At 38.3% G+C, this 72,089-nt stretch overlaps 2 protein-coding genes and 1 long non-coding RNA gene across 3 annotated transcripts; 1 reads left to right on the forward strand and 2 right to left on the reverse strand.

Moving 5' to 3' along the window:
- Positions 1–2,474: 2,474 nt before the first annotated feature.
- LOC138896298 (uncharacterized) lies at positions 2,475–4,874 on the reverse strand. The gene is made up of 3 exons (XM_070181096.1): positions 4,767–4,874; positions 3,958–4,015; positions 2,475–3,661 (listed from the first exon to the last, which is right to left on the reverse strand). The coding sequence occupies exons 1-3, from the start codon at positions 4,872–4,874 to the stop codon at positions 2,475–2,477; spliced, it is 1,353 nt and encodes a 450-aa protein (XP_070037197.1).
- A 15,804-nt stretch (positions 4,875–20,678) lies between these two features.
- LOC138896299 (uncharacterized) lies at positions 20,679–21,176 on the reverse strand. The gene has a single exon (XM_070181097.1). The coding sequence runs from the start codon at positions 21,174–21,176 to the stop codon at positions 20,679–20,681; it is 498 nt and encodes a 165-aa protein (XP_070037198.1).
- Positions 21,177–23,877: 2,701 nt separating this feature from the next.
- On the forward strand, positions 23,878–26,764 carry LOC104094081 (uncharacterized). Its single transcript, XR_011409233.1, has 4 exons — positions 23,878–23,988; positions 24,330–24,612; positions 24,699–24,773; positions 26,254–26,764. It is a non-coding gene; the product is annotated as an uncharacterized lncRNA (long non-coding RNA).
- Positions 26,765–72,089: the final 45,325 nt, after the last annotated feature.

Consider the following 72,089-nt stretch of genomic DNA (forward strand, 5'->3'; position numbering starts at 1 on the left):
CTAAGAAGAATCAATGAATTCAACCAACAAGATAATGCAAAAACATCACAAGTTACGCCTCTTTCGATTACATAAACATGTGAATATATGAGCAACAATTTAAATACCCAAAACGATTTAATACATAAAAACTAGAGTTAATATCCACAAACAATTCTCAAAACACCAAATCCATCAATCCCTAAAGAAGAATTACTCCATAGATATGGAGAAATTCATCACAAATAAGTTTAAATTAAAGGAAAACATAAACGATCCAAACTCTTGTCTTGAGTGAGGATTGAATGATGAAATCCTTGTGATATTGCTTTTCCCCCCTTCTCCTTAGCCTCCTTATGTCTTAGATGTGTCAAAAGTTCCAAAAATACCATTTTTCAATGTATATATACCAAGTAGGGTCGGGCCCAAACGAACACACCTTCTCATTCACTAAATAGGACTCCTCCCAATAGGACGTGCGCGGACGCGCACCTGGAGATGTGCTCGCGCATTAGGCCGCACACTTTGGATGGTACACTACCTCAAATGTGCACCCAGTGTGCGCTCATGCACCTGGGTGACGCCCGACTCGATTCTTTTTTCTCTCTTTGAATGCACTAGTGCCCGTTGATCCCAAACTTGATCCGAACTTAATCCGTGGGCTTTTACTCATACTTCAAAACTCCAGAATAGCTTAAATTCATTCCATAACATCTACATAGATCGGGGAACACTCCTACAAAGCATAAAACATATAATTAGTGCAAAACACTAGCTATTAAGGTTCAAAGTCAAATAAAGTGCAATAAATTAGAGTGCGATAAGCGACTAAAATACGTAATTATATCCTACGATCAACACCCCACACTTAAACCATTGCTCATCCTCGAGCAATCAAACTACACTTTATATAGACACGACCTTATTACACAACTCTCATAACTCATCATACCAAGAATATTTAAAATAGCCTAAGAAAAATAGTGTCACATCCTCGCCTCCAGATTTGACTCAAAAGCACCACACATTATTTATAACTCACTCACTTACTCTGACACAGAGTTCAACGACATTATCTTTTCTTCACGAATCATGTGCCCTCACAACAAAAGAGAGTAGGTCCACATACAATCAAATTTAAAAACAATTAGGAACTTCAAATTGAAAGAATTCGCTCACTCTTAGAAACAACATTCATATGCCACAAAAGATGAACCATAGGCTTGCCCGTAGTATACTACTCTACCAATTCAAACTCACCCAGTCAAGGATCAAGTAGGACTTAATTTGGTTGTAATGTAGGCTGTGGGACGGTAGGATACATTTAGATATCAGAGTGACTATACCTCCCTAAGCACTTTAATACATACATTTCATTTTTTCAAAACCTCACACTTGTGTCAAACCAATACTCCACATTTACATCAATTTACATTAATTCCAACTTCTTTAAGCATAAATACATCAAGAGTTACCACTTATCAATGAATAATTTTCACAACAATACACTATGTATATATTGTTTTTCTTTTTCAATTTAAGTGGCTCTTACGTTTTTTTCAAAACAGTGCACATTTCTCCTTATTTCATAAGCTCCACGCAAAAACCAACCCAATCACCCCACACTTCAACTTTTACAAAGTTCATATAAATTCAAGTGCTCACGAGAGGTAAATGGTTCAAATAGATGGCCAATTCAAACAAAAGGGTAAGACGTGTAATGTGGTTACAAAAGAAAGAGGATTACAAGCTCAATGGGGTTAACTACGATACATAACAATTAAGTGGATAAAATATATAACTGGCTCAACAAAGAAATGCCTATATCACTTCCAAGACTGAATAAAACTACTATTTTGCTTTGCAAACACATGTGGCAAGTTCTAGACATTAAATGCAATGCACAGAATAACACAAAAACCTCACACACACATGGCACACAACTCACTCAAGATTAGATTATCAAGACATTCTAATCAAAACAGTTAAGCAAAGTTAAGATTATACAATTTAAGGTACTTATACAAGAGTCAAAAACTGAGCATACGCGTTACAACTAAAGCACTCACTCTTCTCAAGGCATGATAGTGTCACGAGATATTGCTTCCAATTAAAATTATTGCATAAGGTTTTCTACTCCTAACAAAAATAAAACTAACTACACCTGATTCAAACAAAAGCCCTGGAAAAGAACCGCGGCACAAAGAAAAACCAAGGAAAAATTAATACTCTAACTAAAAAAAAATCTTTTAGTCTTTTTCTTTCGACTTTATCGCTCAAGAAACCTGTCGAATGATGTCCATTCGTCGGGAAAAGTCAAAAATTTTAAAAAGTTTTTGGTTTTCCAAATTTTTTCTATCAAACTACTATAACTAAGCATAAAGAAATACATATACATACAACATACAAATATCCCCCACCCTCACTTTAAGTTATTGCATATCCCCATGATACACAATTAAAAGGCATAAGGTAGAGGAAACTTTCTTGAATCTCTAGTCGGGGTTTGAGTCAAAGTCGGGCTTCATTCTTCGTGCCCAAACTAGTGCACACATCCACGCGGACAACTTCTTCTCATCCTTCTTGGGGTTCAACCCACACTTATATTTCTCAATCACTAAGTTCTTCTCTTTCGAGATTCTCACTCTCCACTCTACACTTCCAGCTGGATTCTCTTTTATCACCCACATCTCTACATTCATCTCGAAGGTCACCGTCTCCTCACTCACTCTAAGCATGAGCTTTCTATCATGTATGTCTAATATTGCTCTGCTCATCACTAAGAATGGTCTTCCTAAGATAAGAGGGACCTCTTTATTCTCCTCCATCTTCACCACAATGCAATCTACAAGAAATACAAACTTATCTACACGAACTAAAACAACTTCCACTATCCCCTCGGGTATTATAGCTGTTTGGTCTGTCAGCTGCAAAGATATTGGCGCAGACCTTATCTCCCCACACTCATTCTCCAGCTTCCTGTAAATAGACAAAGGCATTAGATTAATTGAGGCACCCGAATCATATAACGATTTATCAAAATTAAGAGTGCCTAACGAGCAAGGTATAGTAAAACTCCATGGATCACCACACTTTTGTGGGAGTTTGTTTTGCAAGATTGTGCTGCAATGCTCTGTGAGCTTGACCATTGAGGTATCTTCTATCTTCCTCTTCTTTGTAAGGATATCCTTCAAGAATTTGGCAGAAGTTGGCATTTGTGAGAACACTTCTGTGAATGGAAAGTTTACATTAACCTGCCTCAGCATATCTAGAAATCCTTCAAACTGCTTGTCCAACTTTTCTCTATACAGCTTTTGGGAAAAAGGTAGAGCAGGCATGTGCTCGCTCTCATTTCGATCTTCCTTTCTCGAAGTTTCCTCTTTCTTATTTTTCTCAACTCCTTTCTTTCCTTTCTTCTTCATATCACCTTCATTTTTCAACTTCTCCTCACTTTCTTTTTCAAGTACCACCTCTTTTTGTACTGAAGTGGGATCTTTCAGCACTTGCCTGCTTCTCAAGGTCACAACATTCACTGTTTCTTTGGGATTTCTCTCGGTATTAGCTGGCAGAGTACCTGGGATTCTCTTAGATAATATTGTTGCAATTTGCCCCACTTGCTTCTCCAAGTTCTGCAAACCAGTGCCAAGTTCTCTGATAGCTGAACCATGAGCATCTAATTTCTCTTATGTATTGAAAATGAAGGACTTCATTAGATCTTCTAGCCCAGGCTGAGTGGAATGTTGAGGCTGGAACTGCGGCCTCGGCTGATTCACAAAACTAGGAGCTCCTTGAAATCTGGGATTGTTTTGTTGCCATGCATTTGCTGTACCCCCAGGTGAACTCCATGAAAAACTGGGGTGCTTCTGACCCATTGCATTGAAATTATAATTCCCAACATCATTATTTTCCTCGATTGAGGTTGACACTCATGAGTAGGGTTCCCTCTTCCACATATATCACACGCTACATGAGGCTCACTGTGTATTGAAGTTAAGGTCAGCTTCATTATTTCCTTGGACATGGCACCAAGTTGTACCTGCATAGATGTGTTAGCGTCAACTTAGTGAACACTAGTTGATCTTCTTCTTTCAGCTATTTCAAAGGGCCACTGATTTGCATCCTCAGATAACTCACATAGAATTATGACTATCTCCTCTGTAGTCTTTTTCATCAACGGACCTCCAGATGCATTGATCAATGTTCTGCGAGCGGTAGGTGTCAATCCATCCCAAAAGTCCTAGAGTTGCATCCAGAGTTTAATTCTGCTATGTTGACACTTTCGCACTATCTCCTTAAACCTCTCCCAAGCTTCAAACACAGTTTCAGTCTCATTCTGGCAGAAGTTATGGATTTCTCTTATAAACTTTTCCATCTTAGCTGATGAGAAATATTTGTCACGAAATTTTCTGGCATCTCATCCCATGTTCTAATCGATCCATTAGGCAAGCTTCGAAGCTAGTGCTTTTCATCGTCTTTGATAGTGAATGGGAATGTCCTTAAATAAATTGCATCTTGTGATACACCATTGTATTGAAAGGTGTTCATAATCTCTTCGAAGTCCATAAGATGATTGTTTGGATCTTCGTTCATCTTTCCTCTGAAGACACAACTGTTTCGAAGAGTTTGAAGCAACCCCTGCTTCAACTCAAAATTGTTAGCTGCAACTGGAAGACCGGTCTAGCATAATCGCCAAGGGGTCTCCCAGCACCGGGAGCTATATTTCCGAATTGGTGTGCACCTAAAGGTAGATTCTAAGCAATTCTCCGAGCCCTCTCCTCTTCATATACAAGTTGTGCATTTCGAAGAGTTGTCTCCTCAGTATCTCGTGCAATGTTTTCTCTTTGCTGGGCTGCCTCTCTTGGAGCCACATCAACATTATCCTCATATCCCGCCATAACTTCCTTGGTTGAGGATTGCCCAACCTTCACAGTATTCTCAGGGATATTTATTTCCTTCCTCAGCTATCGGATTCGTTTCTTAATTTCTGGTTCGTATGGTAGCACTTCCTTCCCAGAAGATCGGTCATGCACCAATCTAACCTGTAGTCTGCGCATAGTCAAGGAACACCAAACGTAAAAAGAGAAAAATAAAAATAAAAATAAAAAAATCCTGAATTAGCACTACAAACTATTTCAAACACTATTAATTGCCAATCTCCGACAACGACGCCAAAATTGACCAGCGCAAAACACATAATTAAATATGCTCGCTAGTCGAATATAGTATAATAAAATATCGTATCCACAGGGATTGAAGTTAAATAGTATTTTTGTAGTTTATAGCTTGATTATTATCCAAGCTGATCAGCAATTGAGATTTGTGTGATTAAAACTAAAATTTAACTAAGAGTTTAAACTATTGACTAATGACAATCGCAATAATGAGTAAGGAAGATATCAATGGGAGAAAAATAGGGGTTGATTGGATAGGTGCAAGATACTTGTCTGTGATTTAACTCTAGCTAATGCACTCCTAAGGTTCAAGTGAGTCTCTTGAATTCACTCAATTATTAGTTTAAACATTTAGTAGAAACTCCTCTGTCGATTAAGTCTCAACCTCACAATATAAACTAAGTTAAGCTCACAAGAATTCGTAGTGGATTGGTTTGTAAGAGAACCTCTTTCGATTATTCTCCTAACTAGGTCTAAAAAATAATTCAACTAACCTCTTTCAATTACTAAGAAGAATCAATGAATTCAACCAACAAGATAATGCAAAAACATCACAAGTTATACCTCTTTCGATTACATAAACATGTGAATATATGTTCAATAATTAAAATACCCAAAATGATTCAATACATAAAAACTAGAGTTAATATCCACAAACGATTTTCAAAACACCAAATCAATCAATCCCTAAAGATGAATTACTCCATAGATATGGAGAAATTAATCACAAATAAGTTTAAATTGAAGGAAAACATAAACGATCCAAACTCTTGTCTTGAGTGAGGATAGAATGATTAAATACTTGTAGTCTTGGTTCTCCCCCTTCTCATTAGCCTCCTTAGGTCTTAGATGTGTCAAAAGTTACAAAAATACCATTTTTCCATGTATATACACCAAGTAGGGTCGATCCCAAACGAACACACATTCTCCTTCACGAAATAGGACTCTTCCCGGATAGGACATGCATGGCCGCGCACCTGGAGATGTGCTCACGCATTAGGACGCGCACTTTGGATGGTACACTGCTTCAAATGCATGCGCAGTGCGCGCTCGCGCACCTGGGTGAATCCCAACTCGAATCTTTTTTCTCTCTTTGAATGCACTAGTGCCCGTTGATCCTCGAACTCGATTCCAACTTAATCCTTGGGCTTTTACTCAGACTTCAAAGCTCCAGAATAACATGAATTCATTCCATAACATATTCATAGGTCGGGATCACTCCTACAAAGCATAAAACATATAATTAGTGGAAAATGCTAGCGATTAAGGCTCTAACTCAAATAAACTACAGTAAATTAGAGTGAGATAAGCGAATGAAAAACGTAATTATAGCCTACCATTAGGGCTTGGTATGACCAGAAGCTTTCCACAAAGTGCTTATTTAGAAGTTTTAGATTATAATTTTTTCAAGGGTAGCCTTTGAACCGGTTTGGAAATTTTAAAGGCCTTATGTTTTGGTTACGGGTTTCAGATATCTCCGCACCGTTTCTAGGATGACCGTAGCCTTTAAAGTTCAGGTATTGCCCAATAGGCTTATTACCCCACGCTTCGATACCCGAGCCGTCCGAGCTTGCCCAAGACGATAGTCCCAAAGTAGGGGTGACCGTAGCCTTTAAAGTTCGGGCACTGCCTAATAGGTTTTGTGCCCTCGGGCTTCGACAGCCTGAACCGTCTGAGTTTACCCTGAACGACAGTCCCCGAACGGGGTTGATCTCTTGGATCCGGGCAGAGGTGGCCCTTGGGCTCGATATCCTTAGGGAACAAAATGTAGTTTTTAGGACACAAAATATGTATCTGCAAGGTAGAAACTTTCTTTCATTTTTGTGCGTAACATACAAGATTTCAAATATGCACAAGCTTCGTGTTATGGCTTAAGTGATCTATGTGGCATGGATCATTTGACTGTTTGGACCTTATAATAAATCCTATCCATCGAGCCCAGTCTCTTCGAGCATCAAGTTTTCTTCCTTGCTAAAATCATTATCTGAGGGTGATGGTCCCCAGTATTCGAGGCTGGTCGTAGAGAAGGCTCGGATACTGTTGATATGACCCTCGATTCCGATTCATAGCCGGTCTTCAATTCTATGTTAGCTCGATCCAGTGTTGCCTCGTTAAAAACCTTGCCAGAAAACACATTCGGGATAAAACTAGTTCAAGGGAAAAAGAGTGCAACGCGTGCTTTAGGCCTAAAGGTTGCATCATTCCTTGGCCATTACCTGCAAGAGTTAGTCCAATTCGCATATATATAAAGAAAAGAAATGAATGGGGCCGTACCTTAGCAGTAGTATCATTTTAAGTGGGTTACGTTCCAGTTGTTTGGTTGTCGCTCACCGTTCACTGCTTCGAGTTTGTATGATCCTTTGCCGGTTATCTCGATAATTTGATATGGACCTTCATAATTCGGTCCCAGCTTCCCTTTGTTTGGGTTCCGGGTGTTCAATGTCGCCTTTGTTAACACCAAGTCCCCTACATTGAAGTGTCAAAGATTGGCTCTTCGAATGTAATACCTTTCGCTCCGTTGTTTTTGGGTTGCCAACCGGACGAGGACGGCCTCGCGCCTCTCGTTCAACAGTTCCAAGCTTGTACTCATGGCCTCGTCGTTTGACTTTTTGGTTGCATATCGGAACCTGAGACTCGATTCTAGTACTTCGACCGGTATTAGCACTTCGGCACCGTAGACCAATGAGATTTGGGTAGCCCCGGTACTAGATTTTGAAGTCGTATGAAATACCCATAGGACTTCGGGCAAAATTTCCATCCATTTTCCTTTGGCATCGGTCAACCTCTTCTTAAATTTTTGGAGTATTGTTTTATTCGTAGACTCTGCCTTCCCGTTCCTACTAGGGTGATAGGGTGTTGATATGATTCTTTTGTTTTATGGTCCTCGAAACATTTGCTCATCTTACTGTCGATGAACTACTTCCCATTGTCGCACACGATCTCGGTCGGTATTCTGAACCGGCATATTATGTGGTCCCAAATGAAATCAATAACTTCTTTCTCCCTGAATTTCTCAAATGCCTAGGCTTCCATCCACTTAGAAAAATAGTCAGTCATAAATATTATAAATTGAGCCTTACCGGGTGCCTATGGCAGGAGACCGACGATGTCCATTCCCTATTTCATGAATGGCCAGGGTGACAAGACCGAATGTAGCAGCTCCCCGGGATAAAGAATCATTGGTGCGTGCCTCTGACATCCGTGGCATTTTCGTACGAACTCCTTCACATCTTTTTCCATGTCGATCTAGTAGACTCTGATTACCTTACGAACCAACGATTCAGCACCCAAATGGTTCCCGTAGGTGCCTTCATGAGCATCCCTCAAAGAATATTCGATATTTCCTGGTCTTAGACATACGGCGAGTGGGCCATCAAACGTTATTCTAAATAGGGTATTGTTTTCGGATAGGCTGAAATTGGCTGCCTTTGTGCGTAGAGCTCTCAATTATTTAGGTTCCGAGGGCAGCTTCTTGGTCTTCAGGTAGTCTATATACATGTTTCTACAATCTCATATTAAGCTTGTCAAGTTTATCTCGGCGTGGCCTTCTTCCACTTCCGATTTCATGAATTGTACGACCGTTTCTAAGTTGAATTCGTTGTCATTTACTGATGATCCCAAGTTAGCAAGAGCATCAGCTTCGCTGTTTTTAATCCCGAGGTACATGTTGCAAAGTACGCTCTTTGAACCGATATAGCATCACCTGTAGTTTATCTAGGTACCTTCGCATTCGTTCCTCTTTGACTTCAAACGTCCCATTCACTTGGTTCACCACAAGGAGGGAATCACACTTAGCTTCGATCACCTCAGCTCTCAGGATTTTAGTCAGTATGAGACCTGCAATCATGGCCTCATACTCGGCCTCGTTGTTAGTCAATTTTACAGTTCTAATAGATTGCCTAACTACATTACCCATCAGTGGATTCAACACGATGCCAAGTATGGATCCCTTTTCATTCGAGGCACCGTCCGTAAAGAGGGTCTATATTCCCGAGGAAGTCCCTAAGTTTAGAACCAATTCCCGTTGTATTTGATGGTGGTTCGGGGTCGGTATTCGATATCGTGCCCGTTGATTTCCATGATCTATTTGGCCAATCGTCCCGAGAGCTCGGGTTTATGCATTATGTTTCTCAACGAGTAAGTAGTTAAAACACACATGGGATGGGATTGAAAATACGGTTTTAGATTCCTAAAGGTGCTTAGCAAAGTGATCGCCAACTTTTCTAGGTGAGGATACCTAGTTTCGGCCTCGCCTAGAGTTCTGCTAACATAATAGATAGGAAATTGCATACCTTCCTCTTCCCGGACTAGGACTCCACTTACCGATATCTCGGATACCGCTAAGTACAGGTACATGTGTTCATCTGCCTTCGGAGTATGAAGCAAATGTGGGCTCGGGAGGTACCGCTTGAGTTCTTCCAAGGCTTGTTGGCACTCCTGGGGTACATGAGAAGTTATTCTTCTTCTTCTTCAATAGTGAGAAGAACCGAGGGCTCTTGTCGGAGGACCTCGAGATGAATAGACCCAAGGAGGTTATGCACCCGGTTAACCTTTGAACGACCTTGACATTGTCCACCACGGTGATGTCCTCGATGGCCTTGATCTTATCTTGATTAATCTCGATTCCCTGGTTAGACTTCATGAATCTGAGTAATTTCCCGGACCAACTCCGAATGCGTATTTCTTCGGGTTTAGCTTCATATTGTATTTTTTCAATATGTTGAAGGTTTCTTGCAAATGTTTCAAATGGTCCTCTGCTCACAGGGGCTTAACTAACATATCGTCAATGTAAACCTCATTTTCCAATTTGCTCCTCAAACATCTGATTTATTAGGCATTGGTAAGTGGCACTAGTGTATTTTAGTCTGAACGACATTACATTATAACAGTTGGTGCCGTATTTAGTGATGAATGATGTTTTATCCTGGTCACCCAAGTCCATCCGAATTTGGTTGTACCCGAAATAGGCATCGAGAAAGCTGAGGATCTCGTGGCCGGCCGGCGCATCGATCATTCGATCGATGTTGGGCAAAGGAAAATAGTCCTTGGGGCATGCATTGTTCAAGTCTTTATAGTCCACACACACTCTTAATTTTCCCCTTCTTAGGGACTACTACTATATTTGCTAACCAATCCGGGTATTTAAATTTCTGAATAGATCCTATTTTAAGGAGTTCAAACACTTCGTCTTTGATGAATGCGTGCTTGACTTTGGACTGAGGCATCCTTTTCTATTTGACCGGGTGGAACTTCGGATCCAGCCTCAGCTTGTGTATAGTTATTTCCGACGGGATCCCTGTCATGTCAAGATGGGACCAAGCGAAACAATCTATGTTAGCTATAAGGAATTTAGTGAGTTTTCCTGAGCTCGGGACTTATCCCCATACCCAGGTATACCTTACGATCGGGTAGGTGTTCGATCAATATGACTTGCTCTAGTTCCTCGACCGTCGATTTGGTGGCATCCGAATAGTCGGGGGCTATGAAATACCTAGGAACGCCGTAGTCGTCATCCTCGCCTGTCCCCTGCTTTTCCAGTGCGGTCGGGACCGGCATCGATGATTACTATTTGGTTTCTTCCTTGGTGATCGAATTTGGATTCTTTGGTGTCGAGAGTGAAGATATCAGGACCACATCATCAACCGCGAACATCTCTTTTGTGGCCGGTTGTTCTCCGTAAATAGTTTTAACCCATCCTGGTGTTGGGAGTTTCAACATCTGGTGTAGTGTCGAGGGCACTGCCCTCATATTATGAATACACGACCTCCAGAACAGAGCATTGTATCTCATATCTCCTTCAATCACATAGAACTTTGTTTGTTGAATGGTTCTGGCGGTGTTCACCGATAGAATTATTTCCCCTTTAGTGGTCACACATGCCATGTTGAATCCGTTTAGAACTCGGACTGCAAGCACAATTTGTTCTTGTAGACCCAGCTGCTCTACGGCCCTTGATCTGATGATATTGGCCGAGCTACCTGGATCAATGAACACACGCTTAACTCGAGATTTATTTATGAGTACAGATATTACTAGTCCATCATAGTGTGTTTACACGACGCCTTCAGCGTCCTCATCGTTGAAGGATACGGTTCCCTCTTGCACGTAATCCCGAGTCCATTTTTCCCTTGTGATGGACACTTTGGTGCACTTTAACATCGGTCCCTAGGGGATGTCGACTCCACCGATGAACATGTTAATGACGTGGTGAGGTTCCTCCTGCTCGATCTGCCTTTTGGAGTCCTTATTCCTGAAATGATTTTTGGCTCGATCGCTCAGAAACTCTTGGAGGTGTCCGTTGTTGAATAACCGGGATATTTCTTCTCTTAGTTGTCAGTAGTCTTCAGTTCTATGACTAAGGGTGGCATATGGGCCGGGGCCGGTCCTAAGTGGGCTTCGCGGGCCTGGTCCTTAGTGGGCCGGTCCTAGGCAAGCCGGTCCTAAGCAGTCCCGGGCTTCTTGTTGGAACCGGATCGGGACCGGGACCACGAACTATCGGTCCCGGGTTAAGTGGGCCAGTCCCGGGCCCAAGCGGGCCTAAGTGGGCTTAATGGATACTTTCTATTTTTTAATTTTTTTTATAGAAGTTAGAGAAAAAAAATAGTAATAAAAATATCTAAGGCAATTCCTTATAAATTATATTATAGAATTGTCACCTAAATATTTTTATTTAAATTTAAAGACAAAAATATTGTAAAGAGATATTCAAAGCAATGTGTTATAATATATATATATATATATATATATATATATATATATATATATATATATATATAAGTAATAATTATAGTATATAACAGAGCAATCTTTAGCTTTAAATTCGTCTGAACAGACTATTCGTTTGTTAGACAAACATGAATGTAGATATTTATAAAAATCAGTATAATTATCTGCATATTGGTATGGTTCAAATTGCTTTTAAGCCATTAACCCTTAAAGGGTTACCAGAGACGTTTTTGGCTGCTCTCATAGATGCCAGAAATCTGAATTTTAGACAGTCTCTGATGGGTTCTATTGAATCTACTGTGGCCTACGGTCCAGTATATTTTAATACTCAACCCAATCTGCAATTATCTCTATCTGATGTTAATATACTTAATGCTTTGACATTAAATGTGAAAACGCATGGTTATAATTATGCACCTGGTTCTGAACTTATATGTTTATCGTATAGAATTTATTTTAAATTGCTATCTACGTTAAACCCTACATGTAAATTATATGATACATCTGATCAGACTATTTTAGTGGAAACGAATTTTGCAAAGTCTAAGGTCATCACGAGGAGACCTATTAAGTGGGAAGAAATTAATTTTCCAACTACATGGACTTTGGATTCGGTTATATCCCCCAGTCAGATAACTGATGTTGTCAGTAATACTGAGTATTCTCATATTACTCAAAATCCGGATGGTAGGATTTGCATTCAGTTTGATGATAATAGTTCCACTTATAATAGGCAGTCATTTTCTAATAATAGACTTTTGCCTACTATTAGTTCTAATTATAATAGACATTCTTTTACCAATCATAGACTGTTGCCCGATATTCAACACATTTCTCCTGTTGAACCAGTCTATGGACCAGCTAGAAATCGTGCTGCATCTTTGCACACAATTTCTACTAAAGTGGGAGAAAAGCCAGTTGAAAGGGTTAAGATTAACCCCCAGACAAATATTGTTTAGGATAGTGATAATATTTCTGATATGGATATTCCTTCTGCGTCCGAGATGGATTTCAACCCCAATGATGTTTAATGATCCCAATCCAAATTGATTATAGTCCAGGGTCACAAGCTAGAAATTATATTCAAAAAGAATTTTTCAGTGATAAATGGAACCAGTTTAAAACTTGATTTTTTGATACTTATAGTAAAAATGATTTGAATAATATTTCTCAAGAGTTTTATGAAACTTGTGCTTTACATAATCAAATTATGTATTTTGTTCCTAGGTTTATAACCACCTATTTACCGCTTTTTATAAAAATTTTGGAAAGATCTTTTAAAGACGGGAGTAGCAATATTACTAAAGCCATCTACCCTCCTCAAGCACCTTTTATTTTACCAAATAATACAGGTATTACTTTTACTGCATTTTAAAAATTTATTGATGAAGATGTTGCTGCAGTCAGCATCGCAGAAATTAATAAATTAATTTCTCAATTTAATTATTTGAGTTTATATGTTAAAGTTTTGGGTGAACAAATCAGTTCTCTTGATAAAAAACTTGACGATTTAACAGTTTTGATAAAGGATATGAGTACTAGTAAGATTTCAACTGATATTGCCTCTACGTCAGGAAGCAAATCAGAACCTCAAACTGTTCTTACTCATATTCAAAGACCTCCTGAGATTCAGGATTTTAAATTTAAATCTTTAAATGATTTAGAAAAACTTCTTGATAAAAAGTTATCCGGTTTGAATATCAAACCAATTGATTTATCAAAAGATTTTGCTGATAAATTAGATAATACTTTTGATTACAAAAATGAAGTTTGGTCAGAGTTTAATAAACTCAGAGGTTATCCCAAAAAGAATAGTAGGCACGCTGATAAGCCTAGAATGCAAACCTATTATTACGATCGTCCTACTCCTCAAGATGTTTTAATAGAGGAACGTGATTGGAATCAGACTAATACATCTTATAGTGGTTCCGAAATCTACGAATGGAATCTTGATGGTTTGACTGATAGACAACTGACTATTCTTGTGCATAGAATGCTTATGTATGCAACTATCTATAAAAGTGTGAATAATACAGATAGAACTATTTGTAAAATGATTGTTGCAGGTTTTACTGGCCAACTTCGTGGCTGGTGGGACAATTATTTGACTTCTAATGAAAAGTTGATGGTTATTGATGCTATAGACACCGACGAGGGAGTTGATAACCTAGGCATGGCTCTTGTTAAGAACATAGAAGATGCTGTTTATACTCTGGTTCTTACAATTTTAGAACACTTCAATGGTAGATTTACCAATCAGCATGAGACAATCCGTACCCTACTTAATGGCCTTAGATGTAAGACCTTAGGGGAATTCAGATGGTATAAAGATACTTTTATGAGCAAGGTTATGGAATTACCCGAAAATAAGTTCGACCATTGGAAAGCTAAGTCTATAGATGGCTTTCCCTCCTTATTTGCTTAAAGAGTTAGAAAGACTCTAAGAGGAAGCTATGGTGAAATTCCGTACAAAGACTATAACTATGGTAAGTTGATAGGAATTTGCACACAGGAAGGGTTAAACCTGTGCAATGAGTTAAAATTGTCCAGACAGCTTAAGATGGATAAGCTTAAGGAAAGAAACCAATTAGGAGACTTTTGCACCCAGTTCGGTTTACCCGAGACTTCTACTCATAAAAAGAAGAAACATAAGTATCATAGATACCCTAACCAAGATAGTCCTTATAGGAGAAAGAGATCTAGATATAGATCCAAAGAAGAACGAAAAGCCAAGAAAGCCCATCGCAAGTCTACTAGATTTACCAAAAATAGGTCTAAGCGAGAACTTGCTGATATTAAGTGTGGAAAGTGTGGAAAGTTTGGCCATATAGCTCCAAACTGTAAGCTTCAAAAGCTGAAAACCTTAGAACTAGACAATGAGTTACGTGATAAGATTTATGGTTTGTTATACACTTCTGGATCAGAATCTGATTATTATTATTCTGAGTCAGAATCTGAAGCTGAAGTAGATTTACTTGATTTATCTGATAGTGATAAAATGTTGATAATACTTGTACAACTTACAGAGGTAATACATGTACCTATGATGATGATGAATTTTATAAATTGCAATCTCAGTTCCAAGATTTGAACATGATAACTATTACATCTGATAATGTGATAGAACTTTTAAAAGAAGTTACCGATGAAAAACTTCGTGAAAAGATTATAAATTTGGCTGCAAGTACTAGTTCAAGTTCTTCAAAAACTTTTGAAAAATCAAAAAAGGAATTTGAATATACTACTCCGTATTCTTTATTAGAGGTTAATAACCGTCTTTTAAACAAAAGTACTACTCCAGCAAGAGATTCTTCTTTCGATGATTTAAAAATTGAAGTTGAAAACTTGAAACGAGAGATCAAATCTCTTAAACAAAATCAAATGATTTGTGATCATATGATTACTCAGATTGAGAAAATCAATTCTCCAGCTGAGAAATCTAATGATAAAAACAAAGGTATTTCTGAAATTGATATTTCTACTGAAAAACCTATTAGGATTAATTCTCAACTTGATATATTTTTGGGAATGATGCAAATTGTTACTGCTCATAGATGGTATATTAAATGTACTATTCTTATTGATAATAGTTTTTCTATTACAAATATTGCTATGATTGATAGTGGAGCTGATGTTAGCTGCATTCAAGAAGGTCTAGTACCTACTAAATATTTTCAAAAAACTACTCACATGGTTAAATTTGCATCAGGACATGCTTTAGATTGCCTAATACTGGTATTTGTCAGAATAAAGTCTGCATTCCTCACTTCTTTTTCTTAGTGAAAAACCAGTTATACCCTCTAATTATACTTGGAACACCGTTCATTAACGCCATTTATCCATTTACTAGCATAGACTCGAAAGGTTTTACTGCTACTTCTAAGGATAAAGAAATAAGTTATACTTTTGTTACAGATCCCGTAACTAGAGATATAAATGCTTTAATTGATATGAAGCAGAAACATATCGATTCGTTACAATTAGAATTGTTTAGTATGAATATATTTGTTACTTTAAATTCTACTAAAGTACAGGAAAAGATCAAATTGATCTCCGAGAATATTGCTATTAATATTTGTGCCGAGCATCCCAGTGCTTTTTGGAATAGAAAAAAACATATTGTTACTCTGCCATATGAAGATAATTTCTCTAAGGATGATATTCCTACTAAATCTCGACCCTGTCAGATGAACACTGAATTGGTAGAATTCTGCAAGAAAGAGATTGATTATTTGCTACAAATGGGTTTGATAAAACCCTCAAAATCTCCCTGGTCTTGCACAGCTTTTTTATGTTAATAATGCTGCTGAAAAGGAACGTGGAGTTCCTAAATTGATTATTAATTATAAACCTTTGAATAAGTTTTTAAAGTGGATTAGATATCCAATTCCCAACAAAAAGGATTTGTTGTCAAGATTATATGACGCTAATATATTTTCAAAATTTGATTTAAAATCTGGATGTTGGCAGATTCAAATATTTAAAGAGCATACTTATAGAACTGCTTTTAATGTTCCATTTGGGCAATATGAATGGAATGTTATGCCTTTTGGTTTGAAAAATACCCCTTCTGAGTTTCAAAAAATTATGAATGACATATTTAATCCATATCTGAATTTTATCATTGTTTATATTGATGACATTTTGGTATTTTCCAAAACATTTGAAATGCATATTAAGCATTTAGATATTTTCAAAATAATTGTTATACAAAATAGTTTGGTTATTTCAAAATAAAAAATGAGTTTATTCCAAACTAATATTCGATTTTTAGGACATTATATTTGTAAAGGAAAGATTACTCTGATTCAAAGATCTATTGACTTTGCTTCAAAATTTCCCGATGTTATTACTGATAGAACTCAGTTACAAATATTTTTGGAAAGTTTGAATTATATATCACCTTTTTATAAAGATTTGTCTCGTGATTTAGCCCCCTTATATGATAGGCTAAAAAAGGATTATAAAAGTCCTTGGACTGATAGTCATACTATTTTGGTTAAGAATATTAAAAAGCGTGTTAAATCTTTACCTTGTTTGACCCTTGCTAATCCCGCATGGCAAAAGATTATAGAGACAGATGCGTCTAATATTGGTTATGGAGGGATTTTGAAACAGATAAATCCCAGTAATAAGCATGAATATTTGATTAGACTTTACTCTGGAAAATGGTCTGAAGCCCAGAGAAAATACGCTACTGTTGCTCATGAAATATTAACCATAGTTAAATGCGTTTTAAAATTCCAAGATGATTTATACAATCAGAAGTTTTTGATAAAAACTGATGCACAATCTGTTAAATATATGTATAACAAAGATTTTAAACATGATGCCTCAAAAATGATATTTGCTAGATGGCAGACTCAATTAGCCACTTTTGATATTGAAATTCAATACAAAAAGAGAATTGATAATTCTCTGCCAGATTTCTTATCCCGTGAATACTTGCAGGATGGAACCCCCATGGGGGCGAGGTAGAGGTAGAGGATGGGGAAGATCAACCCCACAATCCAAAGGAAGGACATCCCCTTCAGGATCGTCATACAGATCCACATCAAACTCCCCAGTTATACAAATGGGAAGAAAACGTTTGTCCAATGAGAAGATATCTCTTAGAGGCGAGTCCTCGATAGTAGGACCATCTATTCACCTGGAAGATATTCCAGAAGAAAGCCCGTTATACGCACACTTGCAGGCATATTTGACTGCTCAAAAGCAAAGTGATACTTTTGCTTCTGTTACAAAAGAGGACAATGATGATATCAAGTCCTATGAAAAAGTGACTAAAAAAGAAATGATATTTCTTTTAGAAAATTCTGATATTCAGAGGAAAGAGGAACCATGGAAGATATTACAAATGTATTTGATAAATGGATTGTATTATCCGGGCGAGTCATACAAAACCCGTTCTTATTATGAAACTATACTCACTAGTACTGGCAGTGCAGAATTTCAGCACTTTTCTGGTTATAGTACAGACGAGAACGTTTATAACTTCTCAAAAATCATAATCAAACAGATTATATCTGTTGAAGATTGAGGAATATCCACGATGAAAGAAATGCAGATAAGCCTTAACAAGTCCCGCATGAATTTTACTTATTGGGATTATATCCAGGCCTTTGATAAAGTCCTTTACTACAATAATGATAGACACAAGCATACTTGGTTCGTTAAAGTATGTGCAAAGATATTTGCAGAGCCCATTCCAAATTGGTTCTTAAATTGGTGGTCATACCACGGTCCAGCTATAAAGATTTTACCAGATCCATTTCTCATGTTATACAAATAATGGACAAAAATTTCTCCGGTTATAAATGAACTTTATCACGCAGATCATATCTGTTACTTAGAGAAGATTGACCAGATATATTTCTTTCTGGAATTCTTTATTCCTTAGATACATAAATGGACTCCAGAAGTTGGATTCACCGAGGAACAAGTTCCGTGTTTATACAGGACCTTTTATAACAATTTTTGGGATAAATTAATGAAGAAAGATCCCAAAATAAAGACGTTATACGGTCAAGAACTCTCGGATTCCATCAAGACAAAAATCCAAGAATATTTCAGCACCTCTCAAAAGGAGAAGGTTGATGATAGTTCAGTCAGGCATATTGCCAGAAAAATCTCCTTTCAAGAAGGGGATAAAGAAGAAATGATCAACGATTACTTAGAAGAAGTTAAAAGAAATTTACTTCGCTCAATCAATCAGTATGAGAAATCAGACACTTCGATGCAAAGTGAAACCAGAAACGATGATATCGCTGATGACTCCCAACTAATAGAATCAGAAAAGATATTATCTGATGAAGCCCTACAGGATGCGAAAGAATTACTCTGCAAAATGAAAGAAGTGGAAAAGAGACCAGCACAGTAAAGCTGTCGGACCCCACTGCACAATGAAGCTGCCGGATCCAGCAGCTGGACCCCACTCAACAGTAGATAAACTGTTCACCAACAGTAGAAACACTGTTCATCAACAGTAGAAACACTGTACAGGGACCCATGTGGGACCCTATTTTACTGTTCATAGATTCTTTTTATTTTCTATTTATATGTTCTTTCATTCATTCATTCGAGACAGAAGAAGGAACCCCCCTTTCTCTCTCTCTAGAATTCTCTCTCTCTCTCTTCAAGTGTAATTAGAGTTGAAGTTTGTAACGGAAGAACAAAGTAAATAAAGTTTTCAGTTCTTGATCTTCAGGCCTTGCATCCCGGCCAAAAAGTACTGGTTTTCTTCCTTAAAGTGTTTTCTTCCTTAAAGTGTTTTCTTCTAGTCTCTCCTCTCTGGCCGTGACGATGTCCGGCTAAGAGACATCATATCTATGTTGAATATCTAACTTCTCTCCTATATAAACCATGAAAGCGACGACATTTATTAAAATATAAATGAGTTTTATATATAGTATTTTGACTTGGTTTCAAGATGGTTGGTACAGTCTAATATAGCACTACTCTTATTGGCTTTGCCTTAGTAGCTTCGTCTAGCCAGCCGTGAACCTTAGCCCGATGAATGAGTTGAAAAGGGCGTCTTCTTTCACGGTTAGAACTGCTAGACACATGGGCTCAATAAGAGTATGTATTATATTATGACAGGCCCCTTGCTTGAGTAAAAAGGTTTAACCTTCCATACAATCACTAAACTATATAAAAAATTCAAGTATATTTCAATTCTTATATCCTTACTGATTGTGTGGATTACCGCCAGTCTTTAAAGATAAGGATACTGAATTAGCTAGATTAAGAATTCTCAAATGTGTTAAAATTATGATCTTTAACTGGTGGAAACCTCGATGGACATATAATAGTCAGCAGAGGTGTGAAATAATTCCAGTTCCCAGTCAAACGGCGATCTCTGTTTTAGCTTAGTTGAGAAGGCCGTGCGGATTACGAGTACCCTTTTTTTTTACTTTTGCTGCAATAGAGGAGATTTCCATTGGACTACTATATATATATATATATATATATGATGTATATATAGTATATTATATATATATAAGCTATATTCGATATATATACATATCTTAAAATGTATATATAGTATATTATAGTATATATATAGGTTATATTCGATATATATATATAGTATAGTATATTATATATATATATATATATATATATATATATATATATATATATATATGTAAGTGTATAGTATAATATAGTATATATATAAGCTATATTCGATATATATACATATCTTAAGATGTATATATAGTAAATATATAAGCTATATTCGATAGCCAACGACTATTTTGGCAGTAAAACGGTCATATTTTAAATGTCATAACGGCTATAATGTGGCAGATTATTATTATTATTATTATTTAAATTAGTCGTTGGGCCCGGATAAGCCCGTTTAGGACCGCTTGAACCAGCCCACTTCCCAGCCGGTCCCGGTCTCGTGGACCTCGCCTATGGGACCGGCCCACCTCCCCACGGTCCCAGTCCTATCCGGTTAGGACCGTTAGGGCCCACCGCCCATTTGGGCTTGCGGTCCTGGGTCGGGCCCGGTCCTAACCGGCCCACATGCCACCCTTATCTATGACAGTGAGTGCCATGATACTTACACATTAGGTTAGGGTCCCTTTGGGCAGGATCGGACTGTAAAGGTCGAGGCCACTTGGTGTCTTTGATGCGTCTGATGACAGATACGATGGCAGCAACATCGACGTTGAAGTTGTACTCCGATAACCTCGGTGCTTCCTTAGGCCCGATGGGTCTATCGAAACCACTTTTGCTCATGAGACCCCGATTATTTTGACCTCGGTCACTCCTTCTCTCACTCCTCACAAGGTTTCATCCAGACCCATTACCTCTTCGGTCTCCATTGTATGGTTGATACCGGTCTCTATTCGATTTTGATTCATGATCAATGTCTCTTTTGGATCGTTCACTAGCTCTGACGGGGTAAACGGATCTGGAAGGGCCCCCAAGCTGATCATCTTCGACCCTTATTTTTGATTGGTACCGGTTATGGACGTCGGCCCAAGTTACTACCGGATACTCTATCAAATTTTGCTTCAACTGCTGTGAAGCCAGCGAGCTTCGAGCATAAAGTCCTTGGGTGAAGTCCTGAACAGCCCAATCATCTACCACCGGTGGCAGATCCATCTGTTCCAATTTAAATCTTGACACGAACTCTCTAAGCATTTCGTTATCTCTTTGCGTTACCTTGAAAAGGTCTGACTTCCTGGTCTCAGCCTTGATGGCTCCGGTGTGCGCTTTTACAAAGGCATCTGCAAGCATAACAAACGAGTCAATAAAATTAGGGGGTAAGTTATGATACCATATCATAGCTCCTTTTGACAAAGTCTCTTCGAACTTTTTCAGTACGATGGACTCGATCTCATCATCTTTTAAATCGTTCCCCTTGATGGCGCATGTGTAGGAGGTCACATGCTATTTGGGTCAGTTGTTCCGTTGTACTTAGGAATTTCGAGCATGCAAAACTTATTTGGGATCGGTTTCGGAGCTGCGTTCGGATGGAAAGGTTTCTGAACAAACTTTTTGGAATCTAGGCCTTTCAGCATCGATGGTGCTCCTGGGATTTGGTCGACCCTGGAGTTGTATGTCTCCACCTTTTTGTCGTTAGCTTCGATTTTCTTTTCTCCCAATTCTACCCGTTTTGTCAATTCCTCGAGCATCTTTACTATCTTGGGGTTGGTCCCGGATTCAGCTTCATTTGGCCTTTCTGTGACTAGTTCATTTCTGCGGGTGTTTTCCTGGGACGGATCGGGATCAACTCTACTGGGAGCGCGGCTTTGGTTCTGTAATTGGGCTATCGCTGCTTGTTGAGCCTGTAGCATTTCGAAGATCACCCGCAAGTTGATTTCATCGCCGCTATCGCTACCGACCTGGTTCCCCCGCTAGTACTGTTTTTCGGGTCGGTGGGCAAGTTAGCATCGATGGCCAAATAGGAGTTGGCATCGCTTGGATCTACGATCGGGACCCCGTTGGGGTCAGCAGGCTGAACCTCGTTGCTGGGCGCTATATTGTTGTTCTCGCCATGGTGGCCAGATTCAATATCGACGTTAGGGTGAGCAGACTAAGAGTTTGATATCTTTAAGTTTTCCTTAAATTAAGATCTCAAAGAGCGTGTTGTGGAAATTTGTATCAAATAGCCACTATTATCCTTAGCCCCACGGGGGCGCAAAACTGTTTACCCTAAAAAACGGATAACAATTAAATTTGTAAGCGATTTTAAGAATACGCGGAATAATTCGTTACAAACGATAAATTGCGTAAGATTAAACAAATAAAGATATAGTAAATTCAAACCACGTGAGGAGGATGATTCCAACCTCAATGAAATATCCACCCTCGATCCGGACTCATAATGGCCAGCACTATTTAACAAGGAAAAAAGCTTTCAATAACAGAGAAAATAATAGTATATTGCCTTGGTATGCGTACGTTACAATGTGTCAACGAATAATTCGACTCCCATTTATATAGTAGGAGAGTTTTACCCTAAGTACAATTCTATGTAAGGTAAAAAAAATTCTGTTTAACTAATCACCGGCTCTCGATCGATACGTGCCGAGATCCAAGTGTTGCTCGACAACGTTCTTCGAAGTCTTTTGGGATTTGGACCGATCCTGGATCATGACCCCGATATTCTCGAGGATGAGCGTCATGTCCTTAGACTCTGGCTCGATGAGACCCTTACCTCGATTTTGGTTCCTTGTTCTCACGTCTCTAGCTCGATTTATCTTACCGGAAACAGGGGCATCCCACAAGTCCGGTTTCACCCGTAAACATTGTACTTCTAAATTTATTAATTCCAACCTACTATTTGTTAGTGCAATTTCAGTGAACTTATTGAAGATGAGCAAAATAAAGCCTTTCTTCGGCCCCTAATCTATACGGCCTAAATACAAACTTACTACTATCTTTTTTTCTGTTTTACAGCATGTAATCGTGCTTCACAATAATTTGCCTCGTTCTCAACTAATATTTTGTTGCGATGGGAATTATTTGAAGGCCTATTATATATTATGTGGGGTTTAACAAAGATAATAATATATTTTCCCTCAGTATCGACCGGCCAATTAGGTATAAATATCCAGAAAATGACAAAGTTTCTTTAATACCAGACCAAAATCTTGTTTGACAATCAATTTGTCTAATTCTCCAAACTCTAATATTTGATTTTTATTAAAAATCTAATACGGAAAAGGGTTAAAAATACCCTTTTACTATTAAAAAATATTTATTTATACCCTTTGTTATACTATTGGTCTACTATAACCCTCACATCATAGAATTGATGTAAAAATACCCTGCCGTTGGAATCCTCCACCATGATAATATTATCCTATGTGAACTGACATACAATTGAAGTGAAAACAACTTAGACATGTCACCTCATCGCATTTATCTTATTTTACCCCTCTTACTAAATTGTGAATGCCTAACGCAAGATATTATATTAATTCTTTCTGTTTCTCCATTTCTAATATTGGGAGCTTATTTGGTTTAGCACGACTACTAAAATAGTAGTTGATTTTTTTTTTATAATAGACCAGTGAATAAAAGAAATAGAAGCATATATGGAGAAAGAAAACAGCTATATAACTTTTTGGACAACAAATATAAGACTGACAATTAGGGGTGTACAATTGAAACCGACAAACCACACCAAACTGACAAACCGAGTCAAATCGAAAAATAAAACCCGATAGTCGTTTGGTTTGACTTGGTTTGGTATTGGAAAAAGAAACCCGATCATAAGTAGTTTGGTTTGGTATTAACGAAACAAAGTCAAACCGAAACCAAACCAATCCGACATTACATATATATATTTTTAGAATTATTTTATAGATTAAAATATTAATATAATATAATTTCCAAATCATTATTTAAATTTATCAAGATCTTTGTTTATTAACAATGTAATAATAGGATGGAATTAAATTGTAGCCCACTCCTTTAGAACAATAAAATAAGCCCAAGCCCAAAGCAAATTGCACCCCTAAATCCCTAATATCAGTAGTTGTGCGTTCATTTTATGAAAGCAAGTAAGAAACTAGCCTTCAACTTCAAGGTTTGTTCAAGTCGTCATTGTCAGCCTCCATTTAAGACCAGTTCATCATCTTGATTTCAGGTATTATCCGTGACCTTTTAGTCTGTTTTTTAACTTTAAAAGAAAGAAAGTGGGAAAAAAAGAAAACATTGCATTGCAAATAAATTAGTTTGTGTTCCTCTATTTTTAATTGTTTATTACAGACTTTTGCTTTGTAACTTGACCTTTGACAAAATTATTCAGTTTACACTGCTTCTTCTACTGTAGTGACATTTTAATGGTTCCTAAATGGAAGTCATTGTAGAGCGACGAAAAAGATTTACTTTTAGCACGCCTATATATGTGTTTGCAATTAATTAGCTTTCTAAGTAGTTCAATTGATTAGTATTCATTCATTGACTTGAATGCTTTTTCTGTTTCAGATCCTCTCGCCCATAAATTTTTATTGAGTCAATTTTGTGCAAATCTCGAATACATTTGATCTTCTTGCTCCATTTGTACTGCACACTGATTGCCCTCATTATTGGCGCTATCATCTGCCAGGTTATTACTTATTCTTGCTAGCTCTTAGGTTTGTCCTGTTCTTATGGGGTGTAATATACCATTTTTGTTGAAATATATCGGACATGTGAGACGGAGGAGGAGTTCTCAACCAGGTTGGCTAAAAATCTAGAAGATCTTATCCTCAAAGAGGGGCCTGAAACAGTAACTTTTGTCAACTTTAACTCACTGTTGCTCAGTTTCTGGATTGAGGGTAATTTATTACTGATTAATTTACTTGTTCGCCTCAGATAACTGCTTTCATTGCTGAACCAATCATGGGGGCAGGTGGTGTCATACCTCCTCCAGCAACTTATTTTGACAAGGTAGTTTTTCTTTTGCCCTTTTGACAAGTTGGTGATAATTCGTATGTAGAATGCAATATAAAAGATCTTGTGCAACATTCTTGAGCAAAGGCTCAAAAGAAAGGTCCTAAAGAAATATTTGGAGTATAAGCTCAAAAGAAAGACTAAAGAAATATTTGGAGTATAAGTTTATCGGAAAAAACCCAAAAAATTCGAGGAAAATCGAGATTGAAAATCCCGACTTTTGTTAGTTTGGTTTGATCTATAGATTTAAAAATCCGATATAGTTGGTTTGATTTGATTTTGATAAAAACCGAATCAACCCGATCCATGTACACCCCTACTGACAATTAATTTAGGACTAAGCAACTTAATTCTACTTTCTTTTTTCCCTTTTCCCTAATGTTTTCAAGAACAAACTCCGTGCGGGAACAAGATAATGCACGTAGAGTTTATTATTTAATTTGTATACTTACTTATAATAACAAGTAACTCTAAATCTTGATTTATGGTAACTTGGAAAATGTATATGAAAAATATATATAATATAACCGATTAAATTAAGTTCATAGTGCAAGAATATTCTGCAATATCAAATATATAACTTAAAGGTATTAAAACCAAACAAAATTAGTTTTTTTTACCCTTTGGGTCCTTATATATATGGCAAGAATAAAGGTATTTTCAACTTTGCCTATAATTTTAGCTTTTTAAACTTTTCGAGTAAATGGCAAGAATAAAGGTCTGTTCAACTTAACTATTTGAGAATCGTTTCATTTTCCTTCTAAAAACAGAACCTCTCACTTCTCTTTAAAGCACACATAGCACAAACTACAACTCCAATACTTTTTTTTTTTTGAGAATTATGAGCCATGGAAAATATAGGAGCTCCTCCAATACTTTCTTCAACAAGATCTTTCATAGCCCCTCTTCTTATTTCAATGCTAGGCATAGTTTGCACTGCCTTAGCTTTAGTGATTTACCACTTCATTTTGTTAAGATTTTGCATAAGGAGAAGAAGATCACATATTAGAAACAATATTGGACAATCATTCCATGAACCCCATTTAACCATTGGCATAGAGCAGAAGATTATTGAATCAATTCCTCTCCTTGTTTACTCGATTTCTAAACAAGATTTATTTCGTGTAGATCAGAATGAATGTGCCGTTTGCTTAGGTGAATTGGTAGAAGGTGAGATGGTTCGATTTTTGCCTAATTGTAGGCATATTTTTCATGTCACATGCATAGACAAATGGCTTATTGGCCACGTAAATTGCCCGATTTGTCGATCTCCTATAGTAGAGGCAACAAAATACGAGCAAGATAAGCGAAATACGACAATCATTCCAGTACCATCTAATTCTCTGTCATGTGTCAATGACGAGAGTAACACGATTGAAGTTCAAATTCAAAATCAAGATCACGAAAATCAAGTCAACCTCGATTATCGTACTGCTTCATCGTCTGATTAGGTACAATTACCATCACAATCTTGTAGGTTGCATTGCCATAGTACATCATTGGAATTGCCTATGGAGAGAATTAGATCAACAGAAAGAAAATTAGTGATGGGTTTGAAGAGATCATTATCTATGGATCAAACATTTATATTATTGATAGAGAGAAATTAGAAGACGAAATCAAGTCATTTTCAACATCTTGTTGCTCTTCATCAACGGAGGAATTAATCAGAAGCAATCAACAAGGAACTTTTTAATGAGGAAAGGAAGTCAAATTATTCCCTAATGATTTATTTATTTTTCTGAAATTGTTTTATACGTAGTATTTAATTAGCTTCCTCTAGCTGGATATATGTTCACTAAATAGTGGAGTAGTATATTAGGAAGACATTTAAGAGGTAATCCTCCTACCTCCTTCTCTTCTACTATTTTGCTAAGAATTTAATTTAGAACTTATTTAGCACTTAATTAGTTTAGTGGCCTTCATTTTTTAGATTGTGATGTAAAAAATTAACTATTAACTAAATTTGCATATAACTTTTCACGAAAGTGTGGATTTAAATATCCTTCGCCAACAAGGTTCTTTTAATTTGGCGCATTATTTAATGGTCAATGAAGGATACACATTTATTCTCATTCGATGATTATATCAAACTCTATAAAATTATCATTATAGAGTCATAAAGTAAGGTTAAAATATATATTAATTTACTACAATTTAGTGATAAAAGTGTATGTCACTCTTTTTTGACAAGGCATACTGATTGCGTTAGTACGACAATGTTCACACGGTTAGATTTCGTCAAATATAGTTCCTTGTAGTTTGCATTCAGTTGGTCATAAAATACTATGCCCTCTGCTTTGCTTTGTTTGTCATAATTTGATTAGATACGAAGTTTAATAGTATAGATAATTTTTTTAAATTTTATGATTTTAAGTTAAAAGATGTATATAACATATCAAAATACTTTTTGAAATGCATGTCACTAGTATGATGGAGTGTCATTAAGAGTTAAATAACTCTCATACAATGATTTTGATCTAGATACAAGATACAATCTTTCGATGAAGAGTGTTCAATTGACCACAATTACACCAGCTTAGCTCTACACGATTGGTGGATGGGAATTTTAGCAGAAGAACTAACCCAAATTATACTCCATTATATTGCTTAAACTAGAAAAAGTTACAGTGAATCTAACTCACTATTTGGGTAAAGATTCGAATTTAACGTGACCACTGGGATGCTGATATTAGTTATCTGTAGAATGGTTTGTTGGTGGCCAGCTAGTATAAAAGATACCGTGGTTCCTATATTCAAATGAAATCGTATTGCGAAAAGATCATCTGACATGAATATGCAACTTTCTCATTACTAGTTATCGCGTTCTCTTATAGACAATCAATTAATGAAAAAAAGTTAACGAAAATTTGAGAAAAAGAAAAATATATAATATAATGCTATCAAAGAAAGGTTGAGCATTTGCTTCGTTCTTTTTCCTTTTTAGCCTCGTGAGAAATTTCTATAAAAAAGATGAGGAGTGATCACGCCCAACTATACCTTATAAAAAGGACTAAGCGGTCGTTGCAAATATATTCCGGCTAATAAATTCGGAGTCGAATCCCATAGGGAATTAACCTAGCAAATACAGCTACTAGACTCGCACGAATCACGCAATCAATCTTCAGAAATATTTAAGTAACAATTTAGATGTTTACTAACTAAATATTACGTAATGAAAATACAACAATTAATAACTAACTACTAACGGGTTGTAGACAAGTTGTGGAATGATCTAAGGTTGTGATTTCACCTATTGTCAGAATCTTTTCTGCTACGTTTTCTATAAATTTGCCTAAGTCTTCTCTATCGATCATGAGCATTGTGACTGTCGTAACTCTCTCCCGAGTAATTACCATAATTTACTAGACATATTCTCCCGAATTACGCTAGCTGGCATTAAGTACAGCTCACTCGGATCGCACCAAGGTTTCGTTATCCCTAATCCCACCTTTAAACCCTTCGTATTAATCCCTCATATACGTTAGGAGTGATGTTGTTCAACAACTACCTAAATATGCACTCTCTCCCGAGTAATACATACTAAATAGGCATAGCCAATTGAGGGCCCCTCAATCAACCATAATAATATTATAGTTGAATAAATAGAGAAAATACTACGGCAAATCTATATTAACGTAACAAGAACATCATCCTTCAATAGGTTCCATCAAAACCTTAGATTAGGAGTTTAGCTACTCATACTCATAGTAACAATATCCAAAATATTTTGCATAATTAAATTACAAAGTAAGGATAAAGGGATGTAGAAATCGACGAGTCTAGCTCCCAACGGTTGTTCCACGAGCTATCCTTGCCTCCGGTTGCCAAGAATCCTCCAAAGTGGCGTTTTTAGGTCTATTTATATGTGTTGGAAAAGACCTAAACGCGTAGGCCAAGTCCTAGTTAAACCAGGAGACGAAATAAGTTTTCAAAGCTCGGAATGTGCGTGCCTCAGATCTGGCCTCACGAGGCATAACGCCAGCTTAAGCTCGCCCTAGGCCTGGCGTCGCGAGGTATAACGCCTGCTTGAGCTCGCCACAGGTCTGACGTCGCCAGCTCCTACGCGAGCTAAAGGGCTCGCCCAGCCTGCTCTAACGCCTGCTCTCTTTTCATTTGTCGGCTGCTCACTTCTTTCTTTATTCTTTTCAACTGTTTTCGAGCACGCGTTAGACTTTAATTATTTCTTTTTGCTCTACTTTTATCTCCAATTTCACATACACATAAAATATACTCTATTACGCGCAAATAAAGTGTAATTTATCATTAAAGAATATAAAATACAAGGCGAATAATGTGTTAAACTATGAAATTATAGCCACACATCAAGGAGCAAGTTAAGTGGCTATTGATAAGGGTCGGCAATACCTTGGTTGAAAGTGGAGAAATTTCGGGGCCACTTGTTTGTTTATCATTCACCGAGGCAGAAGCAATTTAGGCTTGGATCAATGTCAATCCACTCAAAGAACTCATAAAATATTTTATATAAAAACATATTTACAATTATACTCTCACACAAACTAATCTAATGGATTAAGTGAAATATAAATGACAAAAATCACACTAAACAATCTATTTTCTAAAATTTCAAGTTCACGCTCATCGTAGTGCTAAGGACCACATCAATATGATGCTATTATAGCCATCTCTAAAACAACATATAAGAATCTTCGAAAGAACATTTTATCAAACACTTCATAAGTGTCAATACAAATTTTGATGTCGTTCACTGTCTGAGCATTTTAAAAAACAACATCCCAACCATCTGAAAAGTCACCATCACAACATCACCACCAATATAGACCCGAGAAACAATACAGTTATACAGGAAGTACATTACATAGAGTGCATATCTATACATTACACTTACTTGGGCATATACAAACAGTGTCATCACCATTCTTGAAGTATCCAGTTGAAGTACAGTGCTTGTTCATATGCATTCAATAGTTTCCATCCGAAGCGAACTGTCACGACCCCAATTTCCCTCCGTAGGATGTCGTGATGACATCTAGTCTCTAGGTAAGCCTAACATTCATGCAGAAATAACTGAAATAATAATTAAAGTCTCAACACTCAGCAACTATATAAAATAAACTCCGCAACTCAGCATATACAACTCCCAAGACCCGACGAATACAAGTCACAAGCACTAAATAATAGTACTGCATAACCCTATACATCAATGTCTATAAAATGATAAGGAAAATAGAATAGTCTAGGTAGAGGGGACTCTGAGACCTGCGGACGCCTGCAGGTATACCTTGAAGTCTCCGCACATGGATCTGCACAAAAAGATGTGCAGAAGTGTAACATGAGTACACCACAACGGTACCCAGTAAGTGCCACGCCTAACCTCGGTAGAGTAGTGACGAGGTCAAGTCAAGACACTACGGGAATAAATAAGAAAATTGTACAAATGTATGGCACTGTAGTAATGATAGCAATGAAATTGAAACAATAAATAACATATCAAGGTTAGCTACACGAAACTAAAGCTTAATGCAACACGGAGAAAATAAGGAATGATATACTAAGGAAACAAAACAACCAAAGACAAGTGCATCAATAGAGAAATACCAACAAGAGTCATTACCGAGGTACCGCCTCATAGTCTCAAATCACAAGAATAATTCACAATCTTTCCTTATATCACCGCGGGAGCCCTGCATTAGTTTTAAAAATTATTTTTCCGAAATAGCTTCCCGCGTTTTAGCCCACCTTATCACACCGCATGGCTTCTACTAGTTCCCCCTACTAGCCACGCGTATCAAGCCCACCTTATCTCACTGCATGCGTTTCAACCCCAAAACCTTATACCACCGCATGCGTATCAATATCACAACGTATCACAAATCGCACCTCAAGTGTCCAATATCACAGCTTGCCAAAGAAACCAACAATAACAATGTTTTAACAGTAAAGAACCCATGGCTCAATCACAATGTACACAAGAGTCTCAACAATAACAATCGGAAGTGAATAACTCAACAGAATAGTATTTCACAACTTAGCACTTTGCCTCAATGTCTATCACGATCTTTATAACTCAATACCAATTTCAATAACAAGATATTACAAGAATAACAACTTCAAGTAAAAAGTTCAACAGTTAAATAATGAATCAAGAACTTCAACTAAACATGTAGAGCAATTAGCAAGTAAGAGATAAGACAAGTAGAACATGTGAAAATAGATTAATGATGACGAATATAACATGCTAACATAACTCAATTAAGGCATGAAAAGAATCTACAAAGCTAAAATCGGTAAATTTCCATATTTAGCCCGTCTACACATTCGTCACCTTGCGTACACGGCTTTCACACATCACAATTATCACAAAACAACACCAATCCTAAAGAGTAATTCCCCCACAGAAGGATATGCAAGACACTAACCTCAAAGCACGCTAACTCAATCCACTAGTAGGCCTTTCCCTCGATTATCCAACTCCGAACGGCTTGAATCTAACCAAAATAATTTCATACCATAAATATAAACTATATAAAACTATTTCTAATCATAAAGTTAGATATTTGCAAAGAAATAAAAAGTCAACTCAAAAAGTCAAACCGGGCCCACATCTCGAAACCCAGTCAAAATTAGAAAATCCGAACACCCATTCGATAATGAGTCCAACCATATAAGAAATACTCAAATTCGACCTCAAATTGCCTTTCAAAATCCAAATATTTTGTCTAAAAGGTTTTGACAATTTCCCCCCAAATTGCCAACTCAAATCACTAATTAGATGATGAAAATATCAATAGATTCATGAAATATAGTTCAATCCGGGTTAGAATCACTTACCCGAACGATTTCCTTGAAAAACCCTCAAAAACTCGCCTCACACCGAACTCTCTAGGTCTAAAATATGAAAAATAAAATAAAACCCTCGTTTTGAAACTTAAACTTTACTACCTAGTCGCCCTCTATCACGATCGCGTAACACAAATTCTGCCCAGCTCAAAAATTACACTTCACGATCGCATGAAACCAACTGCGAACGCGATGAATGATCTGACTCCCCTACGCGACCGTATCCTAGGTCACACGAATGCGTAGCACAATCTGCCTCAACCCCCTAGCCTCGCCCTTCCTTCTACGCCACGCGTTCGCGATGAACAAACTCAGCACACTTCGCGATCGCATAAAACAAAAATCTACCTGTGCCAAACAACTCTTTGCGATCGCGATAACCCACTCGCGATCGCGTATAAGAAAACCAGTAGCAACAGATTCAATAGTCTTCAAGGTTCCGAAATGCACCGAACATAATCCGAATTACACCCGAGGTCCCCGGGACCTCAACCAAACATACCAACAAGTCTTAAAACATCATACAAACACGCTCGAAGCGTCAAATCACATCAAACAATACTAGAACCACGAATCGCACATCGATTCAAGCTTAAAGAACTTATGAACTTCCGTATTTTAAAACTAATGCCGATTCATACCAAAACAATTCCGATTGACTTTAAATTTTGCACACAAGTCATAAATGACACGACATACCTATTCCAACTTTCGTAATCGAAATATGACCCCGATATCAATAAAGTCAACTCCCGATCAAACTTTTCAACCTTTCCAAACCTTCAACTTTCTAACTTTCGCCAATTCATACCGAAACGATCTACAGACCTCCAAATCAACATGCGGACATGCTCCTATGTCTATAATCACCATACGGAGTTATTGGAACCGTCAAAGCTCCATTTCGGAGTCGTCTACATAAAAGTCAAACTACGATCAACTCAATCAATTTAAGGCTCCAACTTAGGTACTATGTGTCCCATTTCACTCCGAAACTCACCCGAAACCAAAACCAGACACCCTGGTAAGTCACGTAACCATAATATAACATAAAGGAGGCGATAAGTAGGGGATTAAGGCTAAAATACTTAAAACAACCGGCCGGTCGTTACACGAACTGAGCAACGGTACCCTGAACAAATAACCAATATTCAAAGACGACAAACAACGATTCCTTCGCTCAAACAGTCAAAATCCTATGTTCGAGACCCTAAAATTCACCTAAACGTTATATTAATATGAAGAGAATCAAGGTCGTATTTTCTATTTGCTGAAAGGTATCGGAATCAGATGAAGAACAAGAAACGATGAAACAAACCGAATTAACATAATGGGGCTAAGAAAATGCGGGTAATGAAAAAGCCTAAAGGCATAAATGTAATTACACGAAAGCAGGACGACGAAGAGGCGCTTTAACAAATATAATAATATATTTTCCCTTAGCATCAACCGACTAATTATTATTAGTAGAAATAATCAGAAAATGACAAAATTTCTTTAATACCAGACCAAAATCTTGTTACATCAGACAATATCAATTTGCCTAATTCTCCAATAGACTATTATTTGGTATTTGTTAAAAAATCTAATATCTCGCCCACATTGACGAAAAAAAAGAGAGCATCAAATCAATAAATTTTAAGATATTTTATTTACAAAGATATATTAATATTTGATAATTTATCTCAATTTAACCTTTTATACGAAGATATATAAATAATTCTTCATATGCATTAAATGTAGATAAATTGTACCTCATATTCTTTAGCTCTTCTCCCCCCTCCCCCAACACACACACACACAACCATTTTCTTCTCTTTTGCACCTAAAAAACAAATCAACAAATAGAATCATAACTTCTTTTTTGTGACCATCTACTCTAGATTTTGCAGTGATTTCTGTAATTGTCTAAAGATTTCTAAAGTTTAATGCCACAATCCGATCTATTATTAATCATGAATTTTGTATGTGAACCTCAAGAAAAATTTGAATCTTTAACAGTCAATAAGATACTTAATATCCACGCGGGAAATATTAGAATTATTGCATGCCAAATTGTGAATACCCAACACAAGATATAATATTAATTCTTCCAGTTTCTCAATTTCTAATATTGATAGCTTATTTGGTTAACGCGACTGCTAGAATAGTAGTTGACTTTAAAAAAAAAAACTTATAATAGACTAATGAACAAAAGAAATAGGCGCATATATGGAGAAAGAAAGCAATTATCTATGTTTTGGACAAACTAATATAAGAACTGCGACAATTAATTTAGGACTAAGCAGCTTGGGCGAGGTGCACTAAAGCACTAAAGATAAGTATTCTAAATTTTTGTATCCTTAATTTCTGAGCTGCTAATTTGGAATTCAGGACTTAGTATTCTAAATTTTTGAGCTGTTAATTTGAAATTTAGGACTAAGTGTCGTGAATTTCTGAACTGCTAATTTAAAATTCAGAACTAAATTTATAAACTGTTAATTTAAAATTCAGGACATAAGCAGCTTAATTCTAATTTCTTTTTTCCCTTTTCCCTAATGTTTTCAAGAACAATCTCGGCACAAGAATCTATATATATATATTTATATTATATTAAAAAGACGAAAACCCTATGGAAATCTTGATCGACTTTTTTATAATTTCATTCTACTTTAGACAAAATTGTAATAATAAACACTAATAAAAAATGTGGGGACAAAAACCAAAACCCGCTTCTTGCCCTTTTTTGTTGGATACGCATCTTTTATTTAGCTTTAGGATTCTTTTACATTATGTCTTTTAGGTTTAAGATTCACTTTAGGTTAAAGTTGGTTTTAGGATTCAACAATATTAATATTACTTTAGGTTTAGGATTCTTTTAATCGTAGTTTTTCTTTTCTCAAAATAGCCGGTAGTTGAACAAAGCAAATGTCTGCTTTCTCCACAAAATAGTTTTTGCTTCCTCCACAAATTCGTTCAATTGAAACTTCTTGGGTTTCGAATAAAGCAACTGAAAATCAAGAATCAATCAATTATTTTGACAGTTCTTTATAAGCGATTTGTTGAATTACTTGTGAGTTATGTTGTTTCTATTGTTATTTGCCTCCTTACGTACCATAGTTATTTATTAGTACAATAGAAAAATTCTTTTATATTCCATTTTCTTTGTTAAAAAAATTGTCTTTTATCATAACGATACAATTAGCATTATAAATCTTATTCATGCTTTCGTCTTTTTTTCTTTAATTTAATAAATAAAATTCTTGTGAATAAAGAGACCTATGGGAATTATAAACTAAACAGATTGTATTTTGCACTTTTCTAAAATTTTAGGAATTAACACATGTTTAATACAAAGAGCGATGCCGTCCGAAACTCACCCGAGGCCCCGGGACCTCAACCAAATACACCAACAAGTCCTAAAACATCATACAAATTTAGTCGAAGCGTAAAATCACATCAAAAACACAAATTGCACCCGGATTCAAGTCTAATGAACTTTGAAATTTCTAAATCCTACAAACAACGTCGAAACCTATCAAATAACGTACGATTGGCCTTAAATTTTGCACACAAGTCATAAATGACATAACGGACCTATTCAAATTTTTAGAATCGAATTCCGACCCCGATATCAAAAAGTCAACTCCTTCGTGAAACTTCCCAAAAATTTGACTTTCGCCATTTCAAGCCTTATTCCACTACGGACCTCCAGATAAATTTCCGGACACGCTCCTAAGTCCCAAATCAGCATACAGAGCTATTGGAATCAGCAAAATTCAAATCCGAGGACGTTTATATATAAGTCCACATCCGGTCAACTTTTCTAATTTAAATTATTTAATTATGAGGCTAAGTGTCTCATTTCACTCCGAAATCCTTCCGGACCCGAACCAACTAACCCGGTAAGTCATAAAATAACTGTAATGCAAAAATTGAGTAGTAAATGGTGGAACGAGGTTATATTACTCAAAACGACCAGCCGGGTCGTCACATTTTGCTTGTTATTACTGAAAAAATTGTGTGTATACATTGCGTGATTGACAAGCGATCACGTATATATGGACATAGTAAAAGTCTTACTTCTACATATGAAGAGTTTGGTGCAAGTTTGAAGGTGCTCAAAGTTAGTTTCAATGGACTTGCAAAGTACTTAAAAGATCAAAATGTCCGCAAAGAGGAGTCAAAATATATATATAAAAAAATATATATATACTAAGATGTTGTGGGAATTCAACAGATAATATATCCATATACTTTCTTTTTAAGTGGCTCCATAATTCGACCTTCAGAAGTTTGAAAGTTCACATATTTAGTAAAATAAAAATAATCAATATTTTATCTTATTTAAATTCTTAACTTATATAAACTAGGTAAGTAACTGTCACGACCCAAAACCTAACCCGTCGTGATGGCACCTATCGTGATACTAGGCAAACCGACATCTCCAAAATACTTTCAACATTTAACAGAAATGAAGTAATATATTTAAAATAACCAGAGTCTTTCATAAAAACTAGGTAAAACTCAAAGCATAAGTGCGGAAAAAACATAGCCCGACATCGGGGTGTCACTGAGTCATGAGCATCTAGATATCCAGTCTAATATAAACAGTGTCTAAGTATCAATACAGAAAGAAAGAAAAATAGAAGGAGAGACAAGGTATGCGGACGCCGGCAACTACCTCGTAGTCTCCGGTACTCGATCGAGTACGAACTCAATGACCTCCGTGATCAAACACACCTGAATTTGCACATAAAGTGCAGGGTGTAGCATGAGTACATCCAACTTAGCAAATAACAGAAATAAATAAGGAAATGAGAAGGTAGTGACGAGCTATACAAATATAATTCATTTTCAGTAATTCCAGCAAAGAATAGACATGCTTTCAAATCTGGCAGTTCAAGTCAAATCAGTTTATACAGTTACAGTGCAAGGTAATTCGGATATAGAATATTTCAGAAATTCCACAATAATGACAGATAGCAACTAAATGTATCAACAAATGAAAAACACGTACAACCTCTCAGGGCAACACACACTCAACTCGTCACAACAGCTCAATCACTCTGCTCTCATCCCTCAGTACTCACACTCAATAGGTACCTGCTCTCACTGGGGGTGTGCAGACTCCAGAGGAGCTCCTACAACCCAAGCGCTATAATCTGCATGGACAACTCACGTGTTACGCGGACAACTCACGTGCTGTGCGGACAACTCACGTGCTGCACCGATAACTCACGTGCTGCACGGACAACTCACGTGCTATCGTATCATATCAAGATCCGCACGGACAATCACGTGCTATAGTATCATATCAGAATCCGCACGGATAACTCACGTGCTAAGTATAAACATCATGATTCGCACGGACAACTCACGTACTATGGTATCTATACCTCGCAACCAGGCCCTCGGCCTCACTCAGTCATGTACCTCGCTAGACTCACGGCCCTCAGAAATCATAAAGATTAGCCCAAACAAAATAACATAGTGTATCAACAGGAATCAAGAAGAGACTGAGATATGATGTACAAGTAAAACCATGACTGAGTACAAGACATCAATTACCTAATAATTCACCAGTTCGCGACCTTTGTGGGTCCCAACCGTACTATCACATAGCCTAAGAATGATTTCTAACATGATTTGCAGTCAAATCTCTATAACACAGAGAGAACAGGTAATTAGCAATAGTCTATTCGACTTTATAGTCTCACGGGACGGACCAAGTCACAATCTCCCACGGTTCACCCCCACTCGCCCGTCACCTAGCATGTGTGTCACCTCCAAAATAGTCACATCATACCAAAATCCGGAGTTTCATACTCTCAGGACCAGATTTAAAATTGTTACTTACCTCAAACCGCGAAAAATCCTGCTCCGCAATGCCTTTTCCCTTTGAATCAATGTCCAAATGCCCCAAATCTAGCCACAAGCAATACGATATAATTAATGTAGGCTAAAGGAATTAATTCCATAAGCAAAACAAAAATTTATAAGTCAAAATCCGAAATAGGCTCAACCCGCCCCCCAGGCCCACGTCTCAAAACCCGACAAAAGTCACAAAGCCCGAAAGCCTATTCACTCACAAGTCCAACTATATCAAATTTATCAAAATCCGACATCATTTGCCCCTCCAAAACCCCAAAATTCACTCTCCAATTCCCAAGCCCTAATCTCCCAAATCTCACCTCAAAAAATCACCATAGTTGTAAAATCAGTGGGTAAACACCATTATTAAAGATAAATAAGCACAAGGAACATACCTCAGCAAACACTTCAAAATCCTCCAAAATCCGAGTTCCAAAACGTGAAAATGGTGAAAAATCTTGAAGTCTTCTATATATAGGTTCTGCCCCAAAAAACCGCACTTGCGGACCTTCTGTCGCATCTGTGACATCGCACCTGTGATGGAATTTCCATCGCAGGTGCGGATCCCACTTAAGCTCCCATATTCCGCATCTGCGGTCATATATTCGCACCAGCAGGCCCTGCCCGCTTCTATGATCCTTCCCACTCAGGCCTTTTTCCGCATTTTCGTCTCCCCATCCGCATCTGCAGTTTCGCAGATGCGCTCCTAACCTTGAACCTGAGCTTCCATTCCAACCCAGCCTTGCCCACATCTCCTTCCTCCTCTTCGCTTCTGCCGAGCCGCACCTACGGGAACCCACCGCAGGTGCGAAACACCATAACACTAGAAGAAATCAGCAATGCCTAAGTCCAAATTTCCTTCTGATGGGCATCCGAAACACCCTATAGGCTCCCAGGATCTCAACCATACATACTAACAAGTCATATAACCCCATGCGAACTTAACCGAACCTTCGAATCACTCAAAACAACATCAAAACTCCAATTACACCCGGATTCAAGCCTAAAGAACTTCTAAACTTTCAAATTCCACAAACGACACCGAAACCTACTAAACCACGTCCGATTGACCTCAAATTCTGTACACAAGTCATATCCAACATTATGGGCCTACTCCAACTTCCAAAATCGGAAATCGACCTTTATATCAAAAAGTCATTCCCCCGGTCAAACTTTTCAAAAATTGGACTTTCACCATTTCAAGCCTAAATTAGCTACAGACTTCAAATTCACAGTCCGGACACGCTCCTTTATACAAAATCACCCAAAGGAGCTAACATAACCGACGGAACTCCATTCCGGAGTCGTCTTCACCCACTTCCGACTACGGTCAAAAATCCTGAGACTTAAGCTTCCGTTTTAGGGACCAAGTATCCTGAAACACTCAGAAACCAAAAACAAGACCTCCCGACAAGTAACATAAGCATAAGAAGGTACGTGAAAAACAGTAAATAAGGGATCGGGGCTAAGACACTCAAAACAACCAGCCGGTCGTTATATCCTCCCCCTCTTAAAACAATCGTTTGTCCTCGAATAGTGCCGCCAAATCTTTAAGGCGTGAACAGTAGCTGCTAACTCAAGGTCATGGACAGGATAGATCTTCTCATGGGGCTTCAACTGGCGCGAGGCATAAGAAATCACTCTACCCTCCTGCATCAGAACACATCCAATACCGATCCGCGAGGCATCACAATACACTGTGTAAGAACTAGAAGCTAATGGTAGAACTAGAACTAGAGTCATGGTCAAAGCAGTCTTGAGCTTCTGAAAGCTCTTCTCGCACTCATCTGACCACCTGAAAGGAGAACCCTTCTGGGTCAATTTAGTCAAGGGCGATGCAATAGATGAGAAACTCTTCACAAAATGACGAAAATAGCCCGCCAACCTAAGAAAGCTTCGAATCTCCGTGGCTAAGGACGGTCTGGTCCAACTCTGCACCGCTTCTATATTCTTCGGATCCACCTGAATACCCTCACTGGACACCACGTGCCCCAAGAATGCCACTTAACTGAGCCAAAACTCACACTTGGAGAACTTTGCATAAAGCTTCTCTTCCCTCAATCGGTGTAACGCAATCCTCAGATGCTGAGCATGATCCTCTTAGCTATGAGAGTACACCAGGATGTCATCAATGAATACAATAATGAACGAGTCAAGATAAGGCCGAAACACAATGTTCATCAGATGCATGAACGTTGCTGGGGTGTTGGTCAGCCCGAAAGACATCACAAGGAACTCATAATGGCCATATCGAGTCCTGAAAGCTATCATAAGAATATCTGAGTCCCGAATCTTCAACTGGTGATACCCTGACCTCAAATCAATCTTGGAGAACACCATCGCTCGCTGAAGCTGGTCAAACAATTTATCAATACGCGTCAAAGGATACTTGTTCTTGATTGTGACCTTGTTCAATTGTCTGTAATCAATGCACATTCTCATAGTACCATCCTTCTTCTTCAAAAATAGAACTGGTGCACCTCAAGGTGACACACTAGGCTGAATAAACCCCTTATCAAGGAGTTCCTGAAGCTACTTCTTCAACTCAGCCGGTGCCATACGGTACGGAGGAATAGAAATGGGCTGAGTGCTCGGCACCAAATCAATATCTCTGCCGGACGGCATGCCCGAGAGGTCTGCAGAAAATACATTCGGGAAATCTCGCACCACCGGAACAGAATCAATAGTTGGGGCCTCTACACTAACATCCCTCACAAAGGCCAGATAAGATAGACAACCCTTCTCAACTATCCACTAAGCTTTAAAGTATGAAATCACTCTACTGGCAACATAGTCTATAGAGCCACTCCACTCAACCCTCGGCAACCCCGGCATCGCCAACGTCACGGTCTTAGCGTGACAATCTAGAACAACATGACATGGAGACAACTAATCCATACCCAAAATCACGTCAACATCGACCATAGTAAGCAACAAGAGATCCACTCTAGTCTCTAGACTCCCAATAGTCACCACACATGACAGATATACATGGTCCACAATGATAGTATCACCCATTAGAGTGGATACACGAACGGATGCAACTAGAGACTCTCGGGGTATAACCAGATAATGAGCGAAATACGAGGACACATATGAGTAAGTGGAACCATGGTTGAATAATACAGAGGCATCTCTATGGAAAATTGAGACAATACCTGTAATCACAGCATCCGAAGCAATGGCATCTGGTCTGGCAATGGCCCTGACCGCTTCTGCGATCCTTCCAACGTAGGCCTTTTTCCGCATACGCGCCTCCCCTTCAGCATCTGCGATTTTGCAGATGCGCTCCTAACCTCGCACATGCGCTTCCAGTCCAACCTTGCCTTGCCCGTATCTGCGTCCTCCTCTTCTCTTCTGCAGGGCCGCACCTACGGGATCCCACCGCAGGTGCGAAATACCAGAACACTAGAAGAAACAAGCAATGCCTAAGTCCAAATTTCCTTCTGATGGGCATATCCGAAACACCCCTAAGGCCCCTAGGACCTCGACCAAACATACCAACAAGTCATATAACCCCATGCGAACTTAGCCGAACCTTCGAATCACTCAAAATAACATCAAAATACCAATTACACCCGGATTCAAGCCTAAAGAACTTCTAAACTTTCAAATACAACAAACGACGTCGAAACCTAACAAACCACGTTCGATTGACCTCACATTTTGCACACAAGTCATATTCAATATTACGGGCCTACTTCAACTTATGATATTGGAATCCGACTCTGATATCAAAAAGTCAACCCCCCGGTCAAACTTCCCAAAAATTCGACTTTCGCCATTTCAAGCCTAAATTAGCTACAGACTTCAAATTCACAGTCCGAACACGCTCCAAAGTCCAAAATCACCCGACGGAGCTAATGGAACCGATGAAACTCCATTTCGGAGTCGTCTTCATATACTTCCAACTACGATAAAAATCTTGAGACTTAAGCTTCCGTTTTAGGGACTAAGTGTCCCGAAATACTCCGATACCAAAACAAGACCTCCCGGCAAGTCACATAAGCAGAAACAGATACAAGGAAAACAGTAAATAGGGGATCGGGGCTAATACACTCAAAACGACCGGCCGAGTTGTTACATCCTTCCCCTCTTAAAATAATCGTTCGTCCTCAAACGAGCATAGAGACATACCTGAAGTGGTAAAAAGATGAGGATAACGGCTGCGCATATCATGCTCGGTCTCCCAAGTTGCCTGCTCGACCGACTGACCCCTCCACTGAATCGTCACAGAAGCAATATTCTTCAACCTCAGCTTTCGAACATGCCTATCTAAGATCGCCACCGGCTCCTCAACATAAGATAAATCCTTGTCCAACTGGACTGAGCTGAAATCCAATACGTGAGACGGATCGCCGCGATACTTATGGGGCATAGAAATATGGAATACTGGATGAACTCCTACTAGACTGGGAGGCAAGAAAAGCTCATAAGAAACTTTCCCAACACGTCGCAATACCTCAAATGGACCGATAAAACTCGGGCTTATCTTACCCTTCTTCCCGAACCTCATAACACCCTTTATGGGTGACACCCGGAGCAAGACCCGCTCTCCAACCATGAATGGAACATCACGAACCTTCCGATCCGCATAACTCTTCTATCTGGACTGGGCTGTGCGTAATCTATCCTGAATCACCCTAACCTTCTCCAGAGCATCCTTAACCAAGTCTGTACCCAATAATTTAATCTCGCCTGGATCGAACCAACACATTGGAGACCTATACCGCCCACCATACAGAGCCTATACGGTTCTATCTAGATGCTCGACTGATAACTGTTGTTGTAAGAAAACTCCGCTAGAGGCAAGAACTGATCCTACGAACCCCCAAACTCCATCACACACGCACGTAGCATATACTCTAATATCTGAATAGTGCGCTCAGACTGTCCATCCATCTGAGGGTGAAATATTATGCTCAACTCCACTCGAGTTCCCAACTCATGCTGTACGGCCCTCCAGAACTGTGATGTAAATTGCGTACTCCGGTCAAAAATGATAGATACCGGTACGCCATGAAGCCTGATGATCTCGCGGATATACACTCAAGCCAGTTACTCGGAAGAATAGGTAGTTATCATAAGAATGAAATGAGTTGACTTGGTCAGCCGGTCCATAATCACCCAAACTGCATCAAACTTCCGCTGAGTCCGTGGAAGCCCAACAAAGGAATCCATAGTGATCCGCTCCCATTTTCACTTCGGAATCTCTAACTTCTGAAGCAATCCACCTGGTCGCTAATGCTCATACTTCACATGCTGGCAATTTAGGCACCGAGCTACATACTCCACTATGTCCTTCTTCATTCTCCTCCAACAGTAATGTTGTCTCAAGTCCTGATACATCTTCGTGGCGACCGGATGAATAAAATACCGCAAACTGTGAGCCTCCTAGAGAATCAACACACTCAAACCATCTACATTCGGCACACATAGCCTGCCCTGCATCCTTAATGCACCATTATTCCCATTATTGACCTCCCTAGCATCACCATGCTGGACCGTGTCCTTAAGGACAAGCAGATGGAGTTCATCATACTGACGCTCCCTGATACGATCATAAAGAGAAGACCGAGAGGTCACATAAGACAATACTCGACTCGGCTCAGAAATATCCAATTTAACAAACTGGCTAGCTAAGGCCTGAACATCCAATGCCAATGGCCTCTCTACTGCTGGAAGATATGCTAAGCACCCCAAACTCTCCGTCCGGCGACTCAAGGCATCGGCCACCACATTGGCCTTCCCGGGATGGTAACAAATGGTGATATCATAGTCCTTAAGAAGCTCTAACCATCTCCGCTGATGCAAGTTAAGATCCTTCTGTTTGAACAAATGCTGCAAACTCCGATGATCAATGTAAATCTCACAATGGATACAGCACAAATAGTGCCGCCAAATCTTCAAAGCGTGAACAGTAGCTGCTAACTCAAGGTCATGGACAGGATAGATCTTCTCATGGGGCTTCAACTGGCGCGAAGCATAAGAAATCACTCTACCCTCCTACATCAGAACACACCCAATACCGATCCGCGAGGCATCACAATACACTGTGTAAGAACTAGAAGCTGATGGTAGAACTAGAACTAGAATCGTGGTCAAAGCAGTCTTGAGCTTCTGAAAGCTCTCCTCGCACTCATCTGACCACCTAAAAGGAGAACCCTTCTGGGTCAATTTAGTCAAGGGCGATGCAATAGATGAGAAACTCTTCACAAAAAGACGGAAATAGCCCGCCAACCTAAGAAAGCTTCGAATCTCCGTGGCTAAGGACGGTCTGGTCCAACTCTGCACCGCTTCTATATTCTTCGGATCCACCTGAATACCCTCACTGGACACCACGTGCCCCAAGAATGCCACTTAACTGAGCCAAAACTCACACTTAGAGAACTTTGCATAAAGCTTCTCTTCCCTCAATCGGTGTAACGCAATTCTCAAATGCTGAGCATGCTCCTCTTAGCTACGAGAGTACACCAGGATGTCATCAATGAATACAATAATGAACGAGTCAAGGTAAGGCCGAAACACAATATTCATCAGATGCATGAACGTTGCTGGGGTGTTGGTCAGCCCGAAAAACATCACATGGAACTCATAATGGCCATATCGAGTCCTGAAAGCTATCATAAGAATATCTGAGTCCCGAATCTTCAACTGGTGATACCCTGACCTCAAATCAATCTTGGAGAACACCATCGCTCGCTGAAGCTGGTCAAACAAGCTGTAATCAATGCACATTCTCATAGTAACATCCATCTTCTTCACAAATAGAATTGGTGCACCCCAAGGTGACACGCTAGGATGAGTAAAACCCTTATCAAGGAGTTCCTGAAGCTGCTCCTTCAACTTAGCCGGTGCCAAACAGTACGGTGGAATAGAAATGGGCTGAGTGCCCAGCACCAAATCAATACTAAAATTAATATCCCTGTCGGGTGGCATGCCTGGCAAGTCTGCAAGAAACACATTCGGGAAATCTCGCATCACCGGAACAGAATCAATAGCTGGGGCCTCTGCATTAACATCCCTCACAAAGGCCAGATAAGATAGACAGTCCTTCTCAACCATCCGCTGATCTTTCAAGTATGAAATCACTCTACTGGGAACATAGTCTATAGAGCCGTTCCACTAAACCCTCGGCAACCCCGGCATCGTCAACGTCACGTTCATAGTGTGACAATCTAGAACCACATGACATGGAGACAATTAATCCATACCCAAAATCACGTCAAAATCGACCATACTAAGCAACAAGCGATCCACTCTAGTCTCTACACTCCCAATAGTCACCACACATGATCGATATACACGGTCCACAATGATAGTATCGCCCACTAGAGTGGATACACGAATAGAGGCAACTAGAGACTCACGGGCATAACCAGATAATGAGCGAAATACAAGGACACATATGAGTAAGTGGAGCCAGGGTCAAATAATATAAAGATATCTCTATGGAAATTTGAGACAATACCTGTGATCACAACATCCGAAGCAATGGCATCTGGTCTAGAAGGGAGAGCATAGAAACGAGCATGTCCACCCCTAATCGGCCTCTCACTCTCGGACGACCCCTAGCTGACTGAGCCCCACCTCGAGCTGGCTGGATGGGTGGTGGAGCTATTGGTGCTGGTGCATCGGCCAAGTACTCTGTTGTGGAGCCCCACTCAACAACCTAGGGCAATCTCTCTTAACGTGATTAAAATATCCGTACTCGAAACAACCCCTCCTCTGACGGAACTGCTGCCCCTGATGCCCAGAGGAACTACCTGCGGAAACTTGAGCTGACGAGGCATTGTGAGAAATCTGCGCTGGTAGTGCACTGAAAGACGACTGGCCCTGCTGATGACTGTGTGACCCATGGCCAGATGGTGCACCCCGGTGGACTGGGCGAGCCGTCTTAGCATGTCTGAAAGGACAAGCCCTACCATGGTGGAACTGCCCCCAGAAGGAACATCGCCAAATCCACCCTGTCCACGAGGCCTCTTGGCCTCTCTCTCAACCCTCTCATGGCTGCGAACCATCTCAATCTGACGAGCAATATCGATAACCTCGTCGAAAGTAGCACCAGCCACACTCTCTCTTTAGTCATAAGCAATCGCAGCTGAAAAGTAAGTCCATCTATGAACCTCCTGATCCTCTCCCTGTCCGAGGGAACTAACTAGATAGCATGATGGGCCAACTTTGAAATCTCATCTCATACTATGTCACAGACATATCACCCTAACGAAGTTTCTCGAACTGCATGCGCAGCTCCTCTCTACGGGACTGAGGCACGAACTTCTCCAGGAATAGACCGGAGAACTGTTGCCAGGCAAGGGGTGCTGCGCCGACCGGCCTATGCCTCTCGTAAGCCTCCCACCAATCGAAGGCAGCCCCAGAAAACTGAAAAGTAGTGAACGATACCCCACTGGTCTCTAGAATACATTGTGTACGGAGTATCCTCTACACCTGTCCAAGAAGCCCTGTGCATCCTCTCCCTCGGTACCACTGAAAGATAGAGGCTGGAGTCTCCCAAATCTCTCCAATCGACGCTGCTCATCATCAGGCATGACATGTACCACATAGTCCTGAGCAGCTGCAATCGGCTGGGCTGGTGGTGCCCCGGTGTCTGGAGTCCCTGTACCACCTACTCTGGTGTGCGGGCGGCGGGAGTCTAAGCATCTCCCCCGGCCTGAGAAGTGGCTACTACGGCCGGAACTGAGACCGCCTGAGCAAGACTGGTACACGCGGTCAGAATCTGAGCTAAGGCCTCCTGAAGGCCTGGAATCACAATAGTCACAGGTGGTGCCTGAGCTGGTCCCACCGGCTCATCCACAACTGGAGCCTGCTCTTCAACTGGGGCAACTGGTGGATCTGCATGTGCTGTCCTAGTTGTGGTGCGAGCTGCACATCTGCCCCTACCGCAACCTCGGCCTCTCGCGTCCCTGGCTGGAGGTACTGGTGGCTGTCCGTCCTGCCCCGTAGTACGCATCCTCTCATGGTTCGGTAGACTTCAAGAATGTGAAGTCTCCTAATGGTTCGGTAGCCTCTCGAAGATAAGTACAGATGTCTCCGTACCGATCCGCAAGACTCTACTAAACCTTCTCATGACTCGTGAAACCTATGTAACCTGGGCTATGATACGAACTTGTCACGACCCAAAACCTAACCCGTCGTGATGGTGCCTATCGTGATACTAGGCAAGCCGACATATCTAAAACACTTTCAACATTTAACATAAATAAATTAATATATTTAAAATAACCGGAATCTTTCATGAGCATCTAGATATCCATCTAATACAAACAGTGTCTAAGTATCAATACAAAAAGAAAGAAAAACATAGAAGGGGAGACAAGGTCTGCGGACGCCGGCAGCTAATCGTAGTCAACGGTACTCGATCGCGCACGAACTCAACGACCTCCGTGATCAAACATACCTAGATCTGCACATAAAGTGCAGGGTGTAACATGAGTACATCCAACTCAGCAAGTAACAGAAATAGATAAGGAACTGAGAAGGTAGTGACGAGCTATACAAATATAGTTCATTTTCAGTAATTCTAGCAAAGAATAGACATGCTTTCAAATCCGGCAGTTCAAGTCAAATCAGTTTATACAGTTACAGTGTAGGTAATCCGGATATAGAATCTTTCAAAAATTCCACAACAATGACAGATAACAACTAAGTGTATCAACAAATGACAAATAAGTACAACCTCTCAGGGAAACAAACACTCAACTCGTCACAACAACTCAATCACCCGACTCTCATCCCTTAGTACTCACACTCAATAGGTACCTGTGCTCACTAGGGATGTGCAGACTCCGGAGGGGCTCCTACAGCCTAAGTGCTATAATCCACACGGACAACTCACGTCCTATCGTATCATATCAAGATTCGCACGGACATCTCACGTGGTATAATATCATATAAGAATTCGCACGGACAACTCACATGCTACGGTATCTATACCTCGCAACCAGGACCTCGGCCTCACTCAGTCATGTACCTCTCTAGTCTCATGGCCCTCAGAAATCATAAAGATCAGCCAAAATAAAATAACATAGTGTATCAACAGGGATCAAGAAGAGACTGAGATATGATGTACAAGTAAAATTATGACTGAGTATAAGAAAACAATTAGCTAATAATTCACACGTACACGGCCTCTACGGGTCCCAACCATACTATCACACACCGTAAGCATGATTTCTAATATAATTTGCAATCAGATCTCTATAACTTAGAGAGAACAGGTAATTAGCAATAGTCTATTCGACTTTACAGTCTCATGGGACGGACAAAGTCATAATTCCTCACGGTGAATGCCTACACGCCTGTCACCTAACATGTGCGTCACCTCCAAAATAGTCACATCAAACCAAAATTCGGGGTTTTATACCCTCAGGACCAGATTTAAAATTGTTACTTACCTCAAACCGCGCAAAATACTACTCCACAATGCCTTTGCGCCTCGAGTCAATCTCCAAACGCCCCGAATCTAGCCACAAGTAGTACAATATAATTATTGTAGGCTAAAGGAATCAATTCCATAAGAAAAATACGAAATTATAAGTCAAAATCCGAAATAGGCTTAACCCGGCTCCCCGGGCTCACATTTTAAAATACGACAAAAGTCACAATACCCGATAGCCTATTCACTCACGAGTCCAATCATACCAAATTTATCAAAATCCGATATCATTTCCCCCTCCAAAATCCAAAAATTTACTCTCCAATTCCCAAGCCCTAATCTCCCAAATCTTACCTCAAAAACTAACCAACTAGGTGTACAATCAGTGGGTAAACACCATTATTGAAGATAAATAGGCACAAGGAACTTACCTCAGCAAACACTTCAAAATTCTCCAAAATCCGAGTTCCAAAATGTGAAAATGGTAAAAAATCTCGAAGTCTTCTATTTATAGGTCTGCCCAGTAAAACCGTACCTGGGACCTTCTGTCGCATCTGCGACACCGCACCTGCGGAAATTCCATCGCAGGTGCGGATCCCACTTAAGCTCCCAGATTCCGCATTTGCGATCATATATTCGAACCAGCGGGTGCGCACCTGCGGGCCCTGTCCGTTTCTGCGATCCTTCTAACTCAGGCCTTTTTCCGCATCTGCGCCTCCCCTTCAGCATTTGTGGTTTCGGAGATGCTCTCCTAACCTCGCATTTGTGCTTCCAGTCCAACCCAGCCTTGCCCGCATCTGCGTCCTCCTTTTCTCTTCTGCGGGGCCGCTCCTGCGGGCTCCCACTGCAGGTGCTAAACACCAGAAGAAACCAGCAATGCCTAAGTCCAAATTTCCTTCTGATGGGCATCCGAAACACCCAGAGGCCCCCGGGACCTCAACCAAATATACCAACCAGTCATATAAACCCATGCGAACTTAGCTAACCTTCGAATCAATAACTTAGAGACACCAATTAAAACATCCCAAAGAACTTCAAAAATATTAGAATCAATAACTTAGAGACACCAATTAAAACATCAATAACTAACCTTCGAATCACTCAAAACAACATCAAAACACCAATTACACCCGGATTCAAGCCTAAAGAACTTCTAAACTTTTAAATTTCACAAACGACGCCGAAACCTACCAAACCACGTCCGATTGACCTCAAATTTTGCACACAAGTCATATTCAACATTACGGACCTATTCCAACTTCCGAATCGGAATACGACCTCGATGTCAAAAAGTCAATTCCCCGGTCAAACTTCCCAAAAATTCGACTTTCGCCATTTAAAGCCTAAATTAGCTACAGATCTCAAATTCACAGTGCGGACACGCTCCTAAGTCCAAAATCACCCAACGGAGCTAACGAAACCGACATAACTCTATTTCGGAGTCGTCTTCACACACTTCCTACTATGGTCAAAAATCCTGAGACTTAAGTTTCTATTTTAGGGACTAAGTGTCTCGAAATACTCCGAATCCAAAAACAAGACCTCATCGTGTGATGAATTGCCTACTACGACCGGCCGGATCATTACAGTAACGTAACTATTATAATACCTTGCCTACTACTTATTCTAACACTTAAAAACCTAGGCACGAAGAGAAATCGGCAATATTTCTGCCGTCCTTTAACTTATGGCATATTAATAAAAATTCATCGTGTGATGAATTGTTTATTGCTTTTTATGTTGAGTAATGAAAATTAGAAGTCATGTTAAATTCACTTTCTCTTTATTGGTCTTCTTGAAAGCTGGTGAGCTCTTTCTTTTCTTTTCTTTTTTTATGTGCTTATTATGTTAGGATGAATTTATATTATGATATGATTTGTTTTTGCGTGCAGGAAATAAATTATGAAATCTTGCATCATAGAAAAAAACAGAAAAAACTATGGTATGTGGAGCTATTTTAGACATGATCAAGATTAATGTTGTAGCAACACCATGAAATACTACAAAAGCTTCGATTTCTTTAACAGTCTTTAATCAATAAGGAATTATAGGTCTACTCTATTTTATTCGTGTGAGTATAATATCATTGCTTTATTATACATATGTGCTTGATGAGATAGTTGAAAAAATTAATTAAATCAATTTATTTTGCAATGGTGCATATTTTAATATGATTATTTGACTCATTGATATCTCCTTGTTTGAAATTTCGATTCAATTAAGTTATGTAAATTTTTTATATTAAAGTCACCTTGTTTATTTTCACTTTAGTGAACATAATATGTATTCTTTGATAATGTTTGTAGTATTTTTTAAACTCAAATAAAAATTACGAAGTCTTAAATTTTATTTTTGATATTGTCCGGTCTCTCTTTATCGTTTTAGATCTTCCAAGTTTCTAATCTTTTTTTCTATCTCGAATTATAGGGCTTACGTTGAATTATCGTGATGGGTATATAAAATGTAGCTTGAGACGACATTATGTTGTTGGAGATGGTAAAAATCAATTTTGATTGGACATAACTTCTTTCGTATTTTTTTCATTTGCTTAAATATAAGCACCATAACACTTTTATTTCTCAGAATCCTTGTTTGAGTTAATAAAATATGCCATTGGCTTCGTTATGAACTTTTTCTTTCTATATTTGAAAACAAGTAACAAGCGTTAAAAAAACAAAAATCCTAAATGTCAAATGTTACAAGAAATCAGAATTTTAATGGGATTTAAGTAGGCCAACGTTGAAGCTTAGAAATTCAATAAGATTTAGACTTAGAATATACCTATTTTTTAGTTGAAATATTTTTTCTCCATAAAAAATACTTTTAGAAATATAAACATTTTTTTTTAGTCTAACATGGACATAAAGTCCGAACTTAAATGACGCTAATTATAAATACAAGAAAACTAATACACACTACTAGAAATTCGGTAAAAACCGACCAACGTTGGTCGGTAATGGCCAAAAATCGACCAAAATGCGACCATTTACCTGTGGACGGTATTTTTGTGGTCGAAAAGGAATACCGACCAAAGTTGGTTGGAAATTACCGACCAACTTTTTTCGATTAATTAAATTCAAAAAACAAACCGACCAAAGTTGGTTGGTTTTTTCTGACCAAAGTTGGTCGGTATTTTAATTATGTAATAAAAAGATTCACCATCTGGGAATCGAACCGGGGTCTATACTGTTGAAGGATACTATTCTACCACTAGACCATTGGTACATTTTTTTTAAGACTGTCTTTTATTTAATTTATACTCTTTAATTGTATTTTCGCACGAAAATAACCGACCAAAGTTGGTCGGTCGACCTTGGTCGGTTTTTGTCGAATTTCTAGTAGTGACACTACATCAGTCGGAATCGGTTGAAAGAACAAACGCAAATTTTATGATTTCACTCCTTTTATGATACTATTAATAATTTTTTTAGAATTCATTTCTTATAAAGAAATGATGCATACATTAATATTATATGATATTTTAAAAATATTCCTTATTAAAATGGTGTACACGCGCAATGTGCGTAGCATGAAACTCCTTAACGAAATATCGTTCGCTTTTTTTACCCTTACAAATAAATTTTATGTTGGATAAAATTGTAATTTAATTATTTCTATAATTTTTTAGACTTTAAAATTACCTTATATTTGGTTATTACATTCTTCCTGATTTGGAATATCTATCTACTTGTGTAACGATATTAAATGCTCTAAAAATGTTTTATAAATGAACTACTAATATTTAGGAGTATGAGATCATAATAAATTTTCCACTTCTATTCTCAAATAAAGAAGTTTAACTTTATGTAATGACCCAATCGGTCCTTTTGAGTTTTAGAACCCCGTTTTCCTAAATAAAATCCTCGTATGTGCTTTTACTAATTTATGACTTGCGGGGATAGTTGGTTCGAAATTTGGAAGTGTTCGAGTTGAAATCGGAACACTTAGTTTCTTAATTTGATTTTAAAAGCCCAAGTTAGACTTCGGTCAATATTTTGAGAAATCGACCCCGGAATCGGGATTTGATGGTTCCAATAGGTTCGTATGATGATTTTGGACTTGGGCGTATATTCGAATCGGGTTTTGGAAAACCCGGGAGCGTTTCAGATCTTAATAGTGAAAAATTAACTATTTGAAGGTTTAATGTTCTTTAAATTTGGTTTGGAGTAGGTTTTGGAGTAATTAAAGTCCATTTGGAATTCTGAGCCTGAGAATAGCTCTGTATGGTGATTTAAGATTTTCACGTAAAATTTAGTGTCATTCCGAGTAGTTTAAGTATGTTTCGGCACATTCAAAGTAAATTTGAAGAATTAGAAATTTTTAAGTTGAATCAATTTTGTTTGAGGTATGATTCTTAATTTTGGTATTGTTTTACATATTCCGAGTGTTCGAGCAAGTCCGTTTTATGATCACAAATTTGTTGGTATATTTTCTCGGGGGCCTCGGGGGATAATCGGACGAAGCTCAGACCAAGTTGGAAATTGGGAGCCAAAGCTGAAGCTCCCAACTGCTGTCAGAATCGAACCTGCGCTTGGCCAGCCGCAGGTGCGAAGGAGCAGGCGCAGAAACGGAAATGGCACAGGTGCGAGGGCCTTGGTCGCACCTGCGAATGCGCAGAAGCGACTCACTTCACCACAGGTGCGAAGCCAGGCCAAATGGAGAAATGCGCACCTGCGAGGCTTTCTCCACAAGTGTGGCTAAGTTTCTGCAGGTGTGAAAATGACTGTTGGACAGAACGTTAAAAAGGGGGCGAGGCTCAGTCATTTTAGTTTGTTTTTCCTCTAATTTTGGAAGATTTTGGAGCTTTTTGAGAGGGGATTTTAACTAGCAACTTGAAAATAAGTTAATTCTACACACTTTGAGTTAAATACATAGATTATGGGTAGATTATAACCTGAAAATCATGGAAATCAAGGGTTTAGATGAAAAATCTAGGTTTTGAAAAAAAGAGATTTTAAGCACGAAAATGGTTATGGAATGGATGAAAATTGTATATTTGAGTTCTTGAGATTATGGGTAACCTTTTCCTCCGAAAATTTCCAAAATCCGGGTACGTGGGCACGAGAGAAATTTTACCATTTTGGATAGGGTAATTTATTTAATAATCTAATTTCGAATTATTGAACATGTATTAAATATTTTATATAAATTTTGGATAGTTTCGAATTTTTCGGCATTGAATTAAGGTTTTATGCGACGTTTTTTTCGAGAAGTGGGCTTTGAGACAAGGTAAGTCTCTTGCCTAACCTTGTAAGAGGTAATATACCCCATATGTGATTCACATTAATAATTATTTCTAATTGTGGGGGTTACGTACGCACGAGGTGACGGGAGTCCGTGCGTAGCTACTAATTATGTTAAATGTCCGGGTAGTTTAAGACTCAAATCATGAATTACTTGTAATAATTGCTCCTTTTATTTAATTAAATTACTGAAATTATATTGTAAATACTTTGAGGAAATAGTAAAAGATCGAAACTTCACATACTCGAATGTAGTGTAAATTATTGAATTGTTAATAGAGATTGAACATCCTACGTTTTAATATTATAATAACTTCTCAATCCGGAGGTTCATAAAAAAATGTCCTCTTTTGTTATGGAGCGGGTCGAACGCCTCGGTAGTATAGATGCATCTTTGGATCGCGTCGCACGTCCCTCGGCAGTGTACACGACACTATGGATCGGGCCATACGACCTCGACAGAATTCGTGCCTAATAATAATAATTACACGATACTTTGATATTTTAATTGCAGCTTGTGAAGCTAATTGATAAATTAGAAATTATTGAAAATTAATTAATTAATTAATTAATTATTTCTGCTTGTTAATAAAATTATTGTTGTTCACCTGAAAAATCATGTTTAATTAATTATATTATATTATTATATTATTGACCCTTAGTGAGTGTCAAAGTCGAACTCTCGTCACTACTTCTTCGAGATTAGGCAGGATACTTTCTAGGTACACGTTGTTTATGTACTCATGCTACGCTTGCTGCACCTTTTGTGCAGGACCTGAGACAGGTACTATCGGAGGACCTACCGGAGCATACCCCAGATATCCCGAGACTTAGTGGTGAGCTGCTTCTTGAGTCGTTTTGCAGCCCTTGAGTCTCCTCTTGTATTTGTATTCTATCTATTTTATTTCAGACAGTATTTAGAATTTTGTATAATCAACTAGATGCTCATACACTTGTGACACCAGGTCTTGGCACACATACTAGTAGAATTGTGGATTTAATTTTTTTACTTGTGATTTCATTTATCTTATTTTCTCATACCTTCTTAAGTTTTGAAATTTCGAGGAGTTTGATTATTCGGATAAATTTTTAAAGAAATGAATATATGTTTAAATCATTAGTTGGCTTACCTAGCTGGGATGTTGGGCGCCATCACGACTTATAGGTGAGTTTGGGTCATGACAACATGGTGTTAGAGCATTAGGTTCACGTAAGTCTCACAAGTTATGAGCAGGCCTGATAGAGTCTTGCGGATCGGTACTGAGTGTCTGTACTTATCTTCGAGAGGCTAAAGGGTGTTAGTAAAACTACCTTTCTTCATCTCCTATCGTGCAAATAATGTAGTAATAAATATGTTTCTCTTATTCTATCACAGATGGTGAGAACGTGTTCTAATGAAGTTCCAGACCAGGGAAGAGATACTCCCCCTGTTGTTAGAGGCCGAGGCAGGGCTCCAGCCCGTGGTAGGGGATGAGGACGTCCCAGAGTTGTTCCAGTTATGCCACCAGTGAGTCCAACAGAGGATCCAATTATTGAGGAACATGGAGAGGTGACCGTAAGAGAGCTAATTCCGGTGGATTTCACGTCTGCACCGGGATTCCAGGAGGTCATGGGTCGTATGCTACGATTCATGGACACTATGACTCAGGCTGGTTTATTTCCGGCAGACCCAACCATTTTTCAGGTGGGCGAGGGAGCACAGACCGCTACCACACAGGCTCATGGGCAGGCAGCTATTGTATATCAGACCCAGGGTGCACAACCCGTGGTTGGAGTCCAGCCAATGGCAGAAGCTACACCTGATCCTAGACCAGTTGCGGCCGCCGAGTCGCAGAAGCTATTGGACCGATGGACAAGACTACATCCTCCTGTCTTTGGGGGTGAGCGACATGAGTTCCCCCAGGATTTCATTGATCGGTGCAAGGACAAACTACATAACATGAAGATATTAGAGTCTCATGGGGTAGACTTTGCTACTTTCCAGCTGGAGGGAAGGGCCCGTAGATGGTGGAAATCTTATCTTCTTGAGAGACCAGCAGACTCTCCTCCCATGCCTTGGGACAGGTTCACACGTATTTTCCTGGACAAGTATATTCCACCCTCCTAGAGAAAAGAGTTGCGGTTTCAGTTTGAGCAGCTCTAGCAGGGTCAGATGTCAATGATCGATTAAGAGGCAAGGTTCTCTGGGTTATCTCGCCATGCACTTATGATACTCCCTACTGAGGCGGAGAGAGTGCGGAGGTTTGTTGCGGGTTTACATGCTAGCATTCAGGCTACTATGGCTCGAGAGGTTGAGATTGGGACTTCTTATGAGTTGGTTGTGGAGTTAGCCCGAAGGATTGAAGGTGTGCGTCAGCATAGCCGAGAGAAGGTTATGAGGCATAAGTGGTTTAGATAATCTGGAGAGTTCAAAGGTACTCCGTCTAGGGATAGATGTTAGTTCGTGAGAGGGCAGTCCACCAGGCCCCCATATCCAGCACCACCACTTCCTCGGGGTGCCCCAGTGCGACCTTATTTCAGTGCTATGTGAGATAGTTCTTATCGCCCACCGGCTATTCATGATTCTTCCAGTGGGTATTCAGGTCCCCAGGGTCAGACTTCTAGTCAGCAGCCCATCGCACCAAATAATTGTTACGAGTGCGGGGATCCTAGTCACATGCGGAGATTCTGCCCCCGACTTTAGTGTAGACTAGTGCAGTATGGTCAGCAGCCTATTATTACTGCACCAGTTGCTTCACTAGACGTCCGACCACCCAAAGGTGGAGGGAAGGTGGGTAGGGGCCCCAGTTCGGATCTATGCTTTTCCAGCCAACCCAGATGCAGAGGCCTCAGATGTCGTGATTACATGTATTATTTCTGTTTGCGGCAAAGATGCCTCCATATTATTTGATCCAGGATCTACATATTCATATGTGTCATCTCTATTTGATCATTTCTTGGGTATTTCTCTAGAGTCCTTGAGTACTCTTGTGTATGTGTCCACTTCTGTGCGAGCTTCTGTTGTTGTGAATCAAATCTATCAGTCCAGTGTTGTTACATTCTATGGTTATGAGACGAGGGAAGATCTTCTGCTACTTAATATGACTGACTTCGAGATTATCCTGGGCATGGACTGGCTATCCCCATATCATGTCGTCCTAAGTTGGCATGCTAAGACTGTTACTTTGACAATGCCAGAATTTCCTAGGTTGGAGTGGAAAGGTTCGTCTGTCAGCGCATCTAATCATGTTATTTCCTTTCTAAAAGCTCGACATATGGTCGAGGAGGGTTGTTTGGCTTATCTAGCCTATGTTCAAGATACTACTGTAGAGACTCCGACTATTGATTCAGTGTCTGTGGTTCGGGAGTTCTCCGATGTATTTCCTTCAGACATTCCAGGCATGCCACCAGATCGTGATATTGATTTTTTTATTGACTTAGCTCCAGATACCCAGCCTATATCTATCCCACCTTATCGCATGGCTCCGAAAGAATTAAAGTAATTGAAAGAACAACTTGAGGAGTTATTAGCAAAAGGGTTTGTCAGACCAAGTGTATCGCCTTGGGGTGCACCAATGTTATTTGTGAAGAAAAATGATGGAACTATGCGAATGTGTATTGGCTATCTCCAACTGAGCAAAGTCACCATTAAGAACAGGTACCTGTTGCCGCGTATTGATGATCTATTTGACCAGTTGTAGGGTGCTAGGGTGTTTTCTAAGATCGACTTGAGGTCGGGGTACCATCAGTTGAAGATTCGGGATTCGGATGTTCCGAAGACTGCTTTTCGGACTAAATATGATCATTATGAATTTCTGGTAATGTCTTTTGGTTTGACTAACACCCTGACGACATTTATGGATTTGATGAACAGAGTATTCAGGTCATATATTAATTTGTTTGTTATTATCTTCATTGATGACATTTTGATTTACTCGCAAAGTAAGGAAGAACACGAGTAGCATATGAGAGTGGTTCTATAGACCTTGCGGGAACAAAAGCTATATGCTAAATTCTCCAAGTGTGAGTTTTGGCTATATTCTGTGGCATTTTTAGGGCATATTATATCAGGTGAGGGCATTAAAGTTGATCCCTAAAAGATCGAGGAAGTTCAGAATTGGCAACATCCCACTTCGGTGACTGGGATTAGGAGTTTCCTAGGATTAGCAGGTTATTATCGTCGGTTCGTGGAGGGCTTTTCATCTATTGCAACACCTTTGACTAAATTAACCCAGAAGGGTGCTCCGTTCCGATGGTATGATAATTGTGAGGTGAGCTTTCATAAGATCAAGACAATATTGACTACAACCCCGGTGTTAGTATTGCCATCTGGCTTGAGGATGTATACAATGTATTATGACGCTTTATGCATTAGGCCGGGTTGTGTATTAATGCACGTCAGCTGAAACCCCACGAGAAGAATTACCTGGTACATGATTTGGAGTAAGCTACAATAGTTCACGCTCTTAAGATTTGGAGGCATTATCTTTATGGGGTGTCTTGTGAAGTTTACATTGATCATCGCAGTTTGTAACATTTGTTCAAGCAGAGGGACCTAAATTTGAGTTGCTAAAATATTATGATATTACTATCATGTATCATCCGAGCAAAGCAAATGTAGTCGCAGACGCCTTGAGTATAAACGCGGAGAGTATAGGTAGTTTGGCTTTCATTTCAGCAGAGAAGAGGCCATTAACTTTGGATATTTAGTCCTTGGCTAACAGACTTGTGAGGCTAGATATTTTAGAGCCTAGCCGAGTTCTTGCGTGTGTTCTGGCCCAGTCTTCACTATTTGAGCAGATCAAGGTTCGTCAGTATGATGATCCACACTTAATGGCTCTTCGAAAAATAGTACTACAAGGTGGTGCCAAGGAAGTTACTATTGGCGCGGATGGTGTTCTACGACTCCAGAATCGTCTATGTGTTCCTAATGTGGATGGACTGAGGAAAGGGATTCTAGAGGAGGCATAAAGTTCTCGGTATTCTATTCATCCAGGTGCTACGAAGATGTATTGTGACCTAAGGCAGCATTATTGGTGGCAAAGGATGAAAAAGGACATAGTTGATTATGTAGCTAGGTGTCTAAATTTCCAGCAAGTTAGATATGAGCACCAGAGGCTAGGTGACCTACTTCAGCAGATGACTATACTGAAGTGGAAATGGGAACGCATTATTATGGACTTTGTAGTTGGGTTTCCGCGGACCTTGCAGAAATTCGATGCAGTTTGGGTCATTGTCGACAAGTTTACCAAGTCGGCACACTTTATTCCAGTTGTGACTACGTATACTTCGGAGAGGTTGGCCTAGATTTATATTCAGGAGATAGTTCGGTTGCACGGTGTGACAATTTTCATCATATCAGATAGAGGCCCTCAGTTTACTTCACATTTCTGGAGATCAGTACATAGTGAATTGGGGACCCGCGTAGACCTCAGCACAACCTTTCATCCGCAGACCGACGGGCAGTCGAAGCGGGCAGTTCATATTTTGGAGGATATGCTCAGGGCATGTGTGATTGACTTTGGAGGTCAGTGGGATCGTTTCTTGCCTTTGGCCGAGTTTGCTTATAACAACAGTTACCAATCCAGCATCGAGATGCCTCCATTTGAGGCTTTATATGGTCGGCGATGTCGTTCGCCCATCGAATGGTTTGAGCCCGGTGAGGCTAAGTTATATGGTACTGATTTGGTGAAGGATTCCTTAGAAAAGGTAAAGTTGATTCAGGAGCGACTTCGTACAGTACAGTCTAGATAGAAGAATTACGCGGATCAGAAAGCTCGTGATTTATCATTTATGGTGGGTGAAAACATTCTCTTGAAGGTTTCGCCGATGAAGGGAATCATGAGATTTGGGAAGAAGGGCAAGTTGAGCCCAAGGTTTATAGCCCCATTTGAGGTGTTGAGACGAGTTGGGGAGGTTGCTTACGAGCTTGCTTTGCCTCCCAGCCTATCAAGAGTTCATCTGGTTTTTCATGTATCTATGCTCCGGAAGTATCATACCGACCTATCTCATGTGTTAGACTTCAGCACGGTTTAGCTAGATAAGAGCTTGGGTTATGAAAAGGAGCCAGTTGCCATTATTGATAAACAGGTTCGCAAGTTGAGGTCCAAGAAGATTACTGCAGTAAAAGTCCAATGGAGGGGCCAACCAGTCGAGAAAGTGACTTGGGAGGCCGAGGAAGACATGCGGAGTAGATATCAACACTTATTCAGCACTCCAGGTAAAATTCTAAACTCGTTCGAGGATGAACGTTTTTTTAAGAGGTGGAGAATGTAATGACCCAACCAGTCATTTTGACTTTTAGAACCCCGTTCCCCTATATAAAACTCCTCGTATGTGCTTTTACTAATTTATAACTTGCGGGGATTGTTGGTTCGGGGAAATTGGAACACTTAGTTCCTTAATTTGGTTTTAAAAGCCCAAGTTTGATTTCGGTCAACATTTTGAGAAAATGACTCCGGAATCGGGATTTGATTGTTCCAATAGGTTCGTATGATGATTTTGGACTTAGGCGTATGTTCGAATCGGGTTTTGGACAACCTAGGAGTGTTTCAGAGCTTAATAGTGAAAAATCAACTATTTTAAGGTTTAATATTCTTTAAATTTGGCCTAGAGTAGGTTTTGGAGTAATTGAAATCCGTTTGAAATTCTGAGCCTCCGAATAGATCCGTATGGTGATTTAATACTTTCATGCAAAATTTGGTGTCATTCCGAGTAGTTTAAGTATGTTTCGGCGCATTTGGAGTAAGTTTGAAGAACTAGAAATTTCTTAGTTGAATCAATTTGGTTTGAGGTATGATTCTTAGTTTTAGTGTTGTTTTACATGTTCCGAGTGTTCGAGCAAATCCGTTTTATGATTACAAACTTGTTGGTATGTTTGGGAGGGGACTCGGGGGCCTCGGGGGTTAATTGGACGAGGCTCGGACCAAGTTAAAAATTGGGAGCCAAAGCTGAAGCTCACAGCTGCTGCCAGAATCGCACCTGCGCATGGCCAGCCGCAGGTGCAAAGGAGTAGGCGCAGAAGCGGAAATAGCGCAGGTGCGAGGGCCTTGGTCGCACATGCGGACACGCAGAAGCGGCTTACTTAACCACAGGTGCGAAGCCAGGCCAAATGGAGAAATGCGCACCTGCGAGGCTTTCTCCGTAGGTGTGAAAATGACTATTGGACAGAACGTTAAAAAGGGGGCGAGGCTCAGTCATTTTAGTTTGTTTTTCCTCCAATTTTGGGAGATTTTGGAGATTTTTGAGAGGGGATTTCAACTAGCAACTTGAAGGTAAGTTAATTCTACACACTTTGAGTTAAATACATAGATTATGGGTAGATTATAACCTGAAAATCATGAAAATCAAGGGTTTAGATGAAAAACCTACGTTTTGAAAAAAAATGAGATTTTAACCCCGAAAATGGTTATGGAATTGGATGGAAATTGTATATTTGAGTTTTTGAGATTATGGGTAACCTTTTCCTTCGAAGATTTCCAGAATTCGGGTACGTGGGCACGAGAGAAATTTTAGTTATTTTACCATTTTGGATAGGGTAATTTATTTAATAATCTAATTTCGAGTTATTGAACATGTATTAAATATTTTATATAACTTTTGGATAGTTTCGGATTTTTCGGCATCAAATTGAGGTTTTACGCGATATTTGGATCGGGAAGTGGGCTTTGAGACAAGGTAAGTCTCTTGCCTAACCTTGTAAGAGGTAATGTACCCCATAGGTGATTCACATTAATAATTGTTTCTAATTGTGGGGGTTACGTACGCACGAGGTGACGAGAGTCCGTGCGTAGCTACTAATTATGTTAAATGTCCGGGTAGTTTAGGACTCAAATCATGAATTACTTGTAATAATTGCTCCTTTTATTTAATTAAATTACTGGAATTATATTATAAATTATTTGAGGAAATAGTAAAAGATCGAAACTTCACATACTCGAATTTTGTGTAAATTATTGAATTGTTAATAGAGATTGAACATCCTACGTTTTAGTATTATAATAACTTCTCAATTCGGAGGTTCATAAGGAAATGTCCTCTTTTGTTATGGAGCGGGCCGGAAGCCTCGGCAGTATAGATGCATCTATGGATCGTGCCGCACGTCCCTCGATAGTGTACACGACACTCTGGATCGGGTCATACGACCTCGGCAGAATTCGTGCCTAATAATAATAATTACACGATACTTTGATATTTTAATTGGAGCTTGTGAAGCTAATTGATAAATTAGAAATTATTGAAATTTAATTAATTAATTATTTCTTCTTGTTAATAAAATTATTATTGTTCACATTATTTACGTACCCATGCTATGTTTGCTACACCTTTTGTGCAGGACCTAATACAGGTACTATCGGAGGACCTACCGAAGCATACCCCAGATATCCCGAGACTTAGTGGTGAGCTGCTTCTTGAGTCGTTCTGCAGCCCTTGAGTCTCCTCTTGTATTTGTATTCTGTCTATTTTATTTCAAACAGTATTTAGAATTTTGTATAATCTACTAGATGCTCATACACTTGTGACACCGGGTCTTGGCACGCACACTAGTAGAATTATAGATTTAATTATTTTACTTGGGATTAAATTTATCTCATTTTCTCATACCTTCTTAAGTTTTGAAATTTCGAGGGGTTTGATTATTCGAATGAATTTTTAAAGAAATGAATATATGTTTAAATCATTATTTGGCTTGTCTAGCTGGGATGTTGGGCGCCATCACGACCTATAGGTGAGTTTGGGTCGTGACACTTTAAAACCAATATAAAAAAACAAAAAAAGTTTAAAACCTAAGAAACTCCAAAATATTATTTCCAGAAACACTACCTAATCATGTGGTTTCTCATCACCCAAACAAATCTGGTACTACCAGTTTCTTTTGTATACTTTTATATGAACAATTATTTATTAGATAAATATGGTATTTGTATGATTCTTTAATGTGATGAGCCAAAAAGGTCATCTTTAAATTTAATAAATAATTATGTATTCTAAGATCTCGAAAAGTACAATTTATCATTTCTCGACTTGCGTGCGCAGTCCGTATAATTTTATGAAAAGTTTTTATGTGAAAAATGGATTAAAATGTGAAATAGAGCCTTAAAACTCAATTGAGTTGACCTTGGTCAACATTTTGAACAAACGGACTCGGATCAGTGTTTTGACAGCTCTGGTACATTCGTATCATGATTTGGGACTTGGGCATATGCCCGCAATTTAATTTGGGGGTTCCTAACTCAAGTTATGGCCATTTAAGAGAAACTAGAAATTTAAAGGCTAAAGATTTTCAAAGTTGACCACAGATTTGAATTTTTGATATCCGGGTCGGAATCCAATTCTGAAAAATTTTATAGCTCCGTTATATCATTTATGACTTGTGTGAAAAATTTGAAGTCATTCTGGATTGGTTTGATGTACTTTGGCACAAGATGTAGAATTTGAAAGTTCAAAGTTTATAGATTTTGATTTGAGGTGCGATTCGTCGTTTTGATATTGTTTGATGTAATTTGAGGCCTCGAGTAGGTCTGTGTTATGTTATGAAACTTGTTGGTATATTTGAACGGGATCACGAGTGGCTCGGTGAGTTTCGGGATGAGTTTTGAGCGATGTTCGGACATTTTGTCACTCTAGTATTGTTCCAAAACTTTTGGAAAAGTGCAAATCGCAGAGGTAAAGTGCGGACCGCACAATTTTAAGTGCGGCCGCACTTCAGAGGAAAAGTACGGACCATAAAGGACAAGTGTGGACCGTACAATATTTTGTGCAGCCGCACTCTAGAGGATAAGTGCGGACCGCACAATTTTATGTGCGGCCGCACATCACAGGTTCTGCAGGTTCGATGGTCCGACTTCAAAGGCTTATATCTTTTAATCCACAATGAATTTGGAGATGATTCAAAAACGAAAATGCGGCCCATTGTTGATTTTTGAAAGTGCGGCACAATTTTGATCGTGACCGGAGAACCTGGGATGTGCGGCCGCACAAAAATATGTGCGGTCAGCACAATGAGGGGTCAAATTGTGTATTATAAAACCGAGAGTTTGGGTATTATTTCACATTTGGACTTTGGGAGCTCAGTTTGTGACGATGTTTCGTGGGTTTTTCAAGAAATTTATTGGGGTAAGTGTTCCTTATCCTATATTGATTATATTCAATGATTTCATACTCATTTATATCATGAATCCGTGAATGTATGGAAGAAAAATCAGATTTTTATAAAATCTTTCAAAAATATAAAATTAAGATTTGAAGGTCAATCTGATGTCGGAATTTGATAATATTTATATGGTTGAAATCGTATAGGAACGGGTGTTCGGATTTCATGAATTTTTTCGGGGTTCAAGACATGGGTCCCACTGTTGATTTTTGAGATGAATTTCGAATTTTAATCCGAAAAATTTGTAATTGCATATGGAATTAATTCATACGATTTGTATTGAGTATATTGAATTGTTTATGATTAGATTTGAGGATTTCGGACACTAATTCGCGAGGTGTATTGAAAACTTGAATTTAGTTGCGAAGCGAGGTAAGTGTAGTGGTTAACCTTGACTTGAGGGAATAGAACCCTTAAATTATTTGTTATGTGAAATGCATGTGAACGACGTATAGACGAGGTAACAAGTGTCTTAACATCGTCAAATTAATTGTTTGCATAATTACTTGAAAAAATCAAAAATCGTCTTAAATCATGAATTAATTATTATATTAATTGTTCTCTCGTGTTCTTTGCTCAATATCATGCCTTGAATCCATGCTATAATTGCTACATGCTTATTTGATTTATGTGACTTATTTGCCACTTGAAATTTAGCATACTAATTATTAAAATGCCTATTACATCCTTAATTTTCACAATTAATTGTTACTTGTCATCACTTATTTTTAATAAATCATAATTATTATATGTTTGTTGTCTTATAATTTCATATTAATGGTTGTATTTATTGGAGTAATTGTTTTATAAGAATTGGTAAATGAATATATTGGAGGAACGGGTTGCACGCCGCAACGGAAATGAAAGTGAGTATATTGGAGGAGCGGGTTGCACGCCGCAACAAAATTGATTGAGATGAATATATTGGAGGAGCGGGTTACACGCTGTAACACAATTGATTGAAAAGATATATTGGGATCGGGTTGCACGCCGTAACGAAAATTGATTGAAATAATAATTGGTTATGACTGCCGAGTTGACTCTAACTGTTAAAATGAGTTACCTGATTTATTTCTATTATTGTTGTTATTATTATTATTGCGTACAAGTTAATGTAAGTGACCTGCCTTAGCCTCGTCACTACTTCGTCGAGGTTAGGCTCGGCACTTACCAGTACATAGGGTCGGTTGTACTGATACTACACTCTGTACTTCTTGTGCAGATTTCGGAGTTGGTCCCAGCGACGTACTGTACATTTTCCCGAATACAGCTACCAGTGGAGACTTAAGGTATAATTGCATAACGTTGGCAGTTCTGAAGTCCCCTTCTATCTTATCTCAATTGTGTATTATATTTCAAACAACTTGAATTTTATTCAGACCTTTATTTGTATTATTCTAGAAGTTCGTGCACTTGTGACATCAATTCTGGGATGGTATTTAGATATTGCTATTATTATGGATTTTTCACTACATTTCAGACTTTACTTCTGCATTTGTTTCTTTGTTATTAATTAATTTAAAATTATTTTAAAATGGTTAATATTATTCTAACGTTAGCTTGCCTAGCACGTGAAATGTTAAACACCATCACGGACGCAAATATGAAAATTTTTGATCGTGACAGTTAAACACAAGACAAGGAGGTAGACATTGTTTTACTTTGTCATGCAGTACACATGATGAGTTCGATAGAGATTCGTTGTAGATACACAATTTATGAATATAAGATTTATTTGGGGAATTTTTTTTATAATTTTTCATACTTATATTGCTCAGAATTTGACATTACAAGATATAAAGAGAAAAAATTTCTGCCATTGAGTATATGATTATTTTTACTTTGAGACAATAATTTTCCATCTTGTTATCTTGGTGAACGTTTTTTAAGAAAACTTAGAATTTTAAAGTTGATACCCCTTGCATGTGCCTGCTTTTACTTAGGCACGTTCTAGAACGAAAATAATTTTATAAATTTTATGTTGAAATAACATTTATTAATTCATATATAAAAAAAAGATTGTATTATTGATTAAAGCTTTTGATGTTTTTAGGTACTTTTTCTTATAGATCCGTGAGAATGGGAGAACGAGCTAGAGTTCACACTTATTCAACTTTTTACCTTTATTATTGTTATTATTATTATTATTATTATTATTATTATTATTATTATTATTATAATACAAGCATAGTTTGTATAAGTTTGTTCTTTGTTGTGCGGACATAGATATCCGATTTCAGTGAAATTGTCCTGCAAATTCATACATGTATTTTACGTATGATATAGTATTATAAAAAAGTTACTACTTAATTATTGAGAAGATTTGTTAATTCTGTAGGCAATGTTAATTAAGTCAAAAGAAGATTGTTACAAAAATAAACTGAATGCGAAGACGAGAGTCTCCTATACAACCTTTAACTTTATTGGTGAGGAGGTAAAAATTTTCTAAAAATTATTTCTTTAGTTTGGTTACGACATTATAAAAATTCAACCTTTAAATGATCTTATTAAAAGTTGGAAGCATTTGTTGAAACCAAAAAAAATAATAGACTATCAAATCATTATATCATTGATTGTTCATCATGTCATAAATACAAAATATAGAAGTCATTATTAGTCAAATAAATACTACTTCCCTCAACTCCCAGAGAATGTGAAGATGTAAGTTTTTTAGATAATTTAATATCTATTGTATAACTCAAAACAAATTCTTGATATGTATGCAATAAAAACTTTATAAGTTTTAGATACTAATTTTGTAATGTTTGACAAATAAGTTAAATTACACGCGCAACGCACGTACACTAAATCTAGTAAGATAAAATTCACATAGAATTTATTATATAATTTGTGTACTAACGCAAAAGTTAATTTTAGTGATTTTGACATACAATTACAAGTAATTCTCAATCTTGATTTATGGTAACTTAGAGAATATATTAATTATTTGCTATAACCGATTAAATTAAATTAACAGTGCAAGAATTCTCTACAATACTAATGTATAATAACTTAAAGGTATTAAACTAAACAAAATTTAGTTTTTACCTTTTGGGTGCTATTATAAATGGTAAGAATAAGGGTATTTTCAACTTTGCCTATAATTTTAGTTTTTTTATCTTTTTGGGTGCTCATATAAATGGCAAGAAGAAAGGTCTGTTCAACTTAACTATTTGAGAATCATTTCATTTTCCTTCTAAAACAGAACCCCTTCCTTCTCTTTAAATTAAAGGATACACACCACAAACTACAATTCCAACACACAAAAATAAATATTTTTTAATTATGAGACATGGAAAATATAGGAGCTCCTCCAATACTTTCTTCAACAAGATCTTTCATAGCTCCTCTTCTTATTTCTATGCTAGGCATAGTTTGCACTGCCTTAGCTTTAGTGATTTACCACTTCATTTTGTTAAAATTTTGCCTAAGGAGAAGAAGAACACATATAAGAAACAATATTGGACAATCATTCCATGAATCACATTTAATCATTGGCATAGAGGAGAAGATTATATTATTGAATCAATTCTTCTCATTGTTTATTCGATTCATAAACAAGATTTATTTCGTGTTGATCATAATGAGTGTGTTGTTTGCTTAGGTGAATTGGAAGAAGGTGAGATAGTTTGATTTTTACCTAATTGTAGGCATATTTTTCATGTCACATGCATAGACAAATGGCTTATTGACCACGTAAGTTGCCCGATTTGTCGATCTCATGTACAACAACAACAACAACCTAGTATAATCACACAAGTGGGGTCTGGGGAGGGTAGTGTGTACGCAGACCTTACCTCTACCCTGGGGCAGAGAGGATGTTTCCGATAGACGCTCGGCATCCTCCCTCCTAGAACTCCCCACCTTACTCTTGGGGTGACTCGAACTCACAACCTCTTGGTTGGAAGTGGAGGGTGTTCACCGCTAGAGCAACCCACTCTTGTCAATCTCCTATAGTTGAGGCAAAAAAATACGAGGAGAAAAATAAGTCAGACGCGATAATTATTCCAGTACCATCTAATTCTTCGCCATGAGTTAACGATGAAAGTAACACTATTGAAATTCAAGTTCAAGATCAAGATCAAGAAAATCAAATCAACCTTGATTATTGTACTGTTTTATCGTCTGATAAGGTACAATTGCCGTCACAGTCTTGTACATTGCATTGTCATAGTGCGTCATTCCCTATGGAGAGAAGAACATCCGAAAGAAAATTAGTAATGGGGTTGAAGCGATCATTGTCTATGGATCAAACATTTATTATTACTGATAGAGAGAGAGAATACGAGAGAAACTCATCTTCGTGTTGCTCTTCACCAATAGAGGAACTAATCAGAAGCAATCAACAGTGAATTATTATCGGGTTTCACCTAAGTTATTGAGGTCCTTTTTCGTTATTTTTAATGGGGAAGGGAAGTCAAATTATTCCCTAATGATTTATTTATTTTTCTGCAAATTCTTCTATAGTCTATACTAGTATTTAATAGTTCCCTCTATATAGCTGGAGATATATTTACCATTAGGAAGACAACTAAGAAGATAAGAGTCCCTTCTCTTACTATTTTGTTAAGAATTTAGAACTTATTTAGCACTTAATTAGTTTCGTGGCCTTAAATTTATAGATTTGGATCCAAGCGATCGTTTTTCTAACTATAGCAATTAGCTAATGTGACAACTCCTTGCACAAACAAAGTAGCTAAAAATTATCACTACTCATACGCTTGGCTTTGGAAATTAAACCTACCTCCTAAAATCATTCTTTTCCTGTGGTTAATTTCTCACCAAAGGCTGCCCACTGCCACTCACCTTTATAAATTACATATCACAACTTCGAACATCTGTACAATTTGCTTACAACGTGATGAAACAATTAATCATCTACTATTCTAATGCCCAAAGGCTCACCACATATGGGCCCAATTAGGCCTAGCAAACGATCTACACTGTATGGATATTCCAAACACCCACCCTATTCAAATCATCCACACTTTACTCCACACCACAAATAATCTTCTGTTAAACCTACCTCCACGATTATTAGTTCCATATACAACATGGCATATAAGGAACCTTCGTAATCGGTTCATATTTCAACATCAACCACCCATCCCGATAATTCAGCAATTAATTTTCCAAGCAGTTGAATATAACTTTATTATTCAGAAACTAACACAAAAACCGACAGTCACACCCATGTATGTCAAATGGTACCCACCTACAAATGGAATTATAAAATTAAACACTGACGGATCCTCTAAAGGACAACCATCCAAAAATGGTATAGGCGGAGTTTTCAGAAATGATTCGGGCAATTGGTTGCTTGGCTTCATGGGCGCAAGACCCACAGGAAACTCTACATATATGGAACTATGTGCTTTACTACAGGGATTACAATTAGCATGGCATCATCACTTCATCTAATTAGAAATCAACGTGGATTTTACAGAGGTAATATCTATGCTAATCCACCACAATTTGCATTACTCATCAATGCTGCTGTAATATAGGTACTTGCTACGCCAACTGGGTAACCCAAGCATCAAGCACACATACAGGGAGCAGAATCGCGTTGCAGATAAACTTGCACAATATGAAACCACACAAACCTCAATGGAGCAGACTCTCATTCTGCACCAACCACCAACTTTTTTGAATCAGCAACTGGGCAGTGCTTACATAAGAAACACAACAATGCCTACATCGACAAACAACATGTCTTTTTGTATTCATGAACATGATAGTGGCGATAATATTGTAGCTCAGTCCACGGACCATTCGAATGGTCAAGACATCACTTCTTTTTGTAACAATCTGCAAAGCATCCATAATGCTCTTTGTATTGGCTCTCACTTTTAATTTAATATAATTTTGTTTTATGACAAAATAAATATATATGTGAAAAGTAAATGTTACTCCTCTTTTCTCATTTATGAGACACTTTTTGTTTACTAATTTTTAAAACTAAATTGAATTAGGTCAACTTAATATTTTAAAATTAAAATATAAATATTCAAAAACTTTACGAAAAGTGTTATAGATTGCAATTCTTTGCATTTCAATATGACGAAAATATATATTTTAAATGTTGGTCAAAGTTCATATAGTTTGAATCTTCGGACGCAAAAATATTACTCTCTCGGTTTCAATTTACATGTTATAATTTGATTGGCCACAAGTTTAATAGTAATATAGATAAGTAGTCGCTACGCAAAATTTTGTGCAAGCAGTGAAGTGATCAACGTATAAGTATGTTAAGAAAAAATCGACATATCACAATAATCGATGGCAGATATAGCCTTAGTTCTATGATTTCAACCAATCCGATTATTGTTTTTCATATGCACACATTCTTTTAAAATTTGACTAAAAAGGAAATATTTTAGAACATAAATGGAAAGAATGGAGTATTTTGTTCAAAATGAGTATGCCTCAAATTCGAACTATCAGAATGGAAAAATTTTTTATAGGGCAAATATATAGACGGCCCCTTAAACTTGGCTCCAGTTTTCATTTTGACACCTTAATTTAGCGCTTTTCCTATTAAATACTTTAATTCTATTTTGGTGTATACCATTTATACACAACGCATGTCCGGCCAAAGGAGCGTTATGTCCATACATGATAAGCGCGTGAATGTTATTAATATTTGCTTAGGTGGATATTCCAACGGTAAAAATAAAACTCACTCGTTAGACCCATTTTAAAACACCCGATTTTCTCATTTTTTCTCTCAAGAATACCCTAATTCCTCTTTCGTCTTCTTCCCTTACAAATTCGCCATTTTCCCCTTCTACTGAAGCTTAGGTGCCCAAGCTTGAATATTGATCTGATTTCTTCTTCATCTTTCTCGTTTATCAGTTTCATGTCACAAAAATCAACAACTTCTCGCAATGGAATGAAAATTTTCCACTGTAGATTTAATGCGTCACTGACTATATCATGGTCATCTGCAAACCTAGGTCGCCGATTTTATGGTTGTAAATTGGTAAGTCGATCGTATTATTTTTGTTAGACCCTTGAATTTCTTAATAAAGAAATTTATTTTTAATTTTTTTGGCCGCATTTCTTTTTGAATTTTGTAGGGTCGAGGTGGCTGCAAATATTTCAGATAGCATGATGATGAAATGTCTGACCAAGCTAAGAGGGTTATACGGGGTCTGTTGAAGAGAGTCGAAAGAACTGAGAAAACTGTTGCGCGGTTGAAGTGGTTATTTGTTGTGGTGGTGGTATTATTTCTATGGATTTGGCTTTGGTAATGCTGGTAGTTTGAAGAATAATATAGTATTTTTATGATATGCTGGTGCTAATAGTGTTGTAGTTGCTGCTATTAGTTCAAGAAAAATGTAGTATGTTGGAAGTAGGTACTAGGAATTTGGCCTTTTGTTTATGTACATTAGCTTGTTATGAATGAAATGGAAATGACCAATTTTTAATGCAAATTTAAGTTCAGCTGCACTTCCATAATATGTTATGAATGAAATGCAAATTCATATTCATGAATTGAAAACATAACTGCCTAAACATTCCATTGCATAATGTGATGGACTAGCATTACATCCAAGCTCAAAAATAGAGCATTATTTTGGTCTACAAATTACAAAAAAATAGAGCATTATTTTCCCAAACATATAACTGCCCAGTTCTTGGACCAGTTAGACCAAATGTGTCTAGCATACATTCTGTGTTCTGCCATTGGTAGTAATTCCCTTATAGTTAGTACTAGTCCCTGCAAAAAATAGTAATAACTGTTAGTGGACAGTATATATAAAGCAGGAAAAAAAAAATTAAAAGTTGATTGTAACTTTACCTTTTGCATATCTGACATAACAGTTAAGCCAACACCATCTCCCAACTGTAAATCTGCAATCAAATATGTGATGAACCAGCTCCAGGAGTATTTTGTCTCTTGATCAACTACAGCCTATGCAATAGGAAATATTTGATTGTTCCCATTTCTACCAACTATAACAAGTAACTCACTCTTGCAGATTCCCTTTAGAAAATAGCCATCAAATCCTATAATCCTTCTGCACCCTTCTAACCATCCTCTTTTCAAAGCATCTAAACATAAATAGAAATAGACAAACAGATTCTTGTCAGGAATAGTCTCACTATCTGTTCTGATCCGGCATGAACTCTCAGGATTTATTTGCTTAATAATATCAGCATAATCAACAAGTCTGTTAAATTCTATCCTCCAGTCACCCATGAATTGACTTATCACCCTACATTTAGCCCTGTAACAAACAGTCCTTCCAACATACAAACCTAACTTATCCCTGACCAAATCCTGAATCTCCCACAACTTAATATTTGGCTGGAAAATAATCCTATCTTTATACTTATTGGCAATGTACTTAGAAGTACATAATTTGTTCTTATTTTTGGTGTTGCACTTATGAGTTGGATGGTACTTCTTCACAGTAAAGTCACATGAATCTCCATAATTGCTTGCATACAATTTTTAGTTACACTTGGCTCATTTACACTTAACTCTAACCATATCTTTTTTATTAGGCCTAATTATTAGTTGCACTTTGTTCTCCACAGCATATGAGGCTACTGCTTTTCTAAACTCTACAGCATTTTCAAATACTATACCAAGCTCAAAAATAGCAAGGTAATAGTCATGGTCAAACCTTACTTTTTTACTTCTCCTTCTAGGAGGTAAGTCAATAACTTGTTCAGCTAAAACATCTAACTCATCTGTGCTATAATCACTTCCAATATCAGAACTGGTGTAGTAGTCTTCATCCCCTCCTAATTTTCTGACAAACCTGTCCTCCTTAGATGGTCTGCCAATATCCTCAAAGCCTTTATCTATGCCAGCTTCTCCCAGAATAATCTCTTCAGTTGGAGTAGGTTTC

Source organism: Nicotiana tomentosiformis, chromosome 7 (assembly GCF_000390325.3).
Source record: "Nicotiana tomentosiformis chromosome 7, ASM39032v3, whole genome shotgun sequence".
In the NCBI taxonomy this organism is placed as follows: Eukaryota; Viridiplantae; Streptophyta; class Magnoliopsida; order Solanales; family Solanaceae; genus Nicotiana; species Nicotiana tomentosiformis.

What these genes read in the sequence shown, in the direction of transcription:
- LOC138896298 (XM_070181096.1), bottom strand. Translation starts at nt 4,874, where the DNA reads ATGGCGGGATATGAGGATAATGTTGATGTGGCTCCAAGAGAGGCAGCC. An exon ending in CTCTTCGAAATGCACAACTT is followed by an intron (nt 4,016 to 4,766) that starts GTATATGAAGAG and finishes ACATCTATGCAG; the next exon opens with GTACAACTTGGTGCCATGTC. An exon ending in GACCTTAACTTCAATACACA is followed by an intron (nt 3,662 to 3,957) that starts GTGAGCCTCATG and finishes TCAATACATAAG; the next exon opens with AGAAATTAGATGCTCATGGT.
- LOC138896299 (XM_070181097.1), bottom strand. Translation starts at nt 21,176, where the DNA reads ATGATATGGTATCATAACTTACCCCCTAATTTTATTGACTCGTTTGTT.